Source organism: Macaca nemestrina, chromosome 1, assembly GCF_043159975.1.
Source record: "Macaca nemestrina isolate mMacNem1 chromosome 1, mMacNem.hap1, whole genome shotgun sequence".
In the NCBI taxonomy this organism is placed as follows: Eukaryota; Metazoa; Chordata; class Mammalia; order Primates; family Cercopithecidae; genus Macaca; species Macaca nemestrina.
Genome location: NC_092125.1, coordinates 199,306,655 through 199,378,743, shown reverse-complemented (window position 1 = coordinate 199,378,743; position 72,089 = coordinate 199,306,655). Strand labels below are relative to the sequence as shown.

At 44.0% G+C, this 72,089-nt stretch overlaps 2 long non-coding RNA genes across 2 annotated transcripts; one reads left to right on the top strand and one right to left on the bottom strand.

Annotated features, from left to right (window-relative positions):
• Positions 1–29,555: 29,555 nt before the first annotated feature.
• LOC105494680 (uncharacterized) lies at positions 29,556–48,599 on the bottom strand. The gene is made up of 4 exons (XR_003021090.2): positions 48,404–48,599; positions 33,285–33,386; positions 30,670–31,302; positions 29,556–29,936 (listed from the first exon to the last, which is right to left on the bottom strand). It is a non-coding gene; the product is annotated as an uncharacterized lncRNA (long non-coding RNA).
• Positions 48,600–48,664: 65 nt separating this feature from the next.
• On the top strand, positions 48,665–59,567 carry LOC139363295 (uncharacterized). The gene is made up of 3 exons (XR_011623339.1): positions 48,665–48,795; positions 57,826–57,961; positions 58,998–59,567. It is a non-coding gene; the product is annotated as an uncharacterized lncRNA (long non-coding RNA).
• The last annotated feature ends 12,522 nt before the right edge of the window (positions 59,568–72,089 follow it).

Here is a 72,089-nt window from a genome sequence, read left to right as displayed (position 1 = left end):
GCATTCCTGGCAAATATCCACACAGAAGTTTGCAGCTGCTCACTTCCAGGGGTCAAGCAGGAGTGGGAGCATGGCTGGAGGGCAGCCTGTGTACTTGGGTAGGGGAAGGGGCAGGGAGGGCAGGGTATGGCTGGCCTTGGGGATGGAGAGGGCAGCAACTGACCAATCTAAGAGAAGAGACCTTAGAGACTCCTACTTGAACAGCGTGGTCCTGTTTGATCATCCTATAGAAACTCGCCCGTCCATAAGCCTGCACACATGGAGCTCCCATTGAGCATTTTAGTGCCTCATTCTGAAATATGAAAGGTAATCAGTGTCTGCCAGATGTTTGAGGAACCACAGTATCATGGAAAGAAAGCAGAAAAAAATCAGAGGAAATAGAAGCAACGTAAAAAGGAAAAAAACACCAAATAATTCTCAGAGATACAGGGGGAAATATTATATCCTTAAACAAGAATACATAATTATTTAAAAATAAATATTAACAGAAAGCTCTTAAGAATTAAAAATATTATAACAGAAATAAACAACTCAATAAGATGACTGTAAAAATAGGTTAAGAAGGTCTTCAGAGAAAAGCTCACAACTCAAAGGGATGGAAAATGGAAGAAAGTGTAAGATTATATATAACACCAGTATAAAAAGCCAGTATTTATTTGAATAGCAGAAGCTCCAGAAAGAGAGAAATCAAGGGGGGAAGTTATTGAAGTAATAAACCATGACATGAGTTTCTAGATTGAAAGGGCCACCAAGTGCCAGAACAATGGATGGAAAATGTCCCCTACTCACTGATATTCAAAGAATCAGGGATCAGAAAAGCATCAGAATTCTCAGCATCAACATTGAAAGGAAGAAGCAATAAAGGAATACTTTCAAAGTCCTGAGGGGAATGGGGGATGATTTCCATTTTACAATTTTATATTCAGTCAAACTATTAATCAATTGTGAGAAATAGAAAAGAAAATCATCTCACATGTACAAGATCTCAAAATATGGCTTCCTGTGAATCCTTATGCAGAAAGCTACTGAAGGATATTCCCCGCCAAGATAAGAGAGTAAATTAAGAAAGTTGGTGTCCAGAATCCAGGAAACAGGAATTTAATACAGGAGAGGGCCAAGGGAATTCCTGATTTAATGATGAAGAGAAGTTCCAGGATGACAGATGAATGGCAGACCAGGTTAAAGCAGGAGAACCAAGGAAAGAATTAAACCAATACATAATTTGATACATGTCAACATATTTGAAAGAAAATTATAATTCTTGCAGAGAGCTCAGGTGTGAAATAGCAATAGATACATAGAAAACCAAGTAAGTGACAAATCAGGGCAATGAAAAAACCCAAGGAAAGCAACAAAGTTGTACAGTAGAGGAAATATTAATATAATCATGGCACACCAAGTAACTCAATTTGAAAATAATATAATCATAATAATTTAAATACTGAATACTAATATTGCCCCCAAAATAATGATATAATCATATTGAGAGGATAGGAGGATATGTGTTTGTAAGGGATAAGAGAGCTATAATCCTCTTCTTACATAGAAGGACATTAATAAATGATAAGTAATTTTAAAAACAGTAGAATAAACATGTTTCTTAAAAATATGGAGTTAATACTGGAAGAAACAGCCAGAAAATTAGAAAATGGTTGTTTTGGGGAAGAAGGAACGAGGAGAAAGGAGAATGCTGTCTTCCCTTCAAAGCCTTCTGTAAATATTTATTATTCTAAACTAGGTAGGGAGAGGGGGCCAGACGGCTGAGTAGATGCAGCCAGGATGAGTGTCTCCCACTTAGGGACAGGGTATTGGGAATATTGGCACACTCCTAGCAGGTCTTCAGAGGGAAGACACTGAGAGCAAACGGAGGGCGGATGCAGATACTTGGCTGGAGCGGGAGGAAACCCCTGCATGGGGCTACTATGCACCAGGACTCATTTCTGGCTCCTGGTGACTCCTGGGGAAGGTGGGAGCTGAACAGACAAGGAGCAACTCGCTCTCGCCACGGGCTTCTGGAATCCCAGCAGGAGAGCCCTTGACCACCACGGACATTTGAACTGGCAGGGGGACCTGCTCAGAGAAGTGGTAGGGGCAGAACTCCAGCCAGAGCAGAAACCGAGTGGTTGGTGTGGGAGCATCTGTAGTGGAGCACAGCCATGGTCGCCCATCGCACTAGGTTCAACTCACTTCCATAGGAGACTTTAGCCCTAGGGGAACTATAGGACCTGAACTCTGCAGGATGGTCTTGCCCATGAGAGAGGGCTAATCCAATCTGAGCACCTGTCAATCTGCTGACCTCTCCCAGGCACCCCAGCCTGGCTGCGCCTGCTTGCAGTGTGGCCCCAAGTCACCTCCTGGAAGCCCACATCATAGTTCCTGTGCTGGTGGACTGGGTCTGATGGGCAGAGTACTCCAGCAGAGCTATTTCAGTTGACAGGCACCAGCTCACCCCCAACTGCAGCCTGCCCTCATGCCCCTTTGCCCACATGCACTCACCCATAACTACCCCATAAATTACTCTGTGGGTAGGTGTGTGTGCAGGCATACTTTGCCTTTCCTCCCGCTCCAGCATGCATGGAGGGGCACCCTGCCATGCCACTGCTGCCTGTGTATGTGCTAAACCACCACTGTAGTTGGTGCATTGTCGGGCATAGAGCCCACCAGCCCCCCTCCTGCCAGGGCCCACTCCTGTGCTGAAACTATCACCAGCATGAAACTAGACATGAAGAAAAGCAGACCTACCCCTTCCCTGAGTGGCCACTCCTGCCCATGGGAAGACACATAGAGTGTGCACACAGTCCTGCACCAACCAGTGCCCTACCCCTGCACTAACATCACTGCTGGTTCACACACCCACAGTTAATGGGGGAGGGGCATTTTCCCAAGCCAGTGCTGTCAATGCCAGTCACTACTGTAAACACCCAAACGGAGGCTGGCACCCCAGAACCCACTAGCACCCTGCTGCAGTGGACAAGCATACAACCCAGAGTGCTGCAGCTGCTGTTACTAATGACATGAGTGAACATGGACAGATACCACTGCCACCACCCACAAAGGAGGGTGTAGGTTTGGCTGGCACTACCCATCGGAGTATTGTGACCAGTGGTCCAGGAGCACCTCATCCCTTCCAGCACAGCAGCTTCCTAACCTCAAGGAGCCAGAAAACAAAGTAGGGGTCTGATACTAGTTCCCCAGTTCAGTCCAGGAGTCCCAAACTGAGCCTTGCCCCACTGAAATCTTTCAAACATGAAGCCAGTCAACTGAACCCACCTTATACCACAGTCAAACCCCCTGGGTCACCAAATGGGATAAAAGAAAAAAAATCCAAAAAACAGAAAATGTAAAGACTGAAGGAGCATCACCCTCACAAAGATGAGAAACAACCAGTGCAATTCAAAAATTCAATTCAAAAAAGTCAAAGTGCCTTTTTTCCTCCAAATGACAATTCAAAAAAGTCAAAGTGCCTTTTTTCCTCCAAATGATTGCACTAGTTCTCCAGGAAGAGTTCTTAACCAGGATGAGATGGCTGAAATGATACAAATAGAATTCAGAATATGAATAGGAATGAAGATCACTGAGATCCAAGAGAACGTTGAAACTCATCTAAGGAAGCTAAAAGTCACAATAAAAAGACGTGGAGCTGACAAAATAGTATAGAAAAGAACATAATTGACTTGATGGAGCTGAAAAACACACTATGAGAATTTCATAATGAAATTGCAAGCATTAATAGTAGAATAAACCAAGCTGAGGAAAGAATCTCAGGGTTTGAAGACTGACTTTCTGAAATAAGACAGTCAGACAAGAAAAAAGAATGAAAAGAAACAACAAAACCTCAGTGAAATAGGGAAATATATAAAGATACTAAATCTATGACTCATTTGACATCCCTGAAAGAGATGGGGAAAATGGAAGCAACTTGGAAAACATAGTTTAGGATACCATCCATGAGAACTTCCCCAATCTAGCTAGAGAAGCTGGCACTGAAATTCAAGAAAAACAGAGAACTCCTACGAAATACTTCACAAAATATTGTCCCAAAACACATAATCATCAAATTCTCCAAGGTCAAAATGAAAGAAAAAAACTTTAAAGGTAGTTAGGGAGAAAGAACAGGTCACCTACAGAAGGAAGTCCATCAGAGTAACAGCAGACCTCTCAGCAGAAATCCTACAAGCCAGAAGAGATTGGGGCCTATATTCAACATTCTTAAAGAAAAGAATTCCAACCAAGAATTTTCTATCCAGCCAAATTAAGCTACATAAGTGAAGGAGAAATAAGATCCTTTCAGACAAGCAAATGGTGAGGGAATTTATTACAAGACCTGCCTTACAAGAGCTCCTGAAAGAAGCACTAAGGATGGAAAGATAATTATCATCCACTACAAAAACACACTTAAGTACACAGACCAGTGACACTATAAAGCAATCACACAAGGAAGTCAGCATAATAACGAGTTAACAACACGATGATAGGATCAAATCCACACATATCAATACTAACCTTGAATGTATTATAAATGGGCTAAATGTCCCAATTAAAATACACAAAAAGGCAAGCTGAATAAGGAAGCAAGACCCAATGACATGCTATCTTCAAGAGACCCATCTCACATGCAATGATACCCGTAGGCTCAAAATAAAAGGAGGGAGAAAAATCTATCAAGTAAATGAAAACAGAAAACACAGGGACTGCAATCCTAATTTCAGACAAAACTGACTTTAAACCAACAAAAATTTAAAAAGACAAAGAAGGGCATTACATAATGTTAAAGGGTTCAATTCTACAAGAAGACCTAACTACCCTAAATATATACGCACCCAACACAGGAGCACCCCGATTCATAAAGCATGTTTTTAAAGACCTTCAAAGAGATTTAGACTTAGACTCCCACAAAATAATAGTGGGAGACCTCAACACCCCACGGTCAATATTAGATCATTAAGGCAGAAAATTGACAAAGATATTCCAGAGCTGAATTCAACACTGGACCAAATGAACCTAATAGATATCTACCAAACTTTACACCCCAAAACAACAGAATATACACTCTTCTCATTGCCACATGGTATATACTGTAAAGTGGATCACACAATTGGACATAAAACAATCCTCAGCAAATGCAAAAGAACCAAAATCATACCAACCACTCTCAGACTCCAAATGGTATGAACAATATAATTGGAAATTGAGATTAAGAAAATTGTTCAGCCAGGCTAGGTGGCTCACACCTGTAATCCTAGCACTTTGGGAGGGTTAGTCAGGCGAATCACCTGAGGTCAGGAGTTTGAGACCAGCCTGACCAACATGGAGAAACTCCATCTCTACTGAAAATACAAAATGAGCCAGGCATGGTGGCACATGCCTGTAATCTCAGCTACTCAGGAGTCTGAGGCAGGAGAATTTCTTGAACCCAGGAGGCAGAAGTTGCAGTGAGCCAAGATGATGCCATTGCACTCCAGCCTGGACAACAAGAGTGAAACTCCATTAAAAAAATCATTCAAAACCATACAATTACATGGAAACTAAACAACCTGCTCCTGGATGACTTTTGGGTAAATAATGAAATAAAGGCAGTATTCAAGAAATTATTTGAAACTAATGAGAACAAAAATACAACATACCAGAATTTCTGAGGCATGGCTAACGCAGTGTTAAGAGGGAAATTTATAGCACTAACAGTCACATTAAAAAGTTAGAAAGATCTCAAATTAACAACCTAACATCACAAATAAAAGAACTAGAGAAACAAGAACAAACCCACCCCAAAGCTACAGAAGATGAGAAATAACCAAAATCAGAGCTGAACTGAAGGAGACTGACACATGAAAACCCATCAAAAGATCAAAGAATCCAGGAGCCAGTATTCTGAAAAAATTAAGACAGATAGACAAATAGCTAGACTAATAAAGAAAAAAAGAGAGAAGATCCAAATAAACACAATTAGAAACAATAAAGGGGATATTATCATTGACCCACAGAAATCAAATAACCATCAGAGAATACTGTGAACACCTCAATGCACACAAACTAGAAAATCTAGAAGAAATTGATAAATTCCTGGACACACACATCCTTCCAAGACTGAAGCAGAAAGAAACTGAATCCCTGAACAGACCAATAATGAGCTCCAAAATGGAATCAGTAATTTTTAAAAACCTATCAACCAAAAAAATCCTAGGACCAGATGGATTCACAGAATTCTACCAGATGTACAAAGAAGAGCTGGTTCCACTCCTACTGAGACTATTCAAAAAATTGAGGAGTAAAGACTCCTCCCCAACTCATTCTATGAATCTAGCATCATCCTGATGCCAAAACCTGGCAGAGACCCAGCAAAAAAAAAAAAGAAAAGAAAAGAAAAAGAAAAAGAAAAGAAAACTTCAGGCAAATATCTTTGATGAACATTGATGCAAAAATTCTCAGCAAAATAATCACAAACTGAATCCATCAACACATCAAAAAGCTTATCCATCATGATCAAGTAGGCTTTATCCCTGGGATGCAAAGCTGGTTCAACATATGCAAATTAATAAACATGATTCATCACATAGACAAAAGTAAAGACAAAAACCATATGATTATCTCAATAGATGCAGAAAAGGCTTTCAATAAAATTCAACATTCATTCATGTTAAAAACTCTCAACAAACTAGGTATTGAAGGAATATACCTCAAAATAACATGAGCCATCTATGACAAACCCACAGCCAACATCATACTAAATAGGCCAAAGCTGGAATGGAAGCATTCTGCTTGAAAATTGGCACAAGATAAGGATGCCCTCTCTCACCACTCCAATTCAACATAGTATTGGAAGTCTTGGCCAGAGCAATCAGGCAAGAGAAATAAAGAGTTTCCAAATAGAAAGAGAGAAAGTCGAAGCATCCGTGTTTGCCGATTACATGATTTTATACCTAGAAAATCCTATAGTCTCTGCCCAAAAGCTCCTTGGGCTGATAAGTAACTTTAGCAAAGTTTCGAGATACAAAATCAATGTACAAAAATCACTAGTAGTCCTATACCAACAACAGCCAAGCCAAGAGACAAATCAGGAATACAATCCCATTCACAACTGCCACAAAAAGAATAAAATACCTAGGAATATAGTTAGCCAGGGAAGTGAAAGATCTCTACAATGAGAATTACAAAACACTGTTCAAAGAAATCAGAGATGACACAAACAAATGGAAAGACATTCCATGCTCATGGATAAGAATAATTAATATCATTAAAATGGCCATACTGCCCAAAGCAATTTACAGATTCAATGCTATTGCTATCAAACTACCAATGACAGTCTTCACGTAACTAGGAAAAAAAAACTATTTTAAAAATCATATGAAACAAAAAAAGATGTTGATTAGCCAAGTGAATTATAAGCAAAAAGAATAAAGCAGAAAGCATCATGCTACCTAATTTCATACTATGCTACAGGGCTACCAAAACAGCATGGTACTGATACAAAAACAGACATATAGACCAATGGAACAGAATAAAGAGATCAGAAATAAAGCTGCATACCTACAACCGCCTGATCTTTGATAAAGCTGATAAAAATAAGCAATGGGGAAATGGCTCCCTATTCAACAAATGATGCTGGGATAACTGGCTAACCATATGCAGAAGATAGAAACTGGACCCCTTCCTAATACCTAATACAAAAAAACAACTCAAGATGTATTAAAGACTTAAATGTAAAACCCAAAACTATAAAAACCCTGGAAAACAACCTGGTCAATACTATTCTGGACATAAGACCTGGCAAAGATTTCATGACAAAGATGCCAAAAGCAATTGCAGCAAAAGCAAAAATTGACAAATAGGATCAAATCAAACTTAAGAACTTCTACACAGCAAAAGAAACTATATCAACAGAGTAAATAGACAACCTACAGAATGGGAGAAAATATTTGCAAATTACACATCTGACAAAGGTCTAATATCCAGCGTCTATTAAGACACAAATTTACAAGAGAAAACAAACAACCACGTTAACACGTAGGTAAAGGGCACAAACAGACGCTTTTCAAAAGGAGACATGCATGTGGCCAACAAACATGAAAAAAGAAGCTCAATATCACTGATCATTAGAGAAATGCAAATCAAAACCACAATGAGATATCATTTCACACCAGTCAGAATGGCTATAATTAAAAATTCAAAAAATAATAGATGTTGGTGAGGTTGCAGAGAAAAGGGAATGTTTATACACTGTTGGTGGGAGTGTAAATTGGTTCAACCATTGTGGAAAACAGTGTGGCAATTCTTCAAAGAGCTGAAAACAGAAGGGCTATTCGACCCAGCAAACCCATTACTGAGTATATACCCAAAGGAAAGGAATATACATCATTCTCTCATAAAGACATATGCACGTGTATGTTCATCACAACACTATTCTTAACAGCCAAGACATGGAATCAACCTAAATGCCCATCAGTGGTAAGCTGGATTAAGAAAATGTGGTACACATTGCTGAAGGAAATGAGAGGACACAAACAAACGGAAAAATATTCCATGCTCATGGATAGGAATAATCAATAGCATGAAATTGGCTATATGGTCCAAAGTAATTTATATATTCAATGCTATTCCCATCAAGCTACCATTGACTTTCTTCACAGAATTAGAAAAAACTACTTTAAATTTCATATGGAACCAAAAAAGAGCCCGTACAGGCAAGACAATCCTAAGCAAAAAGAATAAAGCTGGAGGCTTGATGCTACTTGACTTCAAACTATACTACAAGGCTACAGTAACCAAAACAGCATGGTACTGGTACCAAAACAGATACATAGACCAATAGAACAGAACAGAGGCCTCAGAAATAACACCACACATCTACAACCATCTGATCTTTGACAAACCTGACAAAAACAAGCAATGGGGAAAGGATTTCCTATTTAATAAGTGATGTTGGGAAAACTGGCTAGACATATGCAGAAAACTGAAACTGAACCCCTTCCTTACATCTTATACAAAAATTAACTCAAGATGGATTAAAGACTTAAATGTAAGACTAAAGCCATAAAAACCCTAGAAGAAAACCTAGGGAATACCATTCAGGACATAGGCATGGGCAAAAGCTTCATGACTAAAACACCAAAAACAAGTGCAACAAAAGCCAAAACTGAAAAATGGGATCTAATTAAACTAAAGAGCTTCTGCACAGCAAAAGAAGCTATCATCAGAGTGAACAGGCAACCTACAGAATGGGAGCAAATTTTTGCAATCTATCCATCTGACAAAGGTCTAATGTCTAGAATCTACAAGGAACTTGAACAAATTTACAAGAAAAAAACAAACAACTCCATTAGAAAGTGGGCGAAGGATACGAACAGACACTTCTCAAAAGAACACATTTATGCAGCTGACAAACATATAAAAAAAAGCTTATCATCACTGGTCATTAGAGAAATGCAAATCAAAACCACAATGAGATACCATCTCACACCAGTTAGAATGGTGATCATTAAAAAGTCAAAAAACAACAGATGCTGGTGAGGATGTGGAGAAATAGGAACACTTTTACACTGTTGGTGGGAGTGTAAATTAGTTCAACCATTGTGAAAGACACTGTGGTGATTCCTCAAGGATCTAGAACCAGAAATACCATTTGACCCAGCAATTCCATTACTGGGTATGTACCCAAAAGATTACAAATCATTCTACTATAAAGACATGCACACATATGTTTATTGAAGCACTATTTACAATAGCAAAGACTTGGAACCAACCCAAGTGCCCATCAATGATAGACTGGATAAAGAAAATGTGGCATATATACACCATGGAATACTATGCAGCCATAAAAAAGAATGAGTTCATGTCCTTTGCAGGGACATGGATGAAGCTAGAAACCATCATTCTCAGCAAACTAACACAGGAACAGAAAACCAAACACCACATGTTCTCACTTATAAGTGGGAGTTGAACAATGAAAACACATGGACACAGGGAAGGCAACATCACACACTGGGGCCTGTCGGGGGGTGGGGGAGCAAGGGGAGGGATAGCATGAGGAGAAATACCTAATGTATATGGGGCTTAAAACCTAAATGACAGGTTGATGGGTGCAGCAAACCATCATGGCACATGTATACCTATGTAACAAACCTGCATGTTCTGCACATGTATCCCAGAACTTAAAGTATAATAAAAAAAAAAATGTGGTACATATACAGCATGGAATACTATGCAGCCAAAAAAAAAATGAGGTCATGTCCTTTGCAGGAACATGGATGGAGCTGGAGGCCATTATCTTTAGCAAACAAATGCACGAACAAAAAACCAAAGACCACATGTTCTCCCTTATAAGCAGGAGCTAAACAACAAGAACACATGGACACAAAGAGGGGAACAACAGACACTGGGGCCTAATAGAGGGTGGAGGGTAGGAGTAGGAAAAGGAAAAGAAAAAATAACTATTGGGTACTAGGCTTAGCACCTGGGTCACAAAATAATCTGTACAATCCCCATGACATGAGTTTACATATATAACAAACCAGCACATGAACACTTGAACATAAAATAAAAGTTTTAGAAAAATAAAAATAAACTAAGTAAATGAAATTTAAACATAGGCTACACATTAGATGATAGTGATAAATTGATGTTAAATTTCTTAGTTTTGATCATGGTATTATGATTATATAGGAGAATGTCTTTCATTCTTAGGAGATACATGATAAAATGTTTAGGGATAAAGTAATACAATGCAATATAATTTTAAATCATTCATCAAAAATAGGTAAGTAGATAGATGAAAAAATAAAGCAAATGTGATAAAATGGTAACTGGAAAATCTAAATAAATGATATATAGATGTTCATTGCACCTTTCTTTTAACTTTTCTGTCAACTTTTTAAATTTTATTTTTTTCTTTCCTACTTTTATTTTAGGTTCGGGGTACATGTGCACATTTGTTACATGAGTAAATTACGTGTTGCAGGTGTTTGGTGTACAGATTTTATCACCCAGGTAATGAACACAGCACCTGATAGGCAGTTTTTCGATCCTCACCGTCCTCCCACCCTTCACCCTCATGAAGGCCCCAGTGTATATTATTTACTTGTTTGTGTCCATAGGTACTCAATGTTTAGCTCCCATTTATAACTCAGAACATGCAGTATTTGGTTTTCAGTTCCTGTGCTCGTTTGCTTAGGATAATGGCCTCCGTTGCCATCCATGTTGCTGCAAAGGACTTCATCTCCTTTTTTATGGCTGCATAGTATCCCATGGTGTATATATACCACATTTTCTTTAACCAGCCTACCATTGATGAGCATTTAGGTTGATCCCACGTCTTGGCTATTGTGAATAGTGCTGTGATGAACATACAAGTGGATATGTCTTTATGGTAGAATGTTTTACATTTATTTGTGTATATATCCAATAATTGAATTCTGAGTCAAATGGTAGTTCTGTTTTAAGTTCTTTGAGAAATCTCCTAGCTGCTTTCCACAGGGGCTGAACTAACTTACATTTCCACCAGCAGTGTATATGTGTTCCCTTTTCTCCACAACCTCACTAACATTTGTTATTTTTTTACTTTTTAATAACAGCCATTCTGACTGGTATAAGGTGGCATCTCATTGTAGTTTTAATTTGCATTTCAAAATAAAACATTTAGGGGGAAACTAGGTACATGTATTACTCTGCTAAAATTAAAATTTAAAAATAAAACACTTGACCCAACGCCTAGAGTATACATCACTTAAAAATGTTTGCTATCATTATTATTTGTGTTATCATCATTATTTATATTTTGATTTTTATTATCATCACCATAATCATTATTTCTCAACACATATTTCAGTTGAATGGAAAAGATAGTGATAGATCACTGGTTGTTACTCCTAGATCATGACAGGAAAAGATATCAACCAAAGACAATTTTCTTCTGTCATTCTACTCACCCAGGGCCTAGAGCTTATGTAGAGCACTGGAAACATAAGCAAAAGTGTTCCTCCCTCTTAGATAATGTTCATGGGCCACAGCTGGGTGACAGATCAAGTCACCTCTGACTTGAGATGGCCGGAGAATGGCCAATGGTCTGGATAAAGAGATACAAAGGAAGTAGAATCACAAATTAGTTGAGGGTAAATCTCAGGTATCCAACTTGGTAGATCTGGGTGGGTGATAGGATGCTGCCTAGACCAAGACCAGCCACCTTGATCTTTACAGCACATCACACCAGAGTTGTTTAAGAATCTACATTGACTCCCATGTCCAGGACCATCCCAAGGCCTGGAACCTGTTATAACTTTTCCTTTCTAAATGTGATACATTCACAACAAGCCCTACTTCAGTGTTTTCTGACTGAGAAGACGTGAAACGTCTTCCCAGAGTGAATCCTGAATCCTAAACAACTTAATATTGCAGGTCCCAACAAGCTCCATAGAACTGCAGATTTAAACACTTCAATGTGCACTGCCCCTATGATCCAGGGTCACTTATAGATGCTTAAAGAAATGCAGTATAGAGACCATCTCAGGTGAACTCATGTTCCCATGTCTCTGTTTTGAAGTGCCAGGTCACTTTGAATTGGTGTTTTCTGCCTCTGGGTGGAGTTTCTAGCCTCAGAGTAATAATACTCTAGTATAATATGCTGGTATAAGGACACATATATATATATACACACACACACACACACACATATGTCCAGTCTATCCTCATTATTCACAGACTCCATGTTTGTGAATTTGCTTACATGCTAAAATTTATTTGTAACCTCAAAATCAATTTCAATATTCACAGTGCTTTCACAGTCATTTGTGGACATGTGCCAAGGAGGAAAAATTTCAAGTCACCCAGTGTACACTCATTCCTAGCTAAGGTCAGACAGGTGACTTTCTGCCTTCTTGTTTTAGCTCTCACACTGTAAACAAGTGTCCTTTTCACAGTCGGTTTAGTGTCACTTTTTTTTTGCATTTTTATGCTCTTTCTTGGTGATTTCCCCATTTAAAATGGCCTCCAAGAATAGCACTAGAATGCTCTTTAGTGTTCCTAAGTATAAGAAGGCTGTGATGTGCCTTTCAGAGAAATTAACATGTGTTAGTTAAGCTTCTTTCAGGCATGAGTTATAGTGCTATTGGCCATGAGTTCAATATTAGTGAATCAACAATATATATTAAATAAGCTATCTTTAAAGAGAAATCCACATAAAATAAGGTTACGTATTAATCAGTTGACAGAAATGTTGCAACTGCAAGCTTACAGAAACCTAACCTTGTATTTCTCCTAGGAGCAATGATTCATTACTTGCTAATTCGGTAGTTGTGGCAACTTTGTAGAACATAATTTCCATGAATAACAAATGTGAGCAGTATATTAGTCTGTTCTCACCCTGGTATAAGGACATACCTGAGACTAGGTAATTTACAAAGGAAAGAGGTTTAATTGACTCACAGTTCTTCATGGCTGGGGAAGCCTCAGGAAACTTACAATCATTGTGGAACCGGAAGCAAATACGTCCTTCTTCACATGGTGGCAGCAAGGAGAAGTGTCAAGCAAAAGGGAGAAAAGTCCCTTATAAAACCATCAGATCTCACTCACTATCACAAGAACAGCATGAGGGTGACCGACCCCATGATTCAATTACATCCCACTTGACCCCTTCTATAATACATGCGGATTATGAGAACTACAATTCAAGGTGAGATTTGAGTGGGGACGCAGCCAAACCATATCCAGCAGTATATGTATGTTTGTGTGTGTGTGGTATGTATATGGATACATGCACATGTATATATCTCTCCTATGCCTTTTTGAAGGGTAATATGAAGTAGTCCTCCTTCATTCATTTATTTTTTCAAAACAACCATCAAATGTACTACTTCCAAAGTAACAGAGTAAAATTCCAGGATCTGGCTGAAAGAGAGAGGAATGATATAGAGTAAGTATGGAAATAATAATCAAGCTAGTTAGCTAGATAAGCCAGGGAATTGTCTCCCATTGCAGAACTGTTCAGGTCTTCTCAGCTCCTTCCTACATCTCTTGCCCTTGTCACAATCAGCACCACCCAGTATCCCATGGCATGCAATTGCTGCCTCTATTGTGATCTTTCATGGCTCCTCCTGAATGGACCCAGTTCTAATGGCTGGGCCCTGATAAATTAAGGGTGAAGATTTTTTCCCAGAAGAAAAAAAAAGGATAAATGTAAGACCCTCCCCACCCCTTCTGGCCTCAGCCAGGGAATCCTCCCTTGTAGAATGTAACAAATATCAAAATCTCTCCAGGTACTTTATCTTGGCCCCTAGTCCCCTATTTTAAGTGGGATAATTTATACAATGTCTAGCCACGTAGTAGGCGTTCAACAAATTTCAACATAGTAGGTGTTCACCATATTTGTTGAACAAATAAGCATCTTGACATAAATATTCTTTCTCTTGCAAATGTGATTCTGAAAGATCTGACCCATTCCTAATGATGCTTTTATTATTCTTAAGAATATTCTCCTTTCTACCCATCCAAGAAACACATTTTCAATTCTGCAACAAAAGTCTCTGGGTAAAGTCGACTTGATTCAGTGACCTTGATTTATTGAAATTGCTTGTGCCATAAACAGAAGCACATGCAGTAAGCCAGCAGCTGAGAGGAGTTCAGCCTCAACTTGGCCCATGCTGGCACCCCTATTCTCACAGCTGGCACCCTAGCCTACACAACTAGAATCCAGTTTACATCTCTGGCTGGTATCCAGTCTACACAGCTGGCACCCAGTCCCAACACCTGGCTGGCACCCCAGTGCACACAGCTGGCACTGCAGCCCACAGATGGTGGCCCAGTTCACACAGCTGGTTGGAATCCAGGTCCTCACAGCCAGCACCCACTCCACACAGCTGGCACCCCAGAATGGTTGCTGTACCAGCTGGAAGCTACTCACTGCTCTCTGCTGTGTATACAGCAGTCTGCACTGGCCTCTGAACACAACCCCAGTCACTCTTCTGTTCTCACCACACAAAACAAGGCTAAATTACACTGGGAGGGAACAAGGCAAGATGCCTAGGAGAGCTGCCTAGCCACAAGAGGTTCAGATACTCCCACAACAAACCTCTTCCTTTAAGATTCTCAGAAAAGAAAGTACTAACAGATTTCTCAGAGTGTGTGAGTGTGGTTCTACTCAGAGACTTTTTGGAGCAACTTTGACCTTCAAGATGCCAGTGCTGACCCAGGCACAGCAAGGTCAAAAGCATGCCTAGGCCTACCTCAAGAGCAAGGGCCCTGTGAAGGTCAGGCTGTGATCCTCATGAAGGTGTAGTGACAGTGGTGAGGAGACTCCACATTCCCAAAGCCCCTCCAGACAAACCCAGGCAAATATGAACACTGGAGTCAGAGCAGGTGGAGAGAAGCATGAGAGGAGTTAAGGATGCTGGACCAGACAGCCCACAGTGGATCCAGCAAAATGTCAGGAACAGTGTCTTGCTGAGATGGAACAGACTTTGAGGGACACACATGCATTCATACCTAAGTCTTCATGATCTTTAAACTCTTCTGGTGATTTTTAAAGAGACACCTGAATGTAGCACTTGTTGAAACACCTGGGAGAGATGTGGCAGGTGCACCCCTAAGCCCAGGCCAGGAATATTCCTGAGAGAACAACCCAAGGAGGACAGCTCCCTTGAGCTCATGGCTCTTGGTCATTTAAGACTCAGTGGCAGCTGGGCTCAATAACTCATGCCTGTAATTCCAGCACTTTGGGAGGCAGGGGTGGGAGGATCGCTTGAGCTTAGGAGTTTGAGGCCAGCCTCGGCAGCATAGACCCCCATTTCTTAAATAAAAAAAAAAAAAAGCTCAGAGGCATTGCCATTGGTTCTCTGTGTTACCTTGGGCATGCATGTTTCCCTCTGTCAGCCTCCATTTGCTCTTCTTAAAAATGAGGATGGTGCTTAGCCTCCTGCTGCTGCTGCCTCAGTCGGAGCTGGTCCAGCTAGATTCTCTCTCTAGGGCATTTGAAAGTATAACGGGCCAGGTACATGGCTCATGCCTGTAATCCCAGCACTTTGAGAGGTTGAGGCAGGTGGATTGCTTGAGTCCAGGAGTTTGAGTCCAGCCAGGGCAACATGGTAAAACCTCATCTCAACAAAAAATACAAAAATTAGCCAGGCTTGGTGGTGGGCGTCTGTAGTCCCAGCTACTCGGGAGGCTGAGATGGGAGCCCTGGAGGTTGAGGCTACACTGAGCCACGATTGCTCCACTGCACTCCAGCCTGAGTGACAAAGCAAGACCCTGTCTCAAAAAAAAAAGTAGGATGGAGAGATCACATAAGGGAGCTATGGATATTGTCCACTTGGCCCTCCACTTCCACTTCCACCCTCCATCCTTTGCTGCCCTGCTCTGTGTTCTGGGATGCTGACCTCTGTCTGTGGGTTCATCATTTGGCCTCCCTGACCTTCTGGATTCAAGTCAGATTTGGCCAACACAAGGCACCAGGAGGACATGGATGAGTGGAAGGAGAGACAAGAAGAGGAATTTATTCCTACAGCTCCCTCCCTTCCAGGCCATGGTGTGGCAGTGGCTGAGTTCCTCTACCTGAAGCCATGACTTCTCCCATCCATACAGCCATTGCTAGGTTCAGTAATGCCACTCCCTCTGCCTCACTCCTCCAGGTCTCCAGGAGATGGGTTTTCCACGTTGCCAGCCCCAGGATGCTGTAGCATCTCTTGCAGATTTCCCTGAACCTTGCAGTGGTTAAATCATCCCTTCTCTAAGTTCTCTTTGACCACACTTTTGAGCAGGACATTTGTGTCATGCTGGACCCCTGACAATACAGGGAGCCAAACTGGAAAGGCTCATAGATTTCATGGCTTGAGATCACAATTTGGGGGCAGTTATAATGGCCCTTGTAGAATAAGGACCATATGACCCCAGAAAAAGTCCAAAAGGCAGAATAGCTGCCTGAAGACTTTCTAGGATGACAAGGCCTGGCCATGCAACCCACACTTAGAGTCTGTGAGTTCCCTTACAACAACCCCCTGTGGTTGAGCTGACTTGAGCGGCTTCTGATTATTTCATTCATTGGCCCTCTGATAGAAACATAGGGCTGTCTTCGTCCCATTCTAGGAAGGCAGCTGACTGCCATTTCCTGCAAGAACTGGAATTTCTACTGGTGAAAATGTCCACACCCCCTTAGAAAGCAAGCACTGAGTGGACAGGTTCTATATCTGGTCTTGCGCGCATGGTGTTCTCAGTACTCAACCTAGCACCTAGCAGAGTAATCGCTCAATACATGGTATTGAAAGAATTAAAATACTTTCCAAGTGAATGCATTTGTTGGTTTCACAGGCACAAGATCATTACAGAGAAGATGCTCAGTTGAGAAAGACACTGGGCATTTTCTCTTTAACTGAATACACACCAGAGTCCAATTTTCTCTCCCACCCAAACCGCCTTTGATTTATCAATGTTCTAAGAAGCCTGTTGCTCATGGCTGACCAGGAATTCCTTCCCGGGCTTGAAAGGACACTAGAGGAGAAGGAACTTGCCTCTGAGTACATAAGACTTGAGCACTTGCTTTCCAGTTTTCAAATGTGAAGACGGGAGAGCAACAAAAAAAAAGGTTGGAAAAAGAAACTGGCTGGATATAGATGATAAATATTCTTAGAACTATAGATTCTCAGAATTGGAAGGAATGTTCAAAGTTGGCAAATCCAGTTTCCTAGAAATGGTAAAATAGCCCACTGAGGCTGAAGACTCCTCTTGATCAGCTCAGAGTGGCTCAGTTCCCCCTCAGAGTCCTCTGTCTCTCAGCAAAGGCCTACCACCCCAAAGAAGACAGGGAGGTGGGTGTGCAAGGCTCACCTGTAGATGTAGAAAATGGGGTGATGTTGTGCCCATGGCAGGTTTGACAGGACATGTGGCAACACAGGCAGCCAGTGGAAGTGGCAGACACAGAGTCAGGAGTGGGACGCCATGGGTGCCCACATCACCCATGGCAGCGTCCTCCTCACATAGCCCAGAGCTTCTTACACACTGCCACATCTCTGTTTCATGGCCTACCATTGGCAAGTACAGCCCAGGAACCTGGGCTGGAGATGCTGCTGCTATCAAGAATGTACCACCTCCACCAGCTTGGCCCACGGGGTTGAGCCTACAGTCCTAGGTCCATCTCACAAAAGGCTACTAATGATCGGAACAGCTCTATCAGAAGCATGTTACATTATATTATATTAGACTCGTTTTATGCATGAAGAAACTGAGGCCTGGAGGAGTTAAGCCACTTGTCAGCGGCCAAGAAGGGGTGAAGCAAGGACATGAATCACAGTTGGACTCAGAAGCTCACGCTCATTCAAGAGTGGCAGGTGTCTAGTGGAGTGTGAAGGGGGAGCAGGTGGAGCGTGGAGGGAAAGATCAAAAGAGTAAGGAGGGGCTTTGAGGAAAGCACAGGCAGAGGCGTCAAGGTTAAGCAGGGATTCTCCTGGTCACCAGAGAAAGGGCATTCCAGCCAGGGGCAAAAGAGAGCACCAGCTCCGAGATGCCAGGCATCCTGCTGAGTCAGGAACACTGCCATCTCTCTATAAATGCTGGTATATTACATAGTAGGTAGGATTCAGCTCTAAACTCATTCAACAAATGCCTCCGAGGTGCCAGACTGTTCTAGAAGCTGGGAAGACAGGCTTCAACAAGATAGACAGAATTCCTTTCCTTAGGGAGCTTACATGCTGGTGAGAAAGACAGACAGTAAAAAAATAGATAACTAACTCTATAGTGTGTTAGGTGATAAATGCTGTGCAGACAAATAAAGCAGAAAAGGGAATTAAGCAGAGAGTTCTGGAAGAAAAAGATGGTCAGGGAAGATATATTTGAGCCTTTACTCAACAATATTGAAGGATACTTGAGCAAAGACTTGAATGGGTGAGAGAGCAAGAGATTCAGATATTTAGGGAACAGCACATGCAAAGGCCCTGAGGCAGAGGCATTCTGGGTGTTTGAGGAGCATTAAGCATCCAGTGAAGGAAGTGAGAAAAGGGCAACTGGACTGATTGGGGCATCTTCCTATACCTCTGTCTCCTCACCTATATAAAGGGTGCAACTTTCCCAGGTGCCTGGGGACCAGGATACTTCATGCCTATTTTCCACTGCCCTCTCCCGTGGGGTCTGAGTTTTGTTCTGTCTGAGTAAAACAGATCTCACGTAAAAGCCAAGGGGCAATGTACTGGGAAGCCAAGGCAGGGGCTCATGGGATAGAGGACAGAGCAGGCAGGGGAGTGAGAGGGTAGGGTGCAGTCTGGGGAAAGAGAAGCAAGGGACCATTCTCATGTTCTCTGGACATGACTTGTGGGCCAGGAGGAAGAAGGGAAGAAGAGTATAGGGAGGAGGCCAAGTCAGCTTCCTCACTCCCCAGGGCTGCCATATTGGTTAGGGAAGGAAGAGACTGGATGAGGAAGTCAGTGAGGAGAAGGAGTCTCACCCCTCAAAAGTAGGCACTTGTCCCTCCTCACCCCAACAGAAGAGGGGAGCCTGGATCCCTCAAAGATAGGGCTGCAAAAGGTGTCTCTCAAACTCCAACTAAGCACCCAACTCTGAAATTGCACTATGGCTTTCTTCTGCCCATGTCTACCCAGATCCCTCCACTGCCTGCCCACCGGGGCCAAGGCGTCTACAAACTTCCAACCCCACCCCCACTCCCAAGGTGGGACCTGGTCAGCTGGGCCCAGGCACGGCCAGCCCTGGGCTGGAGAAATGGCTGTCATTTCCTGGGGCTTGACCCTCAGGGTACAGCAAACCTCTGGCTTTTAGAGACACCCCAAGGGAGGGACTAAGAGGAGAAGGGTGTCCCAACAGAAGGTGGGCAAGCACTGAGAATCATCTTGGCTCTGTTCCCCTCACTCCTCTTAGTTCTCCAATAGAGAATCTAAGAGACTGGGTTGTGTACAGAGGGGCCAAGACAGAAAGAGACAGGAGCAATGGACAAGTGATATGAGAATCAAAGGGAGAGAGGGAAGGAGAGACAGTAAGGTGGGGAAGGAAACAGCTGGAATAGGAAGAGAGCCCAAGACAGAGAGAGAGAGGCAGAAAAATAGACAGATACAGAGGCAGAGGGTGATACAGAGAGGCAGAGAGGGAGTGACAGGCAGAGAGAGGAAGAGAGAAGGACAGGAAAAAGTGTTGAGCGAAGTAATGAGAAGGGGACAGAGAACAGAGAGACACAGACAGGAATTCTGGTCCCCAAAAGGGCTGTCGGCTGGGCATGGTGGCTCACACCTGGAATCCCAGCATTTGGGGAGGCTGATGTGGGCAGATCGTTTCAGCCCAGGAGTTCAAGACCAGCTTGGGCAACATGGCAAAACTCCATCTCTACAAAAAAAAAAAAAAAAGAAAGAAAAAGAGAAAAGAAAAAAAACCATAGCATGCACAGTGCTGCACGCCTGTAGTCCCAGTTACTCAGGAGGCTGAGGTGGGAGGATCAATTGAGCCAAAGAGGTCGACGATGCAGTGAGCCAAGATCACTCCACTGCACTCCAGCCTGGGCGACAGAGCAAGACCCTGTCTCAAAACAAAAACAGAGTGCTGTGTCTCTCTGCCATGGCACCCTCTCACCTGCTTGCAGAGGCCACAAAAGACATAGGACTTAGGTCCTCCTCCACCAGTCTCCCAGCAAGGCCTCTTGGAGAAGACCTCCCACCCCAAACATCATTTGCCAACCCACAGCCCATCCAGGAGGATCCCATCAGCTGCCCTCTCCCAGACCTCATCCCCACCACGCCTGCCCTGGACTTGCTCCCCAACCAGTGGGTGCCAGGGGAAGGGGGTGTACCCTGGGAGGCAGGCAATAGGGGGTGTATTGTCTGCAGAGATTCTTAACACAGTAACAAAATGGAGTCTCTTGGATTTTTAACTCATAGATAACATTGCATGTTTTTATCATGTACACCATGATGTTTTAAAGAACATATACATTGTGGAATGGTTTATTCCAGCTAATTAATAAACCCCACTCAGTCATCATTTTGTAGTGACAGCACTTAACATCCACTCTACATTTTTCAAGAATACAACACATCGTTATTAACTACAGTCACTCCACTGTACAATAGATCTCTTGAAATGTATTCTTCCTATCTAACCGTAATTATGTATCCTTTTACCCACATTTCCCCATCCTCCCTCTCTCTAACTGCTCAAGCCTGGTAAGCACCAGCCTCTTTTTATGATCACCAGGTACTGGCAATTCTAAACATTGTCAGTGATTAAAATACTCTTCCCCAAAAATATTCTTTTGTTGGTAAAATGCTTACAAGTGCAGTGATTAGATTACTGTTGAGTTTTAATACATATTTAATATATGTGTATAGAATATATTTTCAAATCAGCCCTTTTTGGTTTCTTATCCCTTAATGAACATTGAATTCTCCCAGGAGGTTAATACTGAGCCCTTTCGGTTGTACAGGGGGCCCCTACACATGGGGACTCAGCTACGTGTTCATTTCCAGAGTGTTCCAACATTCAGAATCATTCAAGCTCACTTCAGGACTGGTTTATGTCTCCAACTCCCGAGACACCACATATTCCTGTGTTTAAAGAGGAGCTTCTAAATAAACAATGAGAGCACAGTGATGGTAAAGCAAAGAAATAGAACTTGAGTTCCTTCAATTTTGTCATTCTATGGGGCCACATGGAATGTTTATTTGTGTATAAATTTTTAAAACAGTAACGCAGAATGCAAACTGCAAGGTGAACCATCTTTCGTTTGGAAGTGCCAGTTTTAGATCACACATGAACTATTTCACTGGACATGAATCGTATCTTTAACATTAAAATTAATTACGTTTTTAATTGTTGCTTGTTTTAAAATGAAAGAAGGAATCAAGGAAACAGAAACTGCAATGTTACCATTTGTTATTGTGACAGACAAGTAAGTAGGTATATGCTTTCCCCTTTTCAAAACATATGTTGCTGTAATTACAAACTGTTAATCCATTACTTTCTAAATTTTGTATTATAATACTTTATTTTTATTTATATTACTGGCATGGTTTATATAGGCAGTTCAATAAAAAATAACATTTTACTGAGTTTCTTTTCTGGTCATTATGATTACTGGCTTCATTTCATGATTAGTACTGAAAATAATTGTGTCAAATAGAAGAGGAAGACTGTTTAAAAGTTGGTCCACTCCGTGCAAAGACATAAAAACAACACAATGGACTTTGAGGATTCAGGGGGAATGGGTAGAAAACGGGTGAGGGATAAAAGACTATAAATTGAGTACAGTGTGCACCGCTTAGGTGATGGGTGCACCAAAATCTCACAAATCACCACTGAAGAACTCACTCATGTAACCAAACACTACCTGTTCCCCAATAACCTATGGACATTTTTTTAAAAATTAAAAATAAATAAAAGGCCTGGAGATAACTAGCTATGACCTTTGGCCCTTCCACTCTTTCGACATGTGAGGGCATAGCCTTCCTTCCCTCCATAGGGTGCAGCAACGAGGCACCAACTTGGAAGCAGATACTGGACCCTCCAGACACCAAACTGCCAACACCTTGATCTTGGACCTCCAGCCTCCAGAACTGTGAGAAATAAATTCCTGTTCTTTACAAATTACCCATCTCAGATATTTTATTATAGCAGCACTAATGGACTAATACAATAATTACCTGCTTTTTACAAATTTAAAAAAAAAAAAAAGTTGATCCATTGCAGATGTCAGATGTACCTACCATTGTCCCCGCCAACTTTTCCATTGAACCAAATGGACCCCCACCCCACACACTCCATTCCCTTTCCTCAGCAACAGGCTCTGCATCTCTCCCTTTCCTATGTTCTCCCTCCACTTCCAGGGTGGCTGAAACTGGCTCTCCTCCTGGCTTCACCCTCTAAAACCCCATGGGCTACCAGGTAGGAGGAGTGGGCAGTGCTGGAAGAGTCCTGTGCCCTCCTCAGCTTGGTCACTGTCTCCATGGGAATGCCTTCCTAGGAGCTCAGCCACAACCTCCCTCCCCATGGCTGCCGCAGCTGACCTCAAAGTCACACCTCTGACTCCCTGAAGGCTCTGGCCCTGGCTCAGGGTCTTTCACTCTGCTCTGCTTCAGCCAGCCAACTTCACCATCCATGTGGGCTCAACAAGCCCTATGCCTTTCCAGCACCTTGATATCCTCAAATGCAGTGAGGGTCTGCAGCCCATGCAAGGCAGCCAGTGACTGCCACTCCCGTTCACCCCCATGCCTCCCCCAACAGCAAGTCCTGGCAGCACTACCCTCAAAGGCATCCCCAGGCCAGCTGGTCAGCTCCATCCCACCTGATCCCTGCAACCCGTTCACCGTCCCTTCTCCCCCAGATCCCAGTGGGAACATCCTCACTGGTTTGCCTTTCTCTATTCTTGCCTCTTCCAATCCATTCTCCACATGACAGTGAGGGTGACCTTTAAAAACATTTGTCAGATGAAGACATTCCCTGCTTAAAACCCACCGACGCTTTCTCATTGCAATTAGAATAATTTCTGAGTCCTAAACATGGACAGAAAAGGGCTGACCTGACCTGCTCTGCCCACTTCTTCTTTTTGAAAAATTAATTTATTTATATTTTTTAATTGACAAATAAAAATCATACCTATTTATTGTGTACAACAATTACCTTTTGAAATATGTGTGCATTGTGAAATGGCTAAATTGGGCTAATTAACACATGCCTCACCTCACATTCTTACCGTTTTTGTGGTGAGAACACTAAAAATCTACTCTCTTGATGATTTTCAAGCATATGTTGTTATTAACTATAGTCACCTATTGTTGTACTATTAACTATAGTCAATCTATTGCTATACAATAGATTCCTTGAACGTCTTTCTCCTAACTGAAATGTTGTATCCTTTGAGCAACACCTCCCCAGCCCCACACCCCACCCCCTCAGCCTTTGGTAACCAGCATTCTCCTTTCCACCTTTTTAGATTCCACATACGAATGAGATCATGTGGTATTTGTCTTTCTGTGACTGGCTTATTTCACTTAATATAATGACCTCCAGGTTCATCCATGTTGTCTCAAATGACAGAATTTCCTCCTTTTTCAAGGCTGAATAGCATTCCATTGTGTATGTATCCCACACTTTCTTTATCCATGTACCCATTGATGGGTGCTTAGGTTGAGTCCAGGTCTTGGCTACTGTGAACAGTGCTGTAACAAACATGGAAGTGCACATATCTGTTCCACACACTGATTTCCTTTTCTTTGGCTGTACCTACACCCAGTAATGGGATTACTGGATCATATGGTAGTTCATTTTGAATATTCTGGGGAACATCCATACTGTTTTCCATAATGGCTGTTCTAACTTACATTCCCACCAACAATGCTCAAGGGTTCCCTTTTCTCTGCATCCTTGCCAGCACTTAACTATCTTTAATTTTATTGATAATGCCGGGTGTGGTGGCTCACACCTGTAATCCCAGCACTTTGGGAGGCCGAGGCGGGTGGATCACCAGATGTCGGGAGTTCGAGACCAGCCTGACCAACATGGAGAAACCCCGTCTGTACTAAAAATACAAAATTAGCCAGACATGGTGGCACATGCCTGTAATTCCAGTTACTTGGAAGGCTGAGGCAGGAGAATCACTTGAAACTGGGAGGCGGAGGTTGTGGTGAGCCAAGATTGTGCCATTGCAATCCAGCCTGGGCAACAAGAGTGAAACTCCGTCTCAAAAAAAAAAAAAAAGGATAATAGCCATTCTCTCAGATATGGAGTGATATCTCACCGTGGTCTTAATTTGCATTTCTCTAGTGATTAGTGATGTGGAGCACCTTTTCGTATATCTGCTCCCTGTCTACTTCTCCTACCCTGTCTTCTGCAAGTGCTCCTGCCACTTCATTTCTGCTATACTGGCTTTCTTGCTCTTCCTTAAGCACATCAAGCTTTTCCCACCTACGGCTTTTGCACTCACTGTTTCCTCTACCAGGAATGCTCTTCCCATAGATCTGTGTGCAAATGGCTCCTTCTCATCTTACGAGGCTTCATTTGAATGTTACCCTCAAGAAGGCCTTTCTGACCATCCTGCCTAGATACACTCCAACCCGACTCCACCCTTTGTCCCTTTACTTTGCTTTGTTTTTCTTCGTACCATCTGGAATTAAAGGTTTTTTTTTTTTTTTTTTTTTTGAGACGGAGTCTCACGCTGTTGCCCAGGCTGGAGTGCAGTGGCGCGATCTCGGCTCACTGCAAGCTCCGCCTCCCGGGTTCCCGCCATTCTCCTGCCTCAGCCTCCTGAGTAGCTGGGACTACAGGCGCCCGCCACTGCGCCCGGCTAATTTTTTGTATTTTTAGTAGAGACGGGATTTCACTGTGGTCTCGATCTCCTGACCTTGTGATCCGCCCGCCTCGGCCTCCCAAAGTGCTGGGATTACAGGCTTGAGCCACCGCGCCCGGCCTGGAATTAAAGGTTTTTAAGAAGTGGACAATAGTTCAATCTGACTCTCCTAGCTGAGGGCAAAGTTTTTGTTTGCCCCTGTAGGCTAGGCTTATGGTCCAAATAGTGCCTGAAACATAACAGATGTTCAATAAATATTTTTCCAGTGAATTAATCCACCAAATCCCAAGGTTTTCCCCAGACATGGTCATCCCCTAGACCTGCCCCACCTTCCAAATCTCTTCCAGTATCTCAGCTCCTGGTGTAGTCTGATTTTTACCAATCTTTCTGACCCTCTCTTTCCCTTACACACACTCCTCCAAAGTTCCATTTGAGTAAATGGACTGCCCTCCATTAGTTCCATAAGTCAGAAACCTGGGGCTAATCCTTGACACCTCCTTCTCTATATATACCTCTGTTACCAGAAAGGGGTCCTGATCCAGACCTTAAGAGAGGGCTCTTGAATCTCCCACAAGAAAAAGTATGAGTCAAGTCCATAAAGCGAAAGCAAGTTTATTAAGAAAGTAAAGAAATAAAGAATGCTACTCCAGAGACAGAGCAGTGGCTTCAGCTGCCCAGTTGCTTGTATTTATTATTACTTCTTGATTATATGCTAAACAAGGGGTGGATTATTCATGAGTTTTCCAGGAAAGAGGTGGGTAATTCCCAGAACCGAGGGTTCCTCCCCTCTTTAGACTATATAGGGTAACTTCCTGATGTTGCCACGGCATTTGTAAACTGTCATGGTGCTGGTGGGAGTGTCTTTTAGCATGCTAATGTATTGTAATTAGCATATAAAGAGCAGTGAGAACGACCAGAGGTCACTCTCATCACCATTTTGGTTTTGGTGGGTTTTGGCCAGCTTCTTTACTGCATCCTGTTTTATCAGCAAAGTCTTTATGACCCATACCTTGTGCCAACCTCCTATCTCATCCTGTGACTTAGAATGCCTAACCTCCTGGGAATGCAGCCCAGTAGGTCTCAGTCTTATTTTATGCATCCCCCATTCAAGATGAAGTCATTCTGGTTCAAACACCTCTGACACCTCCAAATCTAGCTCCACATCCCACTAATTTTGCCTCATAAACATTATTCACATTCACCTTATTCTCCTCACCTCCACCATCATCACCCTAGTCCGAGACAACATTATCCACAGGCTGAAAAACTTCAATAGCCTCCTAACTGGTCTCCACACCCCCCTATTTCCCTACCCCTAACAATATAGTCTCTCCACCGAAGCCAAAAAAGTCTTTCAAAATAGAAATTTAATTCCAATACTCCCATTCTTTAAAACCTTCAGGGGCTTTCCATTGCTTATAAAATGAGACCTAAACTCTAGAACAAAGTCTACACCATCCTGCAATGAGGATCCCGCCTATCTGTCTCGCCTCCTTTCTTACTATCCTCCTTCTTACTCATTAAAGTCCAGCCACACTGGCCTTTCTCCCATTCCTAGAATCACCTTGCTTCTTTTAGTTTAATCTTTTAATATATGTTTATTGAGGCAGACCATATACTGGACAGTGGTGTGGATACATAGAAATGAACAAAAGAGACAACATTGTCGCCCTCATGAAGCCTATCTTTTAGCGAGGGAATACATCATAAACAAAGTACTCTCCAACACAAAATCAAGCGGTGAACAAGTGATGCCAAGGAGCATCAATCAGGGAAAGGGGATACAGAATGTTGAGGGGTGCTGTATTCCTGTGCTCACTAGAGTGCCGGAAAGGGATCTTTGAGCACAGAGTGAGCCATCAGATTATCCAGAGGAAGGGCTTTCTAGGCAAAGAAAACTGCCAATGCAAAGACCTACGCAGGAAAGTGCTGAAGACGGGTCTGAAGAACAGGAAATAACCTCAGGGCTATTTTATCCTGAGGTAACACTTTTCCCATCCCCAACTTTTGCCTATTAAATTTCCAAACTGCCTTTAAATGTCAGATCAAAGTTCATTTCTTCCAAGCAGACTTTTCTGAACCACTTCCCACACCCCCAGCCAAATCCAAACTCTCGTAGGCCCCTGTTCTCTTCCTTCATAGCTCTAAGCACTATTTAGCTCGTGTATGTGGGTAACTGTTTAATTCACACTCTTTACTAGACTAGCTAGATCAACTGAACACCACGCTGCCTTCAGCATTAGCCTCTCTCCCCTGGGCAAGGGCAAGAAGAGACACTGCCATTTCTTGCTTGCTGATTGACCACTTGGAACATGGTTCAGTGTCATTGATCAGGCTACAGCTTTATTCAGTGTAATCTCACCTTCCTGAGACTACTGCCCCATTTCCTTAATTGAACTTGGGGGTCTTGTCATCACTCAAGGTGGGTCTCTACATTCTCAAGATGCTGATTTATTCCATCAAATGTTAATTTTCCATAGTTTCACTCTCAGAGATTGTTACGAATTAGCAGTCTCCTTATATGCCCCACCCATACCCGTTTTTAAAAGAAATTACTTCATTCAGACCCTCACTGCCCCGCTTCCATGTTTTCTTACCTAACCATCACTTTTATCTACCATATTTGATTGGGTCAGAGGGTGGACACCTGACCAAAACCCATAACTATAATCTGGTTATGTCCAGAAGCAACCACTGCTTCCCAGCCTTCCGGAGCTCCGCCCACTCCTCCTCCTGTTCTTGGATTGGCTCGAGGGTTCTCATCTCTCTATGGGCGTTCTTAAAATCCATGGCCCAGCCAAAGACTGTGTGGCCTGGCTTTAAAAAGAAAAAAAGAGGCTGGATCAACTTTCAATCTTTTTTCTTAAGAATATGACCCAAGGAAAAAAGAATTTTCCAGTTAGTAGAGAAGGAAAAATTTAAAAGGGTGTCTTAAGTTAGGACAATGACAAATCAAGGTCAAATGCAATAGAAAATTATAAGGAAAGAGAAGAAATAGATACGGGGTGGGAGCAGCTGATATACCTTAGAAGCAGAGCAGGAGGGGGGTTCTGCTGCTGGAAGAACCCAGAACCACCTTAAATCGAAAGCGGGCACGGCTTCTCACCCTGTGAAGCCCAGCCCAGCTACTATTCCTGTTCTCAGATTGTCTTGGGAGTTCCCGTCTCTCCATGTGCATTCTTAAAATAACCACCTTTGCTTGAATCAATGTAAAGGAGTCTGTGTTCTTTCATTCAACAATATTTAATGAACACCTACTACACACAATATGCTGTTCTAGGTGCCAGGGATGTAGCAATGAACAAATCGCTGAAATCCTTACTCTCCTGGGGCTTGCATTTTGGTGGGGAAGACATAAAATAAATAAATAAATATGTCAGATTGTGATTAAGTGCTACTTTAAAAATTAAAACTAAATAAGGAGCTCAAGATACTGAAAAGATGCTTTGACTTCTGGAACTACGGCCAAGACATTTTGAGAAGCTCTTCTACTCAAGCAAAATTGTATATTGCACATAACACAGTTTTAACCACATTATTAGGCTCTGGAGAGATGGGGTAAATCTCCAAGGGGCTGGAAGAAAGAGGCCATGAACCATGAGCAATAGTGAGCTGTGAGGCTTCAGGGAGAGATGCAACCTAGAAACAAGCCTTGAGCCAGCACAGCACAGTATGAGACCTGAGCCTGACTCTCAGATTTAGCCAGGAATTCTAAAGAGGGCTAAAAAGATTTCCAGTTGATCATGCCTTCTGGTGCCTGGCAGAGATAACTATAAATCTTCTCTGGAAGAAAGCATCCTTGATGTATTAACCCAGATTTTCCATACATTAAGATCAATCATATATAAACTCACATCCAATGATCACCAAACACACAAGGAAACAAAGCACCATGAATTAGTACAGAATCAGCAAACAATAGATTTAATCCGCTCCTCACCCCAAGACTTCGGATACTGGAATTGTGAGACACAGAATAGAAAACAACTTTATATGAAATGCTTAAAGAAGTGCAGGACAGAATCACAAAAATGAGCAACAATGAGACTACAAAAAACAACCACCACCACCAGGCAGATTTTTAGGAATTGCTAGGGAGGGCAAAGAGTCATCTTATAGAGGGGAGATCAAGGGAGCTTCTCTGATAAGTTAGTATTTGAGCAGAGATGGAAGATGTGAGGAAATGACTGTGCAGACCTCTGTCTATAGAGTGTTCCAGGCAGAAAGAATGACCAGTGCAAACAGGAGTGTGCTTAATGTGCTCAGTAAACAAAGGAGGGTGCTCTAAGGTCAACTGAGGGAAGGGAGGGATTTAGACAAGGAGGTGACAGAAATAAAGAGGCTAGACCATGCTAGGCTTGTGGATGATGACAAGGACTTTGTATTTTATTGCAACTGAGATGAGGAGTCACTGCAGGAATTGAGCAGAGAGGAATGACATGATTCACTTTTTGTTTTTAAAAGATCATACAGTCATCTGAGCTCAGGAGTTCGAGACCAGCCTGGCCAACATGATGAAACCCCATCTTTACTAAAATACAAAAATTAGCTGGGCACAGTGGTGCACACCTGTAATCCCAGCTACTTGGGAGGCTGAGACAGAAGAATCACATGAACCCAGGATGCAGAGGTTGCAGTAAGCCAAGATTGCGCCACTATACTCCAGCCTGGCGACCAAGTGAGACTCCATCTAAAAAAAAAAAAAAAAATTTAAACTGTTGGTTACTAGGCTTAATACCTGTGTGACGAAATAATCTGTACCACAAATCCCTGCAACACAAGTTTACCTACATAACAACCCTGCACTTGAACCCCTGAATCTAAAATAAAAGTTTAAAAACTAGGTAAAAACCTGGCCAGATGTGGTGGCTCACACCTGTAATCCCAGCACTTTGAGAGGCGAAGGCAGGCAGATCACGAGGTCAGGAGATCAAGACCATCCTGGCGAACATGGTGAAATCCCGTCTCTACTAAAAATAAAAAAAAATTAGCTGGGCGTGGTGGCGGGCACCTGCAGTCCCAGCTACTCGGGAGGCTGAGGCAGGAGAATGGCATGAAACCAGGAGGTGGAGCTTGCAGTGAGCCGAGATGGCACCACTGCACTCCAGCCTGGGCAACAGAGCGAGACTCCATCTCAAAATTAATTAATTGATTAATTAATTAATTAATTAACAAATAAATAAAAATTAAGTAAAAACCTAAAGGTTCATTTATTGAAGAAGCTGGATTTAAAGCTTTGGTTTGAGTCTGAGTTCTACAAATAGGTCAACTCCTAATAACGGCTTGGAGCTCACCAATAGAAATGGCATCATCCCCATGACAGTGAACTCACGGGCTAGGGATGGTTAGGATTCAACCCACTGGGGCAGCAGGATGCTAAGGGGTCACAGGGTGCTGTAGTGGGCCTGAGCAGAGTCACTCACCTCAGCAGGCGGGGCTTCTCCCGGGTGGGGATTAGTGAGGTCAAAGCAACATCAGGCAGGAAGGAAGCATGCAGGGGCTGTACTCAACTCACAGGAAGCTCCTCCTCTTCCTAGCATGGTATTGCTAACAACAGTGTTCTGGGGCATCTAACATGCTCCTCTCTCAGGGTCTCAGTTTGCCCACGTATTAACTGCCAGAGGTGATCATGTGATGTTGAGCTTCCTTTAAAATCCGAATCTTCTTTAAACTATAGTTTCAGATGAGACAGGTGTTCCATGCAGGTTTCAGCATGATATGAAATGAACGCTGAGGCTGATCTGTACTGATGAGAAAGCAAGAGATCCAGCACGCTGGGAAGTCTGTGAAGGAGGCTTGAGTGTGTTTACGTAACCCAGGTAGGGAGTAAGTGTAACAAAGGAAGCTGAAAATAAACAGCATTTCTTAGGGGGACTAGGAATATGCTCTTGGGAGGGTGGTTGATGAAAGTGATGAAGAAATGAATGGGTACGTGATCAGGCACCAGGAGGGAGCATGAGAGATCCAAACAGTCACTGTCCATTGAAAAACATGAGCACAAGAGGCGTCGAAGAAGGATTTGTAGAAGTCTTCTATGTCATATTCCAGGTAAAAATCTGCAACAAAATCTACATTATTCTTCAAAAAAAAAAAAAGAAAGAAATGAGAAGAAGTCTTTGAGGTTGTGAGGATGAGATGAATCCAGAAGAGCCTGAAAAGGGGACGCCAATGAAATAGAAAAGCAAGAGGGATTGATGACCCAGAAGCCAAGCCAATAAAGTGTTTCAAGGAAGAGGCGTGCTCAGCAGGGGCGAGTATGACTGAGAACCACCAGCCTCTGAGACTGGCCATGGGATGTAACAACACACAGCTCATCAGTGACCTTGACAAATGTCGTTTCAGTGGAGACTCTGGGACTGAAGTGAGCCAGGAGAGAAGGACAGGAGAGGAAGTATAGGTGACTCAAGAGGAGTTTTGCTGTGAAAAGAAGGAGGAAAATGGGATGAAAATAAAGAGAGATGTGAAGGTCAAGGTCTGTTCCTGGCAACCAAAAAGGGACTTGCCTGGAGTAGAAGGTAATTAATCTCCAAACCATGAGGCTCCCTGACTTGATACATGTGCACTGAGTGCAGGGCTCTAATCACCTTGTTGCCACCTTTGGGAACACGGGGGAATGTGCTCACCAAAGCAATGGGAAGCTCCCTAATTCCCACCTCATGAATCCTAGCAGAACTCAAAACTCCCAAGCTGCTGAAGTGACTTGGAAATCTAACTGGAGTACGGCTCTGCATTGGAATTACAGCCAAAGCAAGCCTCACCCCTCATTACCCTTTGTGATCAGGGCAGGGAAAACGCTGCTCAAAAGATGTGTGCAATTGATAAAGTGAAGTAATGTGGGGGGACTGCCATCTGGGGAGAGGAATAATTTTATTATTTCATAGCTCTCCTGGCAGCCCAGCATGCAGACAGACAGGAGGTGTGTGGCAGCAAACACAATCCAAGCTACTCTCTCAAGGATTGACAAAGCAAAGGACCAGCCTTGAAGATTTCTAGTAAATATTTGCAGTCACTGAAAACATCTGCTGATTTCTCTTCCACAGACCCAGGAAGAGGGAAACCAGGACAGACACAAGGATTGGGCACCCCTTAGGTACTGTGCTGGCAGTCATCGCTATGCTGGGTACTCTTAAAACATTTTGCAATTTGGGCCAGGCGCAGTGGCTGACACTAGTAATCGCAGCACTTTGGGAGGCCAAGGCAGGTGGATCACCTGAGTTCAGGAGTTCAAGACTAGCCTGACCAACATGGTGAAACTGGGTCTCTATAAAAATACAAAAATCAGTTTGGCATGATGGTGGGTGCCTATAATCCCAGCTACTTGGGAGGCTGAGGTATGAGAATCGCTTGAACCCAGGAGGTGGAGGTTGCAGTGAGCCAAGATCACACGATTGCACCCCAGCCTGGGCAACAGAGCAAGATTCCATCTCAAAACAAACAAACAAACAAAAAACATTTTGTCATTTAACACATACCACCACCACCCAAACTCTATGCCAAGAGTTTAATTCTCATCTTACAGATTTGGCTCATTAGTCAACGGCTGCCAATAATAGGTAGCAGTTATTGTGAACTCAGAACATGCAGGTGCTGGGTTAATGCCTTGCATTATTTTATTCATCCACACAAAAATTCAGAGGGGTAAGAACTGTTATAATCTCCATTTTACAGATGAGCAAACGGAGGTACAAACAGGCTTGCCCAAAGTCACACAGGCAAAGAAGCTGCCTCAAAGTGACTCGGTATAGTGCAAAGTTTCCATAGCTCCTAAATAGCAGAGTTTGCATTTAAACCCAGAGAGCTCTGACTTCCAAACTTATGGTCCCACACTGTGCTACTGCGTGCCATTTATCCCTGCCTGACTCTTTTCCCACAACTGGCTGACCCTGAGAGGCTTAACTCATGAGATAACTGAGCATGTGAGCCTGTGTACAGCAAAGCCCTTGACCCCTGCCTCCTTCAGCCCTGAATTACATCTCTGGTGGGGCAGTAGGAGGATGTGGGAATCTGTGCCGTCCCCTGGGAGTTGCAGCAAGCTCACCCTCTCAGTCTGCCAGCCCAAGGATGCCCTGAGCCTCTGCAGTTGCCCTTGTCTTCGCTCCATTGTGTCCTCCCCAAGCAGCATACAGGACTGAGGATGACTCTGCTAGGCAAGAGAAGATTTTTTGTTAAGTTTTCAGGAAATAACCTAGCAAAATGAACTTGACTTGCAGCTCAAGAACTTGGGGAAAAATTCCCAGTTGCACCACTTACTTGAGGTTCTTGGATAAACTGCTTCACCTGTGATGTTAGCTTCTTTATCTTAAAATGAAAATAACAGCTCTAATATCATAGATGTTCAGATGGGATTAAGCAAGGCCACCCCTAGTTCCATGCCTGGAATATGGATAGGACTCCACAGCGAACATCAGTCCCTTGTCTCTTCCTCTAACATGAAAGTTGTTCCACATGCTTTGTAAGGCGAATGTGAGCATGAAATGATGCAATCCAAAGGAGCAAATTTTAGACACTCAGTAAGCGTTATTTAAAGTCGAATATCTGAAAATGATTGACTATATGTTGCCACCATGAAGCCTCAGACTGTGCACATGAGTCAGGGTGACTGGAAAGAGAATCCAGCCCGTGGTGTATGGCCAGGCCTCACCCAGGCCCATGATCTTGGGTCCTGGCTGGACTTTACTGCCTTTCATCATAGAGGCTCTAAAGGGCCTGGCTCTAAGGAAAGGACTCAGCATGCACAGTGAAGCCAAAGTGATCTTTCTAGAAAGCAAAGTTAAAAACTCTTCAATGGCTCCCTGTGGCCCTGAAGATCAAGTTCAAATCTTTGAACATATTTTACAAGCCCTTGTGATCTGGCTTGTGTCTGTTTCCAGCCTCATCCTCTTTTGCACTCCCTCTCCTTATCTACACCCCAAGCACTCCTGAGTTTCTTTCAGGTCCTCAAGGCCTGAGTTCATCCCCTTATCTTACATGAGGGCAGAAAGGTCAGGTTCATGCCTCCTTTGCTCATTAGTATATTCCTAGTGCCCAGCATAGCACCTGGCACATAGTAATGACAGAGCATATTACTTTTACAAGCAAAAAAATATGTTATTATTCGGACCACCAAATGTGAGAGAGTGAGAAATGTCACTTTCTCCAGGTACCCCACCATCCTGCTCGGTCTAGTAAGCCAATGAAGGGTTCTGAGCACCACTTCTACGAACAGAGCAGTCTGACCCCAGCCAGGCCTCATGGCATGGGAGGAGGTAAAGGGAGAAGGCTTAATACAGACTAAATACAGATAGACTAGTGTCCATAAGGCTTAGAGTACAGCTGTCTCCAGTGCCAAAGAGCATGTGTGCACGTGGACATGTGCGCTCTCTCTCTCTCTCTGTCTCACACACACGTACATACATAGAGATTTATTTACATGCCTATAGACAGCGCCATGTCTGTATGCAAGCATACTTGTGTCTCTCTGTAACATCTCTGATACAGGTAAATCTCTGTGTATGTGTGACAATATGAGTAGGCCTGCTGCTTTTTAAAAATCTCCCTTAAATGCTTCCAACTTTTCCTCAAAGTCCCTTCTCTCGTGTGCCATCACTTGGCTCTTTTTCTCTCCCCTGGCTTCACCAATGTCCCTCTCCTCTATAGCCCAGAGTGATTCAGCCCCGTTCCTAGATTCACATCCCTCATTCAATCTCTTTGCTCAGCAAAAGTTCTGCAGTTAATAGGACCTACCTTCTTTAGAAGGCAGTTTTGCTATCATCTATTTTACTTAAGGATAATCCCAGGAGTCTCACCCAATCCCCAGCTCAAGCCGTTTATCAAAGTAGCACTTCCAAGAATATCTATCATTTGGTCCAAGAATCTTTCATTCCAGCTGTTTAGAGGATAACATGAAAGATAACACTTCCCCTTTAGAGTTACAAACCCATGCACAGATCAAAGCGGGGTCCTCCCTTATCCAGCAGTACTGTAGGTGACGCAGCTTACCTGGGTCTGAACATGGGAAGAGGAAGGAAATTCATGCTGGGTGAGCACGTATGTTTGCCCAGCTTAATCCTTAATGATTTATGACACTGTCTTATTTCATCCTCACAACATTATTCCTAGGCTTAGAGAAAGAGACTGAGGGTCAGAAAGGGTAAGTAACTTGCCCAAGGTCACAGAACATGAGAGGGAGACCTAGGACTTGAACCCAGTCTGGCTGACTCCTGGGACAACACTATTTTCCCTGCACCAGGATGGATGCCTCCTCTCAGTATATCTAAATGCACTGAGGTCAATATTGCATGAGGGGTCTTCGATGTGTATAAAATATGTAAGTCAGGCTGGGTGTGGTGGCTCACACCTGTAATCCCAGCATTTTGGGAGGCCAAGGCAGGTGTATGACATGTGCTCAGGATGTCAAGACTAGCCCGGGCAACATGGTAAAACCTCGCCTCCACCAAAAAAAAAAAAAAAAAAATATATATATATATATATATAAAAGCTGGGTATGGTGGCACATGCCTGTGGTCCCAGCCACTGGGGAGGCTGGAGAATCACTTGAACCCAGAAGGCAGAGGTTACAATGAGCCAAGATTGTGCCACTGCACTCCAGCCTGGGTGACAGAGACCCTGTCTCAAATAAACAAATAAATAAATATTTAAATTTTTTTAAAAAATAAAATATGTAAGTCATTTTTGGAGAGAGAGACAGGTAAAGAGAGGGAAGGTTTGGAGGTATGATCCACAAGGAGACAGATCACAGTATGTTGGAGCTGGGCAGGGCCTCAAATTATTCTGTCTACCTCATTTTACGTTTAGGGAAACTGAGGTCCTAAGAAAAGTGGCTTGCCTATGGTCACACAGTGAATTACTGTCAAGTCAGACCAGATCTCTGGTCTGATAATAATCTGGCCTACCTCCTTCAACTGTATTTTCCTGCTGTTCCTGCAAATAATTTCCATCTTATTCTAGTGTTGACTTGTGTTGAAGTCCCCAGTGCCTTCCAGAACTTGAGGTCAAAATTGTGTCTGTCCTAACCAGGAAGAACTGCTACAGGTGCTCTTTCCTGGAAGCTCCCACATTTCCTGCTTGCTGTGCTCATCCACTAAATGGCTGAAAGACCCACCTGAAAAGTCATATCTGCTGCAGCCTCTGATCCACTCAGTAGCTAAAGGTCATGGCTGATGCTACGGATGGTAAGTTTTGGTCAACGTCCTATTTTGAGACGCAGGTACCACTTTTTGCTTTCCACTGGAAAAGCCTGGAGTGTTTCCCATCCTGGCATTCAAATCTTTCCCACAGAATGGGCAGACCTAAGACTGCTCATGGAAGGTCTGGGGATGAGATGGATCTTCCTACAGGCCAACTCTGGAGCCAGCCCAGACCTCTCCATCTCCGATGCAGTGCAGCACTCCCGAAAACCCAAGACCAAGTGCAAAAAGATATGCCTTTGGCTCAATATGTAAAAACTCTCCAGCAATAAATTTAAGCAATTCCATTTGGGACTCTCACAATTTCCTCCACTCAGACAAACTGCTTTTTATTTCAAACGTTCCTGAAGAAAATTGGCCAATTGCTTACTTCAACTGTCAAGGCCATTATGCTGAACCTGGCAGCAGGACACATACATAACCTGGGGATTTCTTTAAGTTGGATCCTTGCCAAACTGACCACTAGAACAGGGGTCCAGCCCAGAGGGTCTGTGGACATTCGCCCCTTAGGAACACATTAGAACTTCCACAGAAGAGAATAGGGTTAGCTGGAGCGAGGGCAGGGCTCTGGAGAACTAGGAATAAGGAAATGTAATGTGTAGTTTGATTCTTCAGATTGACAATTACATCCTAAATCCAAGGGGCAATGTGACCTCCAGCTACCTTGAAATGACCTCAGCAGTCAAACAGACCTACTAGAGAAGGCATAGGTGGCATCAGAGTCTGATAATGACAACATCTGATAATGACAATAGCAGCTGTGTTTATTGAACACTTCTATATGCCAGGTGTTATGCTGGGCGTTTGACATGCCCCCCTGCAGCCAATTTAAACTCCTTACCATGTTCCTTGGATCAGCACCTAGTACATGGTAAGCATTACACAAGGGCTAGCAAATGTTGTTGTCATTCTCATTGTTAACAAAGGGCATCCAGTGAACTCCCAAACCAATCATCACCAGCCCAGAATAGACAAGCTGATCCTGTAAGTTCCTAAGTCACCCCAGTATCAGAGATGTCCTCGGTTGTAGGCACTGACCATTTGAATTGTCTCCAGTCTGGACAAGGAGCTGATTGGTCCGCTGTGTGATCTCCAGTTCCCTGACTCTGACATATGATGCTTTCTGAGTACCTCATTCCCTGGGAGTCCAGGCGGGCTGGTTCAGAGATGACTCACATCCAGGCACCTGCTCCAACAGGGGGGCCTCCCCCACCCTCACCCCACAGCAGGAAAGGCTTCACCTGACACTTCAGGGAAAAGGAAGAAGGAATTTACTTTTTACAATCAAAGCAGATTTGTGGCGAGCAACCCCTGACTCCGACATTGCCATGACAACACCTAGAAGGCATCCTTGACTGAGAGCTGAGGCCCAGACGGCCCTTTGTTCGTGCTGTGAGGCTGAGTGGCTGTCTCAGGTGAACAGGTTCTGGGAAGCCTTCTGCAGGCTAAGGAGAAGGGAGCAAGCAAGGACGCTGTAAACTAATCAATCCCCCTTCACAGGGTTGGCCTGGTGGGGGCTGGAAGGAGACACCTGAAGGTTAGAAGCAGGTCTCCTCATGACCAATCCTTTTTGAAATGTGCCTTAATCAGGAATTCTGAGCTCCATTTCACCCCTTTCCCTCCCAGAGGGCACCTGCTGCTGCTTTTCTGTCCAGACCCTGGCAGCCTCCAGAATGGGTCTTAAAGTATTTATTTGACCCCTCCATATTGAAAGAGGATCATAGTCACAAGAATACACTGAGTGCCTATTGTTTCCTAGCACGTGGGCCAGACACTGGGAATACAATGATTAAAGAAATGGGGCAGGGCCCAGTGGCTCACGCCTGTAATCCCAGCACTTTGGAAGGCCGAGGCGGGCAGATTACCTAAGATCAGGAGTTCGAGACCAGCCTGGCCAACATGGTGAAATCCTATCTCTACAAAACAAAACAAAAAAATTAGCTGGGCATGGTGGCATGCACCTGTAATCTCAGCTACTTGGGAGGCTGAGGCCGGAGAATCACTTGAACTCAGGAGGCAGAGCTTGCAGTGAACTAAGATGGCGCCATTGCACTCCAGCCTGGACGACAGAGGGAAACTCTGTCTCAAAAATAAAAAGGAAAGAAAGAAAAGAAATGGAGCATGCCCAGGTCCTTAGAAAACAGAGCTTGAGGCCAAAACTAACACCAGAGACTTCATCCTAGGAAGAGTAGAGAAGAGTGAATAAAAAGGGGGATGGAGGCCGGGCGCGGTTGCTCATGCCTGTAATCCCAGAACTTTGGAAGGCCCAGACAGGCGATCACAAGGTCAGGGGTTCAAGACCAGCCTAGCCAACATAGTGAAACCCTGTCTCTACTAAAAGTACAAAAAATTAGCCAGGCATGATGGTGGGCACCTGTAATCCTAGCTACTCAGGAGGTTGAGGCAGGAGAATAGCATGAACCCAGGAGGCAGAGGTTGCAGCAAGCCAAGGTTGTGCCACTACACACCAGCCCAGGTGACAGTGCAAGACTCCATCACAAAAAAAAAAAAAAAAAAAAAAAAGCATGGATTAATCAAATCTAGCCCAATGCATTAGAGACATAGAGATATTATTATATATGCAAAGATATGGAGAAAATTGTATTCACAGAAGTCTTCTCAGGGAGAATATTCTCTCTGTGCTTGGAAAAGAAGACTCTGCTAAGCCAGTTGTGGAGGTAAAGCCTCAAAGCACATGCTTAAGAAATAATAGGTGGCCTGCTGCCTTGTAAGGAGGCTCAGTCTGGTTAACTGCAGCCCTTTGGGATTGCTCAGTGGGCTATGCAAGTTTAGGGGAGAGCTGAACTGCTCAGGACAGGAAAGAAGGGACTGCAATGACTCAGCCTGTTCCATTCCTCCTCCACAAGGGGCCTCATCACTAGGAGTTTCAGTACCACCCACATTTCATCTTTGTATTGCTTTAGATATGAAGGGTCTCAGGCAAAATCTAATTCCTTTTCTGAATTGGGATTCTGATTTGGTGCCTGATTCTCATACTTTCCACAGTTCAGGCTCAAGGCTAGTGCAATAACCCAACCACAAAGGAACCTGGTAAACTTGTCATTGTCAGCCTGGAGAAATGACAGACCACTACATGGAACAACTTTCTAAGTGTCAGAACCACCCCAAGAAAGAGTAGGCTGACTTTACAGGTGGTGAGCTCCCTGTCACTGGAAAGGTTCAAGCAAAACCTGGATAACTACCTGGTGGAGAGGTTGTAAAGGGAAGTCATCCTTTAAGATCTTTCCCAGTCCTGTGTCCGTGATTCTGTGCTCTCTTTTAGCCTCTCCACTTAGGACGGGCTTCCCCTGCCGAAGCTTCGTGTGCCCTCACCACTCTGAGTATCCATTTCTTTGGCAGAAAATACTCTGCCAAATGGCAGCATAAGTCCGCTTTCTCTCTATTTTCCTGTGTATGTTTTCCCTCCCCAGTGGCAGGCAATACCTCCCTTGCTCTTTCTGCTCTAAACATAACTAGGGTTTAGTTTATTTATTTATTTTTTTACGAAAGCTTGTTATCCTCCAAGAAATAAATAAAGATGTTGTAAGTAAGCAGAAAAGGCAGGAATCCAGGCATCTGCAGTTCCCTCCTCAGGATTTTATTTCCTGGGGAAATGCCCAGTGGGGATCACTCTAGGGCTGTCCCCAAAGATATATTATAATAAACCACTGAGAGAATAAAGCTTCTGTGTCTCTGCCCTGGTAGCAAAGGCAGACCTACCGCTAAGAAGAGAGATCTTCCTGGCAGAGGAGAGCAACGATATAGCCAGGCTACCCACTCGGAGGAGAACCAAGAGTCTTCAACCCTGCTACTATAAGGGATTTAGAACATTTCAAAACTTGTGTAACTTCTCACAAGTGAGTTAGATGTATTATCTCCTCTAGATTTTCCAGTAGGGATTAGTACTAAAATGTAAATGCCCTCCTTACTTGTTTAAAGGGACTAGAAAGCAAAGAGCCCGGAAGGCAGTGTCTCACTTGAAGGCTAATCTTGGTGGAGAGAATCCCAAGGGATAGAGTGCCAGCTCAAAGATAAACCCTACAGAATGAACTTCAGAGCTCAAGACTCAGATTCCTGAATGCAGCTAATTTGTGAGAAGTGGAATCACAGATACCTTCTAGTGTATCCACCAAGCCTTCTTTTTTCTGAAGTGTTCATGACACACTAGGGGCAGCCCTCAGGCAGTTGTGTCTACACCCTGTAACTCCATCCCCTGGCCATAAATGATTGGACCGGAGGAGAACACTTGACCAGGATGGCCCAAGTCATTTGAACTGAGGGACAGGGCTGGGAGCTGATCACTGAGCCATGCTATTAGCAGTGCTCTTGGGCCAACTAACAGCAGCAGCAGGAGCAGCAGCAGCAGTGTCACCTGGGAATGTGTTAGAAATGCAAATTCCTAGGCAGGGCAGTGGCTCATGCCTGTAATCCCAGCACTTTGGGAGGCCGAGGTGGGTGGATCACGAGGTCAAGAGATCAAGACCATCCTGGCCAACAAGGTGAAAGCCCATCTCTACTAAAAATACAAATATGAGCTGGGCGTGGTGGTGCACGCCTGTAGTCCCAGCTACTCAGGAGGCCAAGGCAGGAGAATCACTTGAACGCGGGATTTGGAGGTTGCAGTGAGCTGAGATCAACTGCACTCCAGCCTGGCGACAGAGCGAGACTCTGTCTCAAAAAAAAAAAAAAAAAAAAAAAAAGAAGAAGAAGAAGAAGAAGAAGAAGAAGAAGCAGCAAATTCCTGCTAGAGTTTGGGCCCAGGAGTCCTCCTGGTGATTCTGATGCTACTGAAGTTAAAGAAGCTTTGCCCTAGAGGGAAGGAAGTCTACGAACTCCTACTGCTAAGTTCCTCCCTCAGCTAGGTTATTCAACTGTTTCTTTGAATTCCATGAGACACTGCAATATATTTCGAATAAATCAAATATAATATACCTTAAGCTACTTCCAATTGGTTTCTATTACGTGCAACCAAGAGAACCTTAACTGATACAGCTCGTTGAGCCTGAGATAACAGAAGTAGACAGCTCCATCCCCCAAGTCACTACTAACTACCCTCTCTCTCTTCATGCTGGACCCCAAAGAAAGGAGGGCCACAGCCAGGTCACCTCCCATTCATCTGGTGGGAATCATCCTAATCCCTCCTTTCTCTCCTTTCTGCCCTACAGTTATTTGGATTTGCCCTTTTATTAATTTGTTTTTCAGCTCACTTTTTAAACTGACAAATAATAATTGTTTATATTTATAGGGTACAATATGATGTTTCAATATATGTCTATATTGTGAAACTATCAAATCAGGCTAATTAACATATCCATCCCCTCACATACTCATTATTTCTTTGTGGTGAAAACACCTGAAATCCAGCCTCTTAGCAATTTTGAAATATATATTATTAACTAAAGCTATCATGCTGTACAATAGATCAGAGAACTAACTCCTCCTAACTGAAACTTTGTGCCCTTTGGTCAATATTTCCCCTCTCCCCAGATCCTTTACATACCATCTCAACTTATAAGCTAACAAGTTGCTGTAATGCCTTGATTCTTCCCGCTTTGGTCAGTGCTATAACTAACCCCTCTGTCTCCGTAGCAGAGGTATCCACCCCCCTTTTTCCCAAGGACACATTTCTCTTCCATTTCCTTTGAGGGAGGTAGAAAGCTTCTCACAGTAGCAACCAGGATTATATGATTAGTATAGACACCATTCAGACACCAACCAAAGCTGCCTAGCTCTAAAACCCATATTCATTCCACTGTAACGCTGTGTTTCCCCCGCAAACCATCTCCTTAAGCCCATGTGCCTCTGAGTGAGGAGGCAGCAGCTGAGCTAAGAGCCTCCCTGCCATCCCCCCATCCAAACTGAGTAAGTTATGCATCACTTAAGACCAGGATACTTTTGAGAGATGTGTCATTTGGGCAATTTGGTTGTTGTGCGGACATCAAAGAGAATATTTACACAAACCTAGATGATATAGCCTAGTATACACCCAGGCTATATGGTATAACCTGTTGCTCCCAGGCTAAAACCTGCATAGCATGTTAGTGCATTGAATACTGTAGGCAACTGTAACACAGTGGCAAGTATTTGTGTCTCTAAACATAGGAAAGGTACAGTAAAAAGATGGTATTATCATCTTTTGTGACACGTGATCGAACATTGACCAAAATGTCATCAAGTGACTTATGACCATATTGTGCTCTGCAAAGCAACAGATTTTACCCTTGATTTTACTACCTTGTTTTATGGGTGTGTGTGTGTGTGCATGCATGTGTGTGTGTTAACAAGTTCAGTTCCAAACAGCTGTTTGTAAGTCTGCTTGTTTGCAACTGCAAAGAACCTCATGAAGGTTAAGCTTATAATCCCCAGACCCGTTTCCACTAGATAGACGAGTGAGTTGATGCTTCACATAATATGTTTTGCTCTGATGTGTCTTTTCCAAAACAGCCCTAGTTCTCCCACTTTTAAAATCTGTTAAGGCAAGTAAACCTCCTCCTTAAAGCTCTCTACAGAGAAAGTCTTGGCGGCTACAGTGTCAACATCTCTTTGACCTTGTATAGACTTTAGGGGCCCTGAGCCTGAAAAATCATTTATGGCTTGCAACAAGCAACAGTTTACCATGGACTTTAAGTTCTCAAACAGACTCCTATCCTTTCCTGAACTCATAGTAGGCTAATGAGGCTCCACTGATACTTCTCCTCTCTAGCCATGCACTCAAAAGTTTTTCTCCTTTTTTGATTTTTGGCAATTGCTTCTCATTACATTTTGCTGATTATTGTCAATAGCATGGGTGCAGCACTTTTTTTTACATGTTGCCTGATTTACTTTCCATCCTTCACAATCACACCACTGTAAAAAAAAAAAAAAAAAAAAAAAAAAAACCATTTCACTTGCAACATCCATTTTCTCACCACTTTCAATTTTTAAAATCATTATTCCACTTTGGATTGTATCGTAACCATATGTCTCTTCTAACCAGCATTTTCAATAAGCTCACTTGCCACTTCTCCACTTATTGGTCATGATGATAACAACATTTATAAAATACTTTCAGTGTAACACAGACAGCGCAAACATGCCCCAACAAATCAGGTGACAACGAGTCACAACTGCTACCGCCATCTGTTGGTAGCAGGAAGAGCTAAAGTGCTTTTGCCATGGAGCAGCAGTCAACAGGCTTTAGGTATTTATAAATAAAGTTTTATTGAAACACATCCATGTCTATTTATTTAAGTACTGTCTATGTCAGCTTTTGAGCTACAGTGGCAGAGTGGAGTAGTTGTGACCGAAACCGTATGGTCCTCAACACCAAAAGTATTTATGATCTGGACCTTTACAGAAACAGTTTGCCAACCCCTGCTCTGGAGTGTTTATAAAAATTAATACATTTAAAGTTTGCAAATAGAGAAATATACAGCTTGAGTCTACATGTGACTCAGTGATGTGGGAGGGATCCAAGGGGAGGTAATTGAATCATGGGGACCAGTCTTTCCTGTGCTACTCTCGTGATAGTGAATAAGTTTCATGAGATCTGACGGGTTTATCAGGGGTTTCTGCTTTTGATTCTTCCTCATTTTTTCTCTTGTTGCCACTATGTAGGAAATACCTTTCACCCCTGCCATGATTCTGAGGCCTCCCCAGCCATGTGGAACTGTAATTCCAATTAAACCTCTTTTTCTTCCCAGTCTCGGATATGTCTTTATCAGCAGCATGAAAATGGACTAACACACTCAGATAGATGGCCCTTGTGAAGCTCATTTGCATGAGACCTGAGAGCCTTTTGAGAGAATTTATCCTAAGTAAAGAAGGGATCAAACTCAAATAACCTGACCCAGCTGGATAGTTTAATCAATGAAAGGAAATTTCTCATTACTACCTGATGGTTGTAAGTCCAGCTCGTCTTAGTCTATTTCCATAGACACGCATCTGGATCCTGGAGTGGAGTGAGCTTAACTCAGTCAACTGTGGCCTCAATAATGCTGCGTAACAAACCATCCAAAACTTGGTGGCATACAACAGTCAGCATTTACTCCTTACTCTGGCATCTGCAGGTCTACTGGGGAGGCTCTGCCTCAAGCCACAGGCCTGCTGTATCTGGCTTTGTTCCCCAGGTTTCTCGATCTGGAGGGCATGCTCTTCTCCCGGCAATGGCAAAGGCCCAAGAAGGCAAATCTAACTGCACAAGCATATTCCAAGCTTTTGCTTGCTTTGTGTCTGCTGACGTCCCATTAGCTCAAGCAAGTCACGCGGCCAAGCTCAGCATTAACGGTTGGTAAGTACATTTCTCTCCTAGAGGTTTGGGGAGAGAAAATGAATATTTGCTAAACGATAAAATACCTAAGTGAAGACAGGAGAGCCTGTGTCATCCAACTTTATAGAAGTTTGGGATGTCTCCAAGATAGTGCAGCACAAGAGGCGAGAGGCTTTCTCCCTTCCTCCCCACCTGCAACAGACCACTATTCAGCTTTGGCCCTCTGAACTGTGTCCCTTGAGAGATGGCAGCAATAACAGAGCCCAGTGAAGCAACAGTGGGCCAATAGTGGTGACTGGTGGACACTTCTGGGCCTGGCAGACAAGCAGCAGAGCTCAAGGGGTTGCCCAGGAGTGCAGAGGGAGAGGCTGCAGTGCCCAGCAGAGCAGCAGCAGTGCCCGGAGTTCCCAGCACCTGCAGAGTAGCCATGACGTCTGCAGAGCCATGCCCAGCAGAGCAGCAGCACCCCCTAGAGGGCAACATGGTGCTCACTGAAACAGCAGCAAGTATCCAGAAGTGCCAGAGACATCCCAGGAATAAACTACGAGATTTTTCAGAGGATGGTAAGGTGGGGACGCAAGACAGTGAAATTTGAGTCATTCCTGTTACCCATGATCTCATTGATACCCATGGACCGGTGGATCCTGGGGAAATTTCTATTATATAAAGTGGGATGTCTAATCCTGAATCCCAGACTCCCTCAGAGCAGAAAACAAGTTCCCCAAAATACATACACACACAGATACATGAACACATACAGAGAGAGGGAGAGAGAGAGAGAGAGAGAGAGAGAGAGCGCACAAATACCCTTAGATCCCACCCATTAGAAAGAAACAGGAGCCTTGGATTCTCCTAGCATCCCCTTCCTTCTTTCCATAGACTCATCAAACATAGATTTCTGCCTATTCTAACCAAGACAAGCCAGTGATCTGTAAATAATCCTGTGCCTGGAGGGCAGAGTAGCCTCAATTCTGGGGTCTCAGGAGAAGAACATTGGAATGGCCTCTTTGTGGGGAAGCTCCTCCCTGCTCTCCATCTGTCCAGCCCCAACAAGCCCTGTAGCTGGAGATCATTAAGCAGTAAGGACATCCCTAATGGTGGCTAATGGCGGGCTTAAGTACTCGTTACCCGAAAGAACCCCTGGGGTTGGCTCACTTACTGTATTGAGTGATCCTGCAGACCCACAGAGCCACTCTTTCTAATGAGGAGATCGACTGAATGCTGAATTCAAGCCCAGAAAATGGCTGGGGAGGGAAGGGGAGCCCTGCCAAGGCCCTCTGTAAGGGTCGAATGTGAAAGCACAGCCCTCCTCTTGCTGTTCCCCTGTGGCTCCAGTTGCCCAGGCTGCCCTGAGGGGTTGAATAGTGAATATGGCGTTAATATTTATCAGCTGAGGCTTTCAGGCCAGCCTCAACTTTCACCTCCACTCTAACTCAGTCACCAATCCCATGATAACAGCCTGGAGCCCTTGCTTCCCCAGAGCTACCCTGCTTCAAAAATCCATTCTGCCTCTGGTTGCCTGCCTTCCAGGCTCTCTCCCACCTGCCTCCCACCACCCCTGCCTTTCCTTGCACATTCTCTATACCAGTCATGACCACACATTTCTTCCAAGTGTTCAAACCACAAACTTAAATATCCATCCTCTCCTTTGAATCCATCACCAAATCCTACTGACTCTTCTTTCTAAATGTCTCTTAAATTTACCCAGCTCTCTCCATCTTCCTTGTGCAACTTCCCATCATCTCTCACTTGGCCCACTTTGGTGGACCTCAATGGCAAGGACCCTGTTGTATCCGTCTTTGTATCTCAAACGTTGCACCCAGGCCTGGCACAAGATAAGAAATCACGAAATTCTTATCAAACGAATGGGCCAAAACATATTCATGGCATTGTTCTCAGTTTGTGTCCCTTCCCCAGTACTAGCTGTGTGTACTTGGACTGGTCACTTGACTGCTCTGAGCCTCTGATTCTCCACCTGAGAAGCAGATAATTCGATCTCAAGTAGAATTGTTTTAGAGATAGAAGGAAATAACACTATAACAGAAGGAATTAGTTCTGTTAATAGTAAAATGAGAAACATTGACTTAAGCCAAGGAGGGCTTTTCTTTCTTCTCTGGTAAGAAGAAAGCCTCTGGAAGATGTTGTTGCTATGTTGGCCCAAAGGCACAGGGACATCTAGGCCAAGACTTCTACCATATTCTTAGCCTTTTCCTTATGATTAACTCATGGTTACAATATGGCAACTGTGCCTCCAACATCAGCCCACTTTCCAGGTAAAAAGAAGGGGAAATGCCAAGGGCAATGAACAAAAGGAGTTCATGCTAACTGAATCTGCCATTATAAAGAACTCCATGCAGTTTCAATTTGGCCAAAAAATAAAGCTTTGGACCAGACATCAAATATCTGCATCAATGGCTGTATCAGTCAGGGTTTTTGTTAAAGGTACTGGAAACATCTCTGGCTATATTAATTTTTAAGATAATTTCTCTTGGGAGGCTGAGGCAGGAGAATTGCTTGAACGCGGGAGGTGGAGGTTGCAGTGAGCTGAGATCATGCCACTGCACTCCAGCCTGGGCAACAGAGCGAGACTCCATCTCAAAAAAAAAAAAGAGAGAGAGAGAGAGAAAGAGAGAATTTCTTAGAATGATATTGGAGGCTCACAAAATTATTATGAGGCTGAGGTACCAGGGTTGAAAAATAAGCAAGAACCAAGGGCTCCCCCAAGGGCCAAAACACAGGAAATGATCTGGCTAGGATGCTATGGTTACTACAGAAGAAGGACACTGACACTAGCCACAATTGCTGTTGTCACTGGGCACTACCAAGGTTACCACAAATGAATTCCCAACCGTTGGTGGGAGTTTTTTCATTAAGTGCTCCATACTGAAAGTCTAGCACAACCGATTGGCCAAGCTCAGTGTATCAATCAGGGTCCTGGCAGGAATTGGGAAGGGTTTGAGAAGAGTTTAATAAAGGGGCCATTTACAAAGGTGAGAGGAGGGTATAGGGAAACTGAAGGAATGGTTCAGCATTCTGGAGTTTGTAATAGCAAAGTGCCATGATTGCCCACCTGCAGAAGGCAAGGAACAGAGTGGTTACTAGAACCCAGAAAGAAAAGAAAGTTTTGCAGAGAGGGAGGGCCACCTACAGGAGCTATAACTTTTGGTGGAGGGACACAGTCAGTCAGTCTAAGGTGATCCTGCGGGGAAAGATCTAGGAAAATCAATGCCCTGACCTCACTATTCCTTCTTTCTAACCTCCTACAACACTCTTCATTGACCACACCCACCTGAAACCCAAAGGGCAAGGAGCTCATTGATCTAGTGGGGAAAGGCCAGCCCCTGGGGACACAGAACAGAGTGGAGAATGGTGGCAAAATAATCTGAAGAAGCCAATAACAATATCTAGCACAAGCCACCCTTTTTACATCTCAGCATCTACTTTGGTCATTCCTCAGGGTAAAAAGTTCATATCATCAATACAAAGAACACACAAAGTCCATCTCTTCTGTATTATTACAAGGTAATGTCAATTCAGTCAAACTCTCTACTGAAACCTAAAAAAGGAATACCACCAGTATTCTTCATATAAGGTAGTAGAGGAGGAGAAAAAGAGAAAAATAACTGGCATAAAGCTTAGCTGCTACTCTCCATGCTTTTACAGCTGAACATGAGACCTAAGTAGGTAACCATAGTGCCCTCTTCTACTGCCCAATCCATGTACCCCTTGGCCTCTTGGAATGCCTTCACCGAATGGGACTTATTGCCCAATGGAGTGACCTAATCCTTCATTCTTGTGAGATCCAAGTCCTCAGTGGTCTTGTCTGTATTAGGTTGCCACAGTTTTCCATTGGTCAGGACTATTGCAGAGGTGAGTACTGACATATGTTCCAGTGGCCCTGTGGTTCCAAAGGAGGGTACTTCTTGCCCCCATTGTGTGGCAACAAACCAATTTCCCCTGGCAACCAGGATCAACTATCCTGGTCAGCACAGAGATGCCCCCTTTAGCGTGGTGGTTCAGCCACACAGGGATCCCAGAATGGCCAGGGGACTATCTCAGCTTCTAATTACCGGGAAGCCCAAGGTCAAGGAGACAGCAAGTGAAAGAATCTTCAAGTAGGTTACTAAGTGTAATTGTGAAAGAACTACTTCCACTTCTTCCTTGGGGCCTAGATCCGTTCACTCTGGCTATGGAACAGCACCAGATATTGACTGCTGGTTTAAGGCATACACCATACCCTGCAGAATCCAACCTCACCTTCACAGATGCTATTCATCAACTGAGGCTATTCTGTTGTAACTGAGCTTTCAGCAGACCTCTCCTCCACCTTATCAAGTCAGTTTCTTCTGGGTGATGGGGCATGTGGTTAGAATAGTGTGTGTTGTCTTTAGTTCAGTACCTTACTCCTTTGCCTTAAAAAGTGTGCCCTGGTTGGAGGTATTACTGTGTGGATACCAAGGGGATGATAAGTCCAGAAATGATGGTTCTGAACTTCATCTGGTACTGTGGGCAGGAAAAGAAAGCCTATATTTGATGTACAACCTACTCATCCATGCCCAAACAATGTACCATGGGAGGGCTTTGCTTCACCAAAGTATTAGGAAATGCATTGGCAAGGAGGCAGAGGATTCACGGAAATCACTGGGCTTATCACCTGCCCCACTTCCCAGAAGCAGCTGGCCTGATAGGAAGGTGAAACAGTCTGCTGAAGGTTCAAAGCAAGTGTCTCTGCTTGTGGATTGTTATAGAAGTTACACACTCCTTGTCTCTGATGGTTCGTCACCACCATCTGGCCTCAACAGCACTGGGACCCCATTATTCCAGAGATCAAGGATCCTAATTCCATCTCCAGCTTACACATGAGTCACTGCAGAGCTCTTCAAGGATTCTGGTGCCTATTGTCAATGCATTTTTCAACATCTTGGTGCACCCTCCACCCCCATGGCATACCCAGGAAGGTTTCACGGACTCTTTCTCCCTGCAGAACTCTTAGATCGTCAGTACCAGCAGGCAGGGTGACTTCAAATGTAGTCATCAAGCACAGACATGCGTGCACATGCAGGCAAGTCTTACTAATGTCCTAAGGGACAAGCCACAGTTCAACACCATTCCCATCATCACCAACCCTCAGGTGAATTGGCCACCATGCCATTTTCCTAGATCACTAGGCAAAGCCACAGTCGGGAACTCAATGACACCCAAGAGAGATCCCCAACAGCACAGTTCACCTGGCACATTAACCAGCCCTCCAGGCCATTGTTAAACCACAGCCAATGGCAACTGTAAGTGACTTTGTGTACACACATACCTCACCCTCAGCACATATAGCCTTTACACACCTCAACCGCATCACACCTGCACCCCTCAAAGAGGTTCCCCAGACAGCACATCATCAGCAATTCTACACACGGGCTTATACACAAATACACAGACACTTGGATCTTTCTTTAAAATAGAGTTGTGCCACAGAAAGCACTTTAAGCAGTCTACTTAGAGAGCTCAGAGATCTTGTGTGGGAGGCAGGTCAGGGGCTGGGTGAGGGGAGGAATCTTGAAACCAGACATAAATGGAGTGGAGGCAGGCAGGTTTACCCTGAAGTTGTTTTATGCCTCTCACAATGGCTACCAACATCTCAGAAGTCAGGAAATTGAAAAGTGAGCATCTCATGCTATCCACTTAGCGGAGTGGCTATCTGGAATTGAATTCTGAGAGAAGGAGAGAGAGAGAGAGAGGAATCATTTGTCCTCAGAGAAGGACTAAGAAGGATCTGTGCAATGAAGACAGCCCACATCCTAAAGATACCCAGATCTGGGTTACAGCTGCACTAATTAGCTGTGTGAGCTTGGGCAAGTTATCTCACTTCTCTGAGCTTCAGTTTCCCAGTTTTATAATAGGGTTACCGTGAGAGTTCGATAAGACAACTTTAGGCAGTACCTGGCATTCAAAAAGTGCCATTTCTCTTTTCTCCCCCCTTCCCATAAGGGAGAATGAGGAACATGAAGCCTCCAGGGACACTGGGCTTCACACTCCACGATCAGGCACTGAATCCCAGCCACTCTACTGAAATTTGATTTCTGTCGCTAAAGTGCTTCACCCCTGAATACTGGATCTGAGTTTGACCCAGTATTTGGGTCTCTGCCCATTTTTGGCTCCATGCTGTGATTTGGTTTTCTGCCTGTATCTTCTCCCACGAACTCTTTTTGCTGACCCTGCTTTCTGACTCAACTCCATTCTATCATTTTTCTATTTTTCTCTCTGTTTCTTCCTTCCTCCCTCCCCCTTTCCTTCCTTCCTTCCCTCTTTTCTTCTTTCCTTCCTTTCACTCCCTCCTCTCTCCTTCCTTCTCTCCGTGTATCCCTCCTTCCTTCCTTCTCTCCTCTGTCCCTCCTCCCTGTCCAGAATAGCTCTGAAAAATCTACAACATGCCCAATGCCGTGCTAGACACACAGCCTAACAGACAGTCCCAGAAACAAGACAGATGTGGTCTCTGATCTCAAGGGCCTTCATTCAGATAGGAGAGACAGAACATGAACAAATATATAACAGAATGTTAAAATGCAATTGTTAGCCAGGGCACCAAAAGACAATAGCTCTCATATGTCAAAGGAGGTAGTAGACCGTATGCACAATTTGCAAAGGAGGTTGTAAACATCAGTTTCACATCCAGTGTATGTGCAGGTCAAGAGTTGGATTTGGAAACAAAAAATATTTTAGCAGAGAATTTCTTGGAGTATGCTGTGCTACTAATCTTACCTCTACCCAGGGGGGGAGGAGTGGGAGGCTCTGGAAGGCTGTGGGAGGTACAACTGTATTGACAGGTGTTTGGTTTTTCTTCACTTGTGGGCATCAAAGAGATTGTACTTCATCTACCTTACCTTGAAGTCAGGGATGGCATAATTTGCTTTGGTCACTGAAATGTGCCACTGTCAGATAGAAGCATTTCATGACAGACTCAGCCCTGCTGCCCTCTCTTCCTTTGCTGTGACAATTGTAGAAACACTTTTTAAAATGATTTAATTTTGTTAAAGTTATATAGCCCATGAATATTTACAACAACTACTGAAAAGAAAGAGGGGGTCATCTTAGGTTCTATCAATAATATCTGAGTGACTATCTATGCCTACTCAGCAGCTACTTAAGATAAAAATTATTTTCTCATATGAAGTAAAAGTTAACTAAAAATAGTTGTTTTTTCTCATGCAACAGGGTTTTTGTTGCTGTTGTTGTTATTGTTGTTGCTGTTGTTGTTGTTGTTGTTGAGAGGGAATCTCACTCTGTCACCCAGGCTGGAGTGCAGTGGCACAGTCTCGGCTCACTGCAACCTCTGCCCCCTAGGTTCAAGCAATTCTCCTGCTTCAGCCTCCCGAGTAGCTGGGATTACAGGCACCTGCCACTGAGCCCGGCTAATATTTATATTTTTAGTAGAGTCGAGGTTTCACCATCTTGGCCAGGCTGGTCTTGAACTCCTGACCTGGTGATCCTTCCACCTCAGCCTCCCAAAGTGCTGGGATTACAGGCATGAGCCACCATGCCCATCCCGCAACAGGGTTTTTTATTGTGGGTAAATATGCAAACATAAAATTCACAGTTTTGACCATTTCCAAGTATACAGCTCAGTGGCATTGAATACATTCACATTGTTATGCAACCAACGTGGCCATCCACCTGCAGTAATTTTTTGTACAACCATTTTGATATCCGGGTGCCATAGATTAAAGCGTCCTGGAGCACTCAGTCAACACTTGGAGGACAACTGTCCTTTTGTGTTATCTGGACCCGCAGTGGATTGAAAGCAAGAAATAAACTTGTGTGGTATTAAGCCACTTTGGTTGGGGTCTGTTTGTTAGCTCAGCATTATCTAGCCTAGCCTGGTGAGTGCACAGGTGCTACCCCCTCACCCCAAATCAAGAGACTTTGGCTTTGTGATACCCCTTGGAGAACGTAATATGGGAATCCTGTAGTCTCACTTGAGAAATCCAAATGTCAAGAGGCTGGCTGCCGCAGCCTGTGATGCAGAGCTGAGGGCTACAGTCTGGAAAGTGACTTTCTTCCAGAGTTTGCCAGAGCAAAGGAATAACAAGACTTTCACATGAATCTGATATAAGTCAAGTGCAAGAGAAAGCCAGGGTGGGGGTCATCTTAGGTCCTATCAAGGAAGGCCACATGGAAGAGCAAACAGACCTCAGCAGAGAGAAGGCAGAGACACTGCTGGATTCTCAGGAGAATGCAAACAGCCGAAATAGAGATGCATGTGGTCTAGACCAGGGACTGCAGGTGAGAGATCTTCAGTGAGAAGGTGGGCATCTCTGAAGTCTCCCAAAAGCATCCATGAGAGGAAGAAGTCATTTTAAACATCTGCAAGTCCAAAGAGATTTGAAGCTGGTCACCACTATGATAACAGTCAAGTTAAGTCATCCTTCCTCCCCTAACCTCTTCTATGACTCCCTCATCCAGTCCTGGAGGCATCATGAACATGGCTAACAAGATGAGAGAGGAGTAGAAGTACTATGTGAATGAAGAAAGAGAGAAAGCACCAACCATACATCTTCCTTCCCCTACAGCTTCCAGCGTGCAACAGGCTGAGTCGAGAAGTCTATCCTTCAAGGCAAGACTGTGGGGCTGCATATTTTAATTACTAAATTAGAAATATAGTTGAAACTTAAAGTATCTACAGGACTTTTTATTATATGGTAACAATCATAGATGTTAAGAGCCCAGCTGGGTTTTTATCCAGAGATAAGAGAAGAAGGAGGCCCATAGAATGTATTTTAACTGCGACCATGGGAGACAAAAATAAAATTGCTTTAGGACTGCATCTCACGAGTCATACTCCTTCAACATAATGGCACAAATAAATCTACACATTTTCTGAGATCAGCAAAGTCATGTAAAAGATTTGACAGGAGTGCTATAGCTGAAGAAATTATTTGTGAATCAAAATGGGAAGTGGTCAGCCACAGGCACAGAACAAGTGGTACTTAGAAGACCACTGGACTGTCCATCCCAGCCCTGAGGATTCAGGTCACCATGGACTGTGGCCTTGACCCCTTCAGTTTCCTGTGACATACTTGCAACATAGGTACAGGTTGATTCTTTAGGGTGTCACAGCTTCACGTTGCGTAATTAAATCCTATTGTTCTAATTGCACATGTACTAGGAGTGATGGAAACGGTCAACTGACTTTCAGCATCTACTCCCACCTCCTTCTACTGGGTATTCCTATACTGGAAAGACTTTTTTTAAATCTGCATTTCCAAGACTCCCTTGAAGATTGAGTGATTGAGTTCTCGGTGAGAAATAAGTTTCATCATTCAAAGGCACCTAGGTGAAATTTTGCAGGGAAAAGCGAGGCAGGGGCTGTCTTCCTTTTGACAAGCAAGGGAGTAGAGATACCAGTAGGCTTTCATCAGACTTCATGTTTCAGCATCCAGGCAATTGTGGTGGTACCACAGGCAGACTCCTGAGCCCTAGATCACAGCTATAGCTTTGTACATTTGACCTCAATTATTTCAGGCTCAACCTCCTGATCTTTTGCTATCCAGATTACATCAAATGTAACAGCTCCCCCAATGGATCCCTTCTGCTAGGAATCATTCCCGGAGGCCCCACTTAGAGTCTGTCCTCCAAGCCATCTAGCTACTTTGGAAGCACCTGATTCCTCATCATAAATAAATCTCTTTCTTCTTCAAATATCCAAAGTTCCTGTGTCCAGCATTAAACCCTGAGTGATGCATGAAAACACCTTCTGATTGTAACTTTACTCATTTGGCATGGCCACAAAGAGAGAATGCTCAGTGTTCAGAGGACATGAGTAGCCATACCATTCCCCCACGTGGTAATATTTTTCAAGGAGGTCTGATATTGCACGCCAGACCCTTATGAAGTCCACTGGCATAAGTACATTGGAATTCATTCCTGAGTTTATCAGTTCTGGGGCATGGACCAAACTGTTTATGTAAGGCTAGATGAAGCCTGGGCATGGGTGACTTCGCCAAGAAAAACAGCACCTTGTAAGGCCTTGGGGGAAAAAGACCACCTGGTTTTCTCTGGTGGCACCTCAACTTTGCACACACTTGAACATTCAAACACCCCAGAAGTCCTTCTGTGTCTCCATATGGCCACTCCTGGTAAGATCAGCCCTGCCAGGCTCTACTGCCCATGTAGCCGATCTGGACAACTCGTCTATGCCCTCCATGCCCAGTCCTCCTCCTGCTGCTCCCTCTTATGACAAAATCACCACACAGTGACATTGCCTAGTTAGCTGCTCTTTAGAAAACACTGCCACTTTGGCTGGAAAAGTCCAGTGTCGAGGCATTTCCACCCAGGCAAAATGCACCCAAGAAACAAAGCAAGTTGTGCCTCCCTCAACCACAGCAGGGAGTCATGCATCAAAGTCAGTGTGTTGGCAGGGACGGCAACCTCAACAATTTTCTCTTAACCCTTCCTTTGTTCTCTGTTCCATTTGAGCTCCCTGAACAACAGGTGCTTTTGAAGACAGAAACTGTGTCCCCTTGTCCTTACATTCTACACTCCTAGCTCTGGAGTATACAGAAGTAGATGCTTAGTGATGGTTTGCTGGATGAACGCCACTTCTAGTTGTTGCCTTTTTTCTTGCCCTTCTCCCCTTACACCATACATACCAGCCACAGAGGGGAGCTTTCATTCCATGCCTTCCCATACCCTCAGCCTTCACACATTTTTTTCCTCACTACATAACACACATCCACCTTCAAGTCACCATTTAGACCTCCACTTTCCAGGAAACTTTCCTGACTCCTTAGATTGGTTTCTCCCATTAGACATTCCCATAGCTCCCTGTACTTCCTCCTCATGGTACCCATCACCCCTACATGTAACTACTTGTCCAGGTGTCTGCTTTCCCCACTGAATGGCAAACTGCAAGGAGACAGTGGGCCACACATTCTGTAAACATCTGTAGAATGAAAGAATGAATGAATTTCTCTGTGAAACACATGCATTAAGAGTTAGGACCTTTCTCTGAAGAACTCTCAGCCAGAATCTCTAACCACAGAATATCGAAGGGAACCCAAATCTACAAGTTGGCCCTTCTAGAAGATAGCCCAGCTTCTCCCTCACCTGCCTCAGGTTTGTCACACTTAACTCACCCACTAGGACTCACTGGTCTCTTGAGGGTTGGTATTTATTTATTTTATATGCTATATTTACTACAGCAATTTGCTTTTATCTTTTCTCTATTTTTCTTTCATTGTGCCATTTTAGCCGATTTTAGTTCTTTTTATTATATTTCCCCCTGTTTTCCTTATTCCTATTCAAAAGAAAATTTCATTATAAGAAGGCATAGCTCTAAGCAGCTGATTTTTCCTAAACTGGAAACACCAGGTGTCACTCCCATCTTCTCCCATTCCTCCCCACCAGCTAGCACTACAGAGCAATTTCTTCTGTCCAAAGGAAGCCTTCTGGTCCTGTCCTGGGAGAGTCCCTAGACTGTAAAGACTTTTCACTAAGATGGTGAAGTGTTTCCCACCAAAAGTCACTGCGTCTAATCACAAAAGAAAGCAAAAGGCCAAGCTTCTCTGGCCCCAGAGAACAAATAAGTTCAGCCTTCAAATGCAACCTTATTGTGAGTGTAATTCATTTGTGTTTCCCCAGAGCCAGGCTCAGGAGCCTTCATCTACGAAGTGTCAGAAAATGTCGGAAAAGTGAATAAATTAACAATGATTGAATGAATGACCGAAAGAGTGAATGGATAGATGAATGAATGGGTGGGATGATGGTACACGGATGGACTAATGAACAAATGAATAAACAGGAGAAATGAATGAATACGTGAATGAACCAACGGGTAAATAAATAGACAGATGTATATGATGGTCAGAGGGATAAATGAGTGAGTGGGAGAGTGAATAAGTAAATTAGAGGATGAGTGATTGAGTGAATAGATGAATGAATGAATAAATGAGTGGATTAATAAATAAGTTGTAGTGAGCCCTATAACTCAGGTATAAACCAGGCATGTTCCTGAGACTGGAAAATGAAACTTGATACTAAAAATACAATAAAGTAATTAAAAAAAAAAAACACTGTGATAATACAGAGCTCATTGATCAGCGCCCCAAGATCAATATTCTTCTGGACAAATCTTCAGCGTGGCTTCTCAGCTCCACCCATTGACTGTCACTGGAGCTGTGGAAAAGACAGATTGAGAGACAGTGTGTGGGTGCTGAGAGGTTGTATGTGTGATCAGGACAGTGCTTCTTTTCTCTAGCTGTGCTTTAGAATCCTCTGGGGAGTTTTCAGAAAGTGATTGTGATTTACTTGGATTCAAGGCAGAGGGCAGGGGACGGGAGCAGAAAGGAGAGAGGCATGGCTTCCTTTGTTTTTTCTAAAGGCTCCCACAAAATCTAATGCGCAGCCAGGGTTTGAGAATCGCTGGTTCCATGGTGAACAACATTCTGATGTGGGTACTTGGACACAATCATTTAGGTGCCAATGGCATCTTCATGTGACCAAACCAAAAAAATGGCCTTTCTTCTGTTCTTTTAATCCAGTAATGTGTGAAACTCACACACACATACACACACACACACACACATACACACACACGACTTATTTTATTGCCTACGCTACCCACACCCTTTGGAAGGGGCAGCCTCACCCCATGACTCCCCCTCCCTCGCTCCACACTCTTGGCTGATTTTACAGGGTAGACAGTTGGCGTAGGGGCAGAGTTCTGGGGTAGAGGTCAGATCAGGTAAAAGTCAGGAATGGGGAGAGACATGGGCAGAGAGGCTCAAAGATATCTAAAATACACAGTATTTTGACAATTAAAAAATTTTTTTTACCTAGCCACTATGATCCAGCAGCATCAAAATCATCAACATAAAATGTCTCTTCTGTCAAAATATCTCTCTTAGGAGGCAAGATGGCTGGTGAGCTTTTGCTATACAAGGAAACAGTAAGATCCCTGACAACCACCTGTCCAAAGGACAGGCAGGGAAATCAGGTGGAGAGCAAGCCAATCACTCGAAAAATAAGCATGGTGTTCTCAGCGTCTGGGAACCAGGGATCTGGGGAGGCACTTCTCTGCTTCAATGAAGGGGCTTAAGCTTGGGCCACCAGACAGTTCCAACAGTGTGTGTATGGTCTGCTTCTTTTCTGTCCAGGTTGCCTTCATTTTTAAGAAGGTTCTTTTTGGAAGTTCGATCTATTGTCTTCACTGTGCCAAGAAGAGATGAAAGGAAAAGTTTGGAGGACAGTGAGGACAGAGAAAACCACTAGGTTTCTTGGGATGAAGAATAGGTAGGTATAGGGTGGAGTTAAGCACAGGGAATTACTCACCTATTCCCAGGTACTTGTTCCAGGGAAAGATAAAGGAAAGGGAGGGAAGGAATCTTGAAACTTGAAACTTGCAGGAGGTAAATTCTGGATCAATAAAAGGAAGTGCTCCTTCACACAGCAGGGAACAAATTTACAGAATTCATCATCCCAAGAGGAGATGCAGCTGAAAATATGAATAAGATCCCAAAACCTGCAGATATAAATTGGATTATTGAAAGAAAAATGATGACATTAAGTTGACATCTAGGAGAACAATCCTGTTCTCCCCTAATTTACTCTTTAGTGCCCTAGATTAAGACAAGATCCTGAACTGTAGGTACCAAGGAGATGACCTAGTGTGATCATCCAACAATCTCATGTTTGATTGCCTAGGAAACTAACTTTTCTTCCTTCTTGCTTCCTTCCTTGTAAGCACCAGTGACAGGTTCCATCTGTTAAACACCTTCTATTTCCCAGGCACTATTTCTTTACACCCACTGTCTAATTTAAATCAGGAATCCAAAAAGCATTTATTGAGTACTTTTTTGTGTGCTCACCACTTTACAAGATTTTACAGGTAGTGGAGAATTAAAAGACTCTGTCCAGGTGTTTGAGAAGGCTATGATACATTTGAGAAGACAGAAAAAAGTGCATAATTTATTAAACAACTGACAGGTATAGGAAACCACTAGAGTTGATTGATAAATACAGGAAATCACTGCATGTTTGAGGCATGTCAGATAAGAACTAGTGGGGGCTGAGGACTTAGCAAACGTGTTTATAGCGGGTGATTAAGAGTAGCATCCTGGCTCCAGACTATGTGATTTCAAGTCCCAGCTCTTCCATTTCGAAGCTATGGAATTTGGATAAGTTACTCAATCTCTCTGAACGTCAGTTTCTTTATCTGTAAAATGTGTATGCTAAGAATACCTTCCTCTTGAGGTTGTTGAAGGATTAAATGAATCAATGCATGCAAAACATTCTCCTACTGACCCTGCCTTTGGTCAAACCTTTCTAGAAGCCAGACATAGGAGAACCCACTGATATGGACCATCTAGGTCTGCCCACCAGGGCAGACACCAGAGTGGAGAAGGGACCTGGAGGAACAGAATGGAGATGCCGGGCACACCATCCAACCTAAAGCACATTCCTGCTGTCATCCTCACAGAACCTTATTCCTTTGTTTAATTGCAGTTAGAACAATTATTATTTAATAGAAATTGATTTAAAACAATGCCTGAAACATAGTAAGTGTTCAATAAACATTAGTTGTCAGTATTATTATCTGTTGTAAGGGCCAGCACGAGGAGAGAGGTGACCCGGGGGGCAGGCCAACCACTTCCTCTGCTGTGTGCTGTGTGGTCGGGATGAAATTCAGAAAATCTCGTCTCATGCTGTCTCTCCCGAGGGCTGCGCTCTAGACACACTGCCCTTCTCTCTGTTCCTTGAACACAACAGTGAGCTCTTTCCACCTCAGAGTTTTCACACGCGACTTCCTCCTGCCTGGAGCGTCTCTCCTCCCCCGTTCTTCACATGGCTGGCTCCCGCTCATCCCGAAAGTCTAGCTTAAATGTCACTTCCTCAGAGAGGCTTTCTATTGCCATCTGTATCCATCAGGGTCCTGGCAGGAAACAATGGCACATTCACATTAGGATAATTCAAGGAGGTTTCTAAAAGGACTATGCAGGAAGGCAAGAAGCGAGACAAAGGGGTACCACCGGGGAGAGGACAGAACTACCCCTAGCCCAGAAGCATGAAGGAGGAGGACAAAGAATGTGGCCAGCCTAGGGTAACCAGCCAGGGAGAAAGCTAGGGGAATAAATATCCCAACCTCACTCTCCTCTCACCCTCTAATCTCTGGCTGACCACCCGCTTTGGCTGAACACTATTAGAAGCCAGACATAAGAGAACTCACTGATGTGGACCCACCAGGGCAGAGACCAGAGTGGAGGAAGGACCTGGAGGAGCAGAATGGAGATGCCAGATGCACCATCCAACCTAAAGCACATCCCCTCTCAGAACCTTACTCTTTTCTTTAATTTCAGTTAGAACAACTTCTATTTATTTAATAGAAATGTATTTATTTTATTTAAGAGCCATCTCTCACAATGCCATGAGCACTGAAACCATCTTGGCTTTGCTTACCACCAGGTACCCAGTACCTAGCACAGCACTGGGGACATAGCAGATAATTGGTAAATGTTTGAGACACATGAGTAGATGAATAAGGTTGCCACTACAGAAGAAGTGATAGCCAAAGGTCCAAACTGTATTGTTCCAAAGATATCCAGCCATCTCAAGCTTGGCCCAGACCAGTAGTCAAGTATATCAGAATGCAAGAGACCCAATCTATGTGGACATGTGTCCCCTCTATACAGAGACTTTACCTGGAGTGACAGGATCCTGGTTGGTGGTCACTTGTCCATTGTGAGCAGGACCTGAGTCAATAGCTGAGAATTAGAGACAGATCCAACCCTCAGGAGAGGACCTAGCAAGAACCACACAAGGCGGTAGGGCCTCAGCTGGAGCTCAAGCCCAGGCAGGATCCCGGTTGCCTGGGGAAAAAAATGAAGCAGACTTTGTCATGGAGTCTCATAAACCAACCTCCCTCCGTTCTCCACACTGCAGCCAGTGTGATTTTTCTAAATTATAAATCTAATCATGTCATTTCCCCACTGAAACTCCCACTCACTTTCTCATTTATTCCATGCCTGTGATGTGCAAGTCAAAACTCTTTCACATGGCTTGTAAGTCCCTGCATTTCCTCGCCCCTGCCTGCCTCTCCCGCCTCATCTCACCTTCACCTCCAACAGGCACCCATGCATACACTTGCAAGGTGCATGTGCACACGCACCACCCCACCCAACTTTCCACCATGCCATTCCCTCTCTCACCTCTGTGTCTTTTCACACAATTTCCTCAACTAAAACACTTTTCACCAGCAATCCTCGTCCACCTGGCTAACATTTTTCTTATTCTTTGGGTCTCAGCTTAGGCTTGCTTCCTTTGGATTACTTCCAAGGACCTTCTAAGGCGGGGTTGCAGAGCTTCTCCTTAGGGTTTTCAGGTTGTCTCAGTACCTTGTGCTTCCCTCATCAGAACACTGGCCCCTCTGTGTTATTTACCTATCTGAGTGTCTGTCTCCCTACCGGACAATGACTTCGTGAAGGTGGGGCAGAGTCTGCCTTGTCCTCCGTTGTATACCCAACACCTAGCACAGTTCCTGGCACATAATAAGTGTTCAAAATATAGCTGAATGACTGAGTGGATGGATGGATAGTGGGTAGATGGGTGGTCCATGACTGATGTTAAGAGAAACATTGATTCAGAGCAGTTCAATGGAGGCTCACCAATATGTACTGGACCAAAGAGAATCACAAAGTTCTAGTCATTCCAGAACCACCCGTGGGGTCAGACATGCTGAAGGGACCCCTGCCCTGATTTGAGCTTCCAGGGGAGGCTTTATTGCCTGTGAGTGAGCACGGTCAGGGAGGTCCAGGTTAATGTTACACAGGAAAGACTTCCTGAGAGAAGTGAACACTGGGATTCAACAGAAGTGATGTGCGGGAGGAATAATACTGTCGAGAATATGTTATTGAATACTTATTTTATGTCAGGGTCTGAGCCAAGAGCTTATATATTTTATTTCATGTAAATGACAGAGGCAGAATGTAAACTCAAAGAGTCTGATTCCAGGACTACACACCTAATGAATATACTACAAAGTCTCTCAAAGCTTGGATGGAGATGAAACAGGAAGGTGCCCCGAGCACAGACACCCAACAAAGACAATGATGGAAATAAGCAGGTCCCGGACAGGATTTGGCACACTGTCAGCTCCAGCAGATGTCGGGAAGCAGAGAGCCGAAGATAAAGAGTGAAGGATGAGGCTGAACATCAGGCTAAAGACCTTAGGGTTGGACCCATTGGCAGTAGGATGTGTGTTGGAATCGTGATTACCTGGAGCCTGAGAGAGAGCTTCCCATGGCTGATGTACAGGATGGGTGACAAAGGAAGAAAAGACAGAAGATCAGCTGTGAGGCTCCAGGGTGACTCACGTGACAGGTGACAAGTAACTGAACTTGGAAGGAGGCCCAGGAATAAAGGAGCCATGGCAGAGGAACACAGTGTAAGATATGAGGAAGTGAGAGGCAGTGGGGAGCCCCCATTCAGCCCTATCATTCTGTAGGGCAAACTAAAGTATTGACTCAGTTCTAGTTCCTGCCCCAGACCCAAAAGCTGCTTCTGTTTCCAACTGTCAACACAAGCAGAACGAAAGTCACCCACATTTGTTAATTGCCTTTCTGCTGCATGGAGGGGCCCAGGGATCCCAAAGTCATTAAGCCAGGGATGGTTTTGGAGTCTCTAACCTCCATTCTCTCCATGATACTGAGGAAGATGTTTGATTTAATTGGCCTGATTTTAAAAAAAAAAAAATTCTTGTGATGACTTTCATGGAAATAGACTACTAGCTGAGAGACCTTGGTGATGAATAAAAGTTTAGTGCCTGAAGAGCTTCAACAGTCCACCACTCTGAACCTGACTTCCTCCAGCTGGCTAACTCTTCTCCCAAGTGTGTCTCCTTGACCAAGCAGAGACCGCCCACCTAGGGGCTGTCACTTGGAGTAAGAGGTGAAAAGCAGAGCTGGATGGAGGCTCATGGGAATCTTGCCCGCTCTAATCTGTCTCCCATCTAGCACCCAGCATGTGCATTCTAAAACACACACTCATTGATTCATTATACACCTTAAAACCTGCAAGAGATTCTCAAGATCCTAGAGATGAATTCCAAATCTTTAACATGGCTTCAAGGCCCTTTGGGATCAAGCCCTAGGCTACCTCTCTAGCCTCATATAAGCTTATACTCTGTGTTTTCTGGCTGTGAATGGCTTCCAAGTACCTCGGGGGCACCTTCTTGCCCCTCATTGCAGCTGGGGGAGGAGGCCACAAGCGTGCCAGGCATCCCATCAATGCAGGCCGTTGGAGCAGTAGCAAATTGCAATGACCTCGTATTTAACTTTGGGAACCTATATTGATTTCCTGGGGCTGCTGTAACACATACGCCACTTTGTGGCTTAAAACAACAGAAATTTATTTTTGCCCGCTTCTAGAGGCCAGAAGTCTGAGATTGAGCCGTCAGCAGGGCTATGCTCCCTTCAAATACCCTAGCAGAGAGTACTTCCTCCCCCTTTCCAGCTTCCAGTGACTGTTAGCATTCTTTGGGTTGTGGCTGCATCACTCCAATCTCTGCCTCCATCTTCATGTGGCCTTTTCCTCTTCTCTGCCAGCATTCTCCTCTTTTGTCTCTTATAGAGTCACTTATCATTGGACTTACGGCCCACCCAGATAATGTAAGATGATCTCATCGTGAGATCCTTAACTTAGTTACATCTGCAAAGTCACTTCTTCCAAATAAAGTCACATTCACATGTTCCAGGTTAGGATGTGAAGGTATCTTTTTGGGACCTGACCAAAGAACAGTGAGTTGGAGGTAACTCTTGGAAGGAACAACTCTTTGGAAATAAAAGTAGCAGATGAGGAATGGCAGTGTGGCCCAGGGAGGTGTCAGGAAGGGCAAAGGTGCCCATCAATTTGCTCTTTAAGCTGTACCCCAGTTTTGCAATGAAGCCCTGACCCCCAAGGAAACTCAGAAGGGACCAGAAGTAGACCAGAGCCGGAGGTATACTTCTGCTCCCGCTTCCTCCCTCTGGAATTGGGATATTGCACATCAGCACCCCTTGACCTCAATGCTCTAAGACCCATATCCTTAAGTCTATTTTATGAGCTTAAGGAAAGCAGCAGATAGAGGGGAAAGACCATAAACTTTGGAATCAGAAGACTGGGTTTGAATCCTGGCTCTGCCACTTTCTAGTTGCCTCAGTTTCCTTCACTATAAAGAGGTAATGCTATTTCTCTCTCAGGGCTGTTCGGGTAAATGAAATATAAGCACTGTGCCTGGCCCATAACAGGGGTTTTAGACATGCTCTGCCTCCTGGCCACCTTCAAAGGTCACCCACTCCTGTGGATATCCAGGAAGGATAGCCCCACACCTCCCCAATTCTACAGGCATCCAGTCCGAGAGGGAGTTTGAAAAAGACAGATAATCATGGGAAGAGGGGAGCTCTAATGGACTCTCTACTTACACTGCACAAACAAGCTCAGGCAGAAACTCCTCCTCCTTTGTTCTTTAGGACCCAGCAATGCTTCAGCCCCTGCCACCTGCATTAAGCAATCTTTCAACTCTCTGTCCTTCTTTATCTAATAAATGGGGCCACTGGGTGAAAGCTGGCACTCCCGTGGCACCTTAGCATGCCTTCCACTTTTCTCCTAGTTGTTATGTAGGATATGCTATCATTCACCTAATCTATTGTTGTTGGACCAAGACGGGGCTGTTTAAGTCACACTCTTGTTGTTGAAAAGTCTAGCAAAGCTCATATCCTTTGAGTATGACAGAAGCCAAATATTCCAAGATTCTATAAGATATTTGTCAGCAAAGAGACAGAGGGGACCAGTGAGAAAAAGTATCACCAAATTGGAGATGAAAGTCCTCTGATATCCCACCACCACAACCCCTTTCCTGCCCCCATTTGTCACTCTGTACTGGGAAATATCACAGTATGAGGAGGTGGCTGATGTTAGGAGAGATTGTGCAATACTTGGCAGTGGTTGTAAAATATTTCCTGGGGGAAGAATTTCTTGCATCCTGTGTAAGTCTGGGGAAGAATCATTCCCCTTTAGACTCGAGGCTTCACATTGCCTGTCTCCATGTGACTGGCTCTTTTGCCCCACCGGGATAATAACATTTTCCAACTTACTGCAAGCTAGAGGGTCATTGTCATCTTTAAGCTACCCCAGGGTCCCAGGGGCCACAGTGACTGAAGGGTGTCCTAGTCCAGGTACACCTTTATTGAAGGAAACTCTAGTCTGGGCCAGTAGTTCTCAACTGTGGGCACTTTTGCTCCCCAACCCCTACCCTAGGGACATTTGGTAATGTTTGGAGACATTTTTAGTTGTTGCTATTAGGCAGGGGTTGCTACTGGCATCTAGTGGGTAGATGCTAGGGATGCTGCAAAGCATCCTATAATGCACAGAACAGCTCCCACAACAAAGAATTATCCAGCCCCAAATGTCCATAGGTTGAGAGTTTAAGAAGCCCTGAACTGGACCCTTCATACACAATGTGGAAACACCTCTTTGAGTTGCACTAAACTCCCACCAGCAGCATGGGTCATGCCCTGGCATTGCACACTTGCTAGGTGAGCTGGTTTTCCCTCTAGCAATTGGGCTCACCCAACTCTCTGCCTGCAACCCCACCCCCTCAGGAAGAGCATTCTTGTGGCTAAGATGAAAGACTCATGCCGCAGGCCCCTATGCCAACTCGCCACTTGATTGCTTTTAATTAATTCTGCTTGATTACAGCACATGGGAGTCACATCGGAGAGATAAGACAGGCTCTTTATATTCTGTCTTCATTAAAAACTTTGGATCTGGAAGTTTTTTCAAAGAGCTATGTGTCTCCTTTACTTCTGTGTCATTTTTAATTGAGGAGGGCACAGGGAGATGTGCTGAGCTGTGCTGAATGGAGACTTTGCAAATGCAAGATGGGATGTCTGAGGCCCCTTCTGGGGGAAAAGGCATCTAGACTGAGACCCAGTAATCCAAAGGAGATAGTCAGGACACAGTCAGTCCACTGTGTCCGAAAGAGAGGTATAGGGAGAGGAAGGGAACCACCAGCATCTCTTTTAGTCCGTTACCAATGGTGCATTAGCCCAGATCTACAGAACAACATGGTGCAGATTCTTTGCCAGGTATGGATTCTAGGGGATGAGCTGGAAGATTGTTCCATGGTAATAAGAGGAGAGAGAAAGGGAGGATAGATCACCACTAATTATCAGTAGCCTTCTTCTCTAGCTAGAGGACCATACCCTCCTTGGGGACACCTTGCCCAACTTCTCTATGCAGATTTGATCACCCCTGCCTCTCTACCCCTACAGTGCATGGTTCATCTTTCCAGCAAAGCATCATGTTTTATTAGTTATCTATTGCTATGTAACAAATCACCCCAAAACTTAGCGTCTTAACACAACAAATATTTATTATCTCACAGTTTCTGTGTGTCAGGAATTCAGGTGTGGCTTAGCTCAGAGCATCTGGCTCAAAGTCCCTCATGATGCTGTAATCAAGGAGGGTAGGATCCACTTTCAAGCTCATTCACATGGCTGTTGGCGGGCCTCATGTCCTCACTATCACCTGGAGATATCAGTTTCTTGCCATATGGGCCTCTCCACATAAGAACTCACAATATGGTCACAGGCTTCCCACAAAACAAATAAGCCAGCGAGTAAGAGGGCAGCCCAGAACAGAAACCAGAGGGTCTTTTTGTAACCTAATCTTGGAAGAGACATCTCACCACTTTCACAGTATTCTATTTATTAGAAATGATTTGCTAGGTCCAGTTCTCATGCAAGGGAAGGAAAACACACCAAGGCATGAATGCCAGGAGGTGGGGGCTACTGGAGACTCTCTTGGCGGCAGCCTACCATACCTGTTGCATTGTAATAATCTGCCTCTTCTTCTAGAAAAGGTCATTCCTTGAACTTGAGACCCCTGTTTATTTACCTCTTAACCTCTAACACCTGCCCCAGCATCTGGGACATGCTGGGCACTCAAGAGGTGTTTGGTAGAATGAACAAACACATAAATGCATGCACATATGTATGAATGAGTGAATGAATGAATGAATGAATGAATGCATGGGTCAATTAAGTAACCATTTCTTAAACCTTACTTAGACTTGTCAAACCAGTCTTCAACAAAGAAAATGTGTTTGTCTCCAGAACTGCTGTGTCATGAGCAAATATACCCAGATCATCTAAAAATTCAATTAGGTTATTTAGACATAAAACAGCATGCAATCATATTTTATTCCATTTAACATGGGCCCATTACTATCCTCTCCTATTATAGTTTGGTCTGAGTCCACTTTCAAATGTTTTCTCTTTAGGGATTAATGACTGATAGTAAATCAATAATGCTGAAAAAATAAAGCTTTTCATTATTTTAAATGGCTTTCAGGTGACACTAAACAGTACAGTGATGATCAGGAGTGAAGTAGTTGTGTCTAAACTTACTTAAATTTCATGCAAGATCAATCAAAAGAGTAGCCTGGAACTCAGTAGCAGAGGTTTAAGAGAAACTAGGAAATCCTCGAGCCTGAGGACCCAGCACACAAGCTGGGATGAGTCAAAGGCTGGAAGGTGAGCCCAGCTGAAGCAGACTGAAATAAATCAATCCATGTCAGTGTTGCCCCAGGATCAAGACATGCGTTAACAAGTAGTCAACAAATGAACAGTTGTTCAAGCAAGTTCAGTCACAAGAAAGTTTAGGAGACAATAGGTGTTTCTGCAGGTGAGTGAAACAGGCAGATGCAAAGAACATGGTAGGGAGTAAGGAAGCATAAGGTCCTAGGGCCCTGGGCTCAGAGACAGAGCATCTCAAACACATAAGAATGGTCTGAGCCAAGTAAGATCCCGATACTAGGAGGACTAAAGTACAAGGACAGGGCATAAGGTGGGGAGGGAGGGACTGAAAAATTAGCCCCAGATATCAGGGGCACAAAGTTAGGACTTGGTTTCAGGATTAAGCAGAAAGCTTATATTCAAGATTAGACCGAGTCCTTGAGGTACTGGATCTTAAAAAGAGGCTCCTTAAATTTCTCTTTCCCCAGAACTGAATTGGGCTCAGAGCCTGGAGATGGCTGGAATGGGGACACTGGGTTCTAGAGAAAGAGCAAGGAACCTGTACCTTCCTATGCATCTGCCCTGACTCCTGAAGGAGAGGTGCGCTCAAGTTCAGGGTCAGCATATTAGACCACAGTCTCACTGAATAGGATTCCAAAGGGGTCCAGTAAACATGGGTGTGGTCATTTTATGGATGTTCTCTCTTCTCCCATGAGATTAGGTAAGAGAGCTCAAAGGAACTTTCTGGGAGAAAAAAATCTTGGTGGTTGACCTAAGCCAGCCCAGCTCTAAGCATCGAGGTAAAACCTCTTGGCCCTTCTTCTGGTTCTATTAACAAACATTGAAGCTTTGGACTAATCTGTTCTCCCACTGAAATGGTATGGGTTGAGACTTGGTTCCAAGCTTTTAGGGTGAAAGAATATGAAACAGATCAAAACATTTTAGGCCATGGATGACCACACAGGTAAGGTAAAAATGGCCCCTCATAACCAAGGTTGCTGATTCATGCACCACATTGGGTTCTGTGTATAGAATACTCTCAGGTTGTCTTGGGTTCCTAGCCTACAACCACGACACAATCATATCTCAGCTATACCCCAATATTACTTCCAGGAGTCAATGAGACCAAACCTGCACACCCAGGAATCAAGCCGGGAGAGGAGGGCTCTGGGGTACAGAGTCAACCGGGCCATTGCAGTTTCAATGGAGAGACCTGCACAGGCAGTTTATGGAGAAGACCAATGGTATAGAAACCAGCATGACCAATATTTTCTGTAGATAAAGGGTGAGACTTTTAGAAGATGGGAGAAACCACATATTGAATTCATCCTAAGGGAACTACTTCCAAGGAGTTAATTAGGATAAATCGTTCAGTGTGGGTTCTTTATTTATTTATTTAACAACCCTTTATTGATGTCTGCCTGCAATGTGGCAGGCACTGTGGGGAATACAAACATGCCGAAGGTATGGTCTCTGGTCTCAAAGGAGCTTGTAATCTGGGGGGTGAGACAGATGCCTACAGAGTGAACACAAGAGAGGAAAGAAGTAGGGGAAGGGTTGAGCATGCAACGAATCAGCCTCCAGGTTCCAACTAGAACTCTTAGGCTCAGATGTCAGGCACCGATTTAGAATTCCAGTGCAGTGGCAGAGTTGGAAAAGCCCTCCCAGGTCTGGGGGTAAAGGAGCATCCTTATGGACAGCTGGAAGGCAAAGTGACCCGTGGTTCCAATCTAAATCTGAGCATTCCTGGTAGTTATTCTAAGTCGTGTTGGCTGGTTGTGTGTGCTGTGGCTAAGCCTCACGTTAAACAAGAGGTGCTGGCTGTGGGTGAGCTGAATTATTGGACTGTCTCAAAAACTGAATATGAGGTAGGCATGCAGGAATGGGGAGCAAGGAAAATGATATTTGACACCCATTCAAAAATATTTCTTGTTTTGCAAGATGAAAGAGCATTCTGGAAATCGGAGGGTGGTGTTGGTTGCACAAAAATGAATGTATTTAATACCAGTGAGCCACACACTTAAGATGATACATTTCGTCGTTCTGTGTATTTTACTACAATTTTTAAAAGTTGAAAAAAAAAATCTGTTTTTTGTTTGTTTGTTTGTTTGTTTGTTTTTGAGACAGATTCTCTCTTTATTGTGCAGGCTGGTGTGCAGTGGCACAATCTAGGCTCACTGCAACCTCAGCCTTCCAAGTAGCCAGGACTATAGGCGTGTGCCAGCATCCCCAGCTAATTTTTGTATTTTGAATAGAGATGGCCAGACTGGTCTCCAACTCCTGGCATCAAGTTATCTGCCCACCTCGGCCTCCTAAAGTGCTAGGGTTTACAGGCATGAACCCCCGTACCCAGTCTGAAAAAAATTTATTGAATTAACTAACGCGTACCAAGCATTACGTTATATGCTAACCCAGACAAAAATGTGAATAAGATAGAATATTTGCCCATCAGATGCTCACAGTTTGAGAGGGAAAGGCAAGAAATAAGTAAATTTCAGACATCACCTCTCTCCCAGAAAGCCTTCCCTGATCCTCTCAGCTTGAGTTAGGGCTGCTTCAAGTTCCTCCTTAACAGTCTGTGCTTGTTGTTTCATAATTATCTTCATTTATTCAACAAACATTTATTAAGCCAGGCATTAGGGATATAAAACCAAATGAGGCTTTCAGTGTGAAGGAGGAAACAAATATACAGATGAACGAGTGCAAAAGAAAAAAAAAATCATGACTGGGCAGTGGCTCACACCTGTAATCCCAGCACTTTGGGAGGCCGAGGCAGGCAGATCACTTGAGGTCAGGAGTTCAAGACCAACCTGACCAACCTGGCAAAACCATGTCTCTACTAAAAATACAAAAATTAGCCAGGCGTGGTGGTGCATGCCTGTAGTCCCAGTTACCCAGGAGACTGAGGCAGAAGAATTGCTTGAACCCAGAAGGCAGAGATTGCAGTGAGCCAAGACCACATCACTGCACCCCAGCCTGGGCAACAGAGTGAGATTCCGTCTAATAAAAAAAAAATTTTTTTTTAATCACTACTGCAACTCTCTGACCCCAAGGCTGAGCTTCTGAAGGTTGGGTCCAGTAAATGCTTGCAGAATAAATGAATGAAAGGGTGGATGTATATGAATAAGTGAGTGCTGTGGTATAGAGGAATGAGTTACAAACTACATGACCGTGAATTTGAACAGGGGCCATTTAAACTGCGTTTCAAAAGTAAAATAGGAGTCTGCAGGGAGAAAGGAAAGGTACCTCAGACAAGGGCATGGCTGTGGGAAGAAGCCTGCAGGTGGGTGAGCTATGGAGAGTTTGGTACTGGGGAATCTGGCAAAGAAGCAGAGGGAACCAGGTCTGGAAGGGCCACATGGGTTCTAATGAGTCTTCAGTTTGCTGTGATGATAATTAAAAGCTACAAAAGGTTTATAAGCTGAAAAATCTGGCTTTTTTTTGAGACAGAGTCTCACTCTATCACCCAGACTGGAGTGCAGTGGCACAATCTCAGCTCACTGCAACCTTCACCTCCCGGGTTCAAGTGATTCTGCTGCCTCAGCCTCCTGAGTAGCGGGACTACAGGTGCCCGCCACCACACCCAGCTAATTTTTGTATTTTTAGTAGAGACAGGGTTTCACCATATTGGTCAGGCTGGTCTTGAATTCCTGACCTCGTGATCCGCCCGCCTCGGTCTTCCAAAGTGCTGGGATTACAGGTATGAGCCACCGCGCCCGGCCCTAACTTTTTATTTCAGCTTGCTCACTCTGCCACGGGTTGGAGGAAGTGCAATTGAGTCTATGGAGGATGGTCCAAAGGGCCAGGTAAGAGATGATCTTTACTTATGTGGTAGAAACAGAGAGAGAAAGGTACTGAAATTAAGAAATACTTATGGCAGACAGGATTTGGCAACAAATTGGCCTGGAAGGTGCGTTCATTTATTCAACAAATATTTGCGGAACCTTGACTGTGTACGAGGCACCATTCTAGACACTGAACAAGAGAGCCAATGTCTCCACGCCCATGAAACTTACACTGGGGGAGGGTGGAGGTTACATAAATAAACAAGCAAACAAAAAGAAACATGATAAGAATATGCCATGCCATGAACTTGGGCAAGTTGTTTAATTTTTCTGTGGCTCAGTTTCCTCATCTGTTAAACGGGGACATTAGTAGAACCCCCCTCATAGGGTGGTTATAAGGATTTAATGAGTTAATATACGTTCAGGGCTTAGAACAATGCGTGTCCCATAGTAAGCACTGTGTAAGTATTAGCTATTATAACAAGAAAAACAACACAGGAAAATGCATGGAGGGACTTCCATCCTAGAGCTAGGGAAAGGTGACTTTGGTTAGCAGGGGAAGGAAGAGTTCTCTGGGTTGCTTACTCTTGAGCTGGAACTAGAAAATGGACAGAAGAGCCAAAAATGCAAAGTTCTAGGAAAAAGTGCTCCAGACAAGAGAAAGACCCCAAGGCTGGAATTAGGAGCATCCAAAAAACAGAGTCAGCATGGCCAGAGTGCAGTGAACAAAGATAGGGCTGAGAAATGAAACCAGAGGCTGGCCAAGGATAGATCCTGAGGGGCCTGCTGCAATAGTGGTAGGAAGGAAGCTATTGGAGGGCTTTACATAAAACAGTGATCTCCTTTGATTTCCACCTTTAAAACATCACTCGAGAGGCTTATAGTACGATGCAAACTATGGCTACAATTTCCTCCAATTCCTGTGGGCTCGCCCCCTTGCCATGTGGTACGGCTGCTCCCCCATCAAGAGGAGTCTATTTCTCCATCCACATGGTTCTGAGTTGGCCTTAGGAAATTACTTTGATCAAGAGAAGGCAACGGAAGTTATTTGGGGAGCTCCAAAGCCAGATCTCAAGTACAATACTG